At 41.9% G+C, this 63737-nt stretch overlaps 4 protein-coding genes and 3 long non-coding RNA genes across 9 annotated transcripts in view; 3 read left to right on the top strand and 4 right to left on the bottom strand.

The window, feature by feature from the left end:
* The window catches only part of LOC139566891 (uncharacterized), a 2821-nt gene extending 2103 nt beyond the window's left edge, over positions 1 to 718 (bottom strand). Inside the window, exon 1 of the long non-coding RNA XR_011673180.1 lies at positions 633 to 718. This is a non-coding gene — a long non-coding RNA (uncharacterized lncRNA). The remainder of the gene's footprint in view (positions 1 to 632) is intronic.
* A 7389-nt stretch (positions 719 to 8107) lies between these two features.
* On the bottom strand, positions 8108 to 11553 carry LOC139566659 (snaclec GPIB-binding protein subunit beta-like). The gene is made up of 6 exons (XM_071387915.1): positions 11480 to 11553; positions 11227 to 11326; positions 10355 to 10479; positions 9878 to 10027; positions 9521 to 9629; positions 8108 to 8637 (listed from the first exon to the last, which is right to left on the bottom strand). The coding sequence occupies exons 2-6, from the start codon at positions 11303 to 11305 to the stop codon at positions 8495 to 8497; spliced, it is 606 nt and encodes a 201-aa protein (XP_071244016.1). The 5' UTR covers positions 11306 to 11326; positions 11480 to 11553; the 3' UTR covers positions 8108 to 8494.
* A 17336-nt stretch (positions 11554 to 28889) lies between these two features.
* On the top strand, positions 28890 to 32488 carry LOC139566919 (snaclec rhodocetin subunit beta-like). Its single transcript, XM_071388291.1, has 6 exons — positions 28890 to 28986; positions 29140 to 29239; positions 30064 to 30188; positions 30526 to 30675; positions 30982 to 31090; positions 31951 to 32488. Exons 2-6 carry the CDS (start codon positions 29161 to 29163, stop codon positions 32091 to 32093), a joined length of 606 nt encoding a protein of 201 aa, XP_071244392.1. The 5' UTR covers positions 28890 to 28986; positions 29140 to 29160; the 3' UTR covers positions 32094 to 32488.
* Positions 32489 to 34362: 1874 nt separating this feature from the next.
* On the top strand, positions 34363 to 38155 carry LOC139566921 (uncharacterized). Its single transcript, XR_011673184.1, has 3 exons — positions 34363 to 34517; positions 35885 to 35959; positions 36088 to 38155. It is a non-coding gene; the product is annotated as an uncharacterized lncRNA (long non-coding RNA).
* Positions 38156 to 39799: 1644 nt separating this feature from the next.
* Positions 39800 to 45923, top strand: LOC139566881 (myb/SANT-like DNA-binding domain-containing protein 4). Of its 3 annotated transcripts, XM_071388223.1 has the most exons (13): positions 39801 to 40840; positions 41132 to 41202; positions 41290 to 41466; positions 41557 to 41618; positions 41701 to 41787; positions 41875 to 41916; positions 41985 to 42158; positions 42238 to 42273; positions 42372 to 42926; positions 43208 to 43319; positions 43412 to 44998; positions 45455 to 45539; positions 45802 to 45923. In XM_071388223.1, exons 1-8 carry the CDS (start codon positions 40683 to 40685, stop codon positions 42271 to 42273), a joined length of 807 nt encoding a protein of 268 aa, XP_071244324.1. In that variant the 5' UTR covers positions 39801 to 40682; the 3' UTR covers positions 42372 to 42926; positions 43208 to 43319; positions 43412 to 44998; positions 45455 to 45539; positions 45802 to 45923. The 3 variants fall into 3 exon arrangements, with proteins under 3 accessions (XP_071244323.1, XP_071244322.1, XP_071244324.1); XM_071388222.1 differs by having other exon boundaries at positions 39800 to 40840; positions 41985 to 42273; XM_071388221.1 differs by having other exon boundaries at positions 39800 to 40840; positions 41985 to 42926.
* An 8104-nt stretch (positions 45924 to 54027) lies between these two features.
* LOC139566935 (uncharacterized) lies at positions 54028 to 56491 on the bottom strand. Its single transcript, XR_011673187.1, has 3 exons — positions 56349 to 56491; positions 54907 to 54981; positions 54028 to 54784 (listed from the first exon to the last, which is right to left on the bottom strand). It is a non-coding gene; the product is annotated as an uncharacterized lncRNA (long non-coding RNA).
* Positions 56492 to 59057: 2566 nt separating this feature from the next.
* On the bottom strand, positions 59058 to 62871 carry LOC139566922 (snaclec rhodocetin subunit beta-like). The gene is made up of 6 exons (XM_071388292.1): positions 62800 to 62871; positions 62547 to 62646; positions 61699 to 61823; positions 61212 to 61361; positions 60481 to 60589; positions 59058 to 59595 (listed from the first exon to the last, which is right to left on the bottom strand). Exons 2-6 carry the CDS (start codon positions 62623 to 62625, stop codon positions 59453 to 59455), a joined length of 606 nt encoding a protein of 201 aa, XP_071244393.1. The 5' UTR covers positions 62626 to 62646; positions 62800 to 62871; the 3' UTR covers positions 59058 to 59452.
* Positions 62872 to 63737: the final 866 nt, after the last annotated feature.

Here is a 63737-nt window from a genome sequence, read left to right as displayed (position 1 = left end):
TTAGGGTTAGGATCAGAGTTAGGGTTACGTTTAGGGCTAGGGAACATGTTTTTTTTGGGTCAAGTTTAGGTCTCAAGTCCCTACAAGGATAGAAAAACAAATGTGTGTGTGTGTGTGTGCGTGCGTGTGTTTGTGTACCTGACACTAACCATCTCAGGGGCATTATCACGGTCTAAATCATCAGAGCCAGGTTGATTGGGGTGTGTTAGAGGGTCCTATAAAAGTAACAGAGAAAACCAACACAGAACATTATCTAATGAAAATATTAGCTAGAATACATGACACTGACTTCACAAGGGTGAGGCTAAGAAACTGAATGTCTGTGTGTGTGGGTCAACATGGCTCTAAATAATCAGAGCCATGTTGATTGAGGTTTGTAACTAGCTAGCTAGAAACTAGATACTGTAAACAAACACTGTCAGTGTACCATCTAGCTAGCAAGTTAATTAGCTACTGTATCTAGCTAGCAGATATACAGCTAGTGTATACATACCAGTAACAGCATAGCATAAGCAATTGAACACACCAAACAGTAATATCGTTGTAGCTACATAAAAAAAATTATCTAGTTTTCTAGAGCTCACACCGAGCGAAGGCAATATAACAACAATACTTTAATATTCCTGCTTGACCTGGTCTGTCGAGGAAAAGGGAAGTTTTCATCACGCATCCATTTTTTTATATGGTCCCCTTATCACTCAGACTGGAGGCATTTCTTACTAAGCAAATGAGCTAATTGTTGAAAACTGCTTGCATCATGTCAACTGCTAATGAAACTGATTCCGTAGCTAGCTATAAAATAAACTTTGCGGCAAAGCATAAAAGGCGAAAGTTTAACAAAAAAAACTAGGTGCAAGCAAAGACAACGGTTTACTCTGTTTGCACTTTGCAAAATAGCAAAATATCACCAAACATGTATGCACTTGTGGATTTTTTTTGAAGAAGGTACATCAGAAATGGTTCCAGTGGAAAATATTAAAGAGTTTGATGGGATGTGCAACAATTTTAAGGAATGTATTGTTAATTGGCAGCGCACGGGAAAGAGAGATCCCGCCTATGTCATGGCTCTGGATGGTATTCTAACTAGCTAGCTACTCAGCTAATGACACAGTATAACGTAGCTATCTAACAATATATGGTTCATGTTATCAATCGTTAAACTTAGTTATAAAAAGTAATACAGCCAAGACATTGGCTATAACAATAACAACTAATGTAGCTAACGTTAGCTAGCTAAGGAGCTAGTTATAGCACTTAAGTTCACTAGTATGTGTAGGTAGCATGCTAACCACTGGCTAGTTAGCTGTTCGGCAGGCCGATCCACCAGCTAACTACCTGCTGGTTAGCACGAAAGCTAGCTAACACATACTAACTGGGCTGATTGCTTGGTAAACTAAAGGTAAATTAAAATAGCTTACTAGCTAGCTATATATTTTAAGTTGCAAACACAGCTTATGATATTATGGGGTGAGGGGGGTATGCAACATGATGAGTGATGTGAGCTTTGTGTGTTCCCAGACATCATGGCTAGTGGATCCACACCCATCTCCAAAACTCACAATGGTGAGAGAGGAAACACAATTTCTAACAGCGTGTGTGTTTGGTTTAAGCATGATGATCAGAATATGAGGAGTAGAGATTGAGAGTAAGAAATATGATTAGACCTTGGAAGGAGGTGGTTGAATGAATCTGTATCAGGGATGCAAACTAGTCACCTTTCGGCGAAATTCACTGTTTTGAATCCAAAATAGGTGACCTGCGTGATTTTTTTTTTTTTGCCTTCACCTCCCTTATCTCACCTCACTTGCTCACATTGTATATAGACTTATTCTTCTACTGTATTATTGACTGTATGTTTGTTTTATTCCATGTGTAACTCTGTGTTGTTGTATGTGTCGAACTGCTTTGCTTTATCTTGGCCAGGTCGCAATTGTAAATGAGAATGTGTTCTCAACTTGCCTACCTGGTTAAATAAAGGTGAAAAAAAAATCGTGTAGATCCGATGAGAAAAGTTTGGGAGGGGGAGGGGGGTTGGATCACTACTGGCTGTAAGCGAACGAGTGATGCGCGTTTGGAGCAATACTGGCTGTATCCAAGGCTCAGCCAATCGTTCACATAACAGAATGCAGCGCAGCACGTGACTGAAGAGAAAAGAGAGAACCAACTTGTTAGTTACAGCATCAGCACGCACACTGGAAAGACAGCATAGGGTAGAAAGGCAGTGACAGCAGCGCGTCCCCTGAACGATAGCGAAGAGGTAATGTTAGGTGAGAAGCCTGTCCACGAGACGGGTGAGAAGGTGATGAAGCATACTTCATGAGCTGTAACCGAAAAACAACTGGCATTTGGAAAGTTTGAGGTGAGGGAGAAAGTGTGGGGGAACAAGTATTAGCATTGCTAATCTTGCTAGCTGGATCGAATTCTCCGTTAGCTAGCCAGAGAAATGTTGAGCAACATAAGCCAACTCATCTGATCAAATAATTGAGTTTATGGTGTGAAAATTAGCTGGCTAATAAAGTCAGACAGCTAACGTTACAACATCAGGTGAGCTGACATTAGTAACCTAACTAATTCGCTATAGTATTAACTGGTATACGACTCCTTGCCGTTCAAGTTATAACACGTTAGTTGCTTACTGGACCCTGGAAATCTGTGTGAAATGTTAACTAGCTAACGAACAAACCACTATCTGTTAACTAATGTTTTCCCTCTACAGTATGTGGTTAATTTTTGGAATGAGAGAATTAGGTGAAAATGAGTGGATTCAGGGATCAAGTGGAGCTGGAGCTGGGCCTGGCTTATGCTGGATGCCACTATAGATGTGGAAGGAACACCAAACACTTTCCCTCTTTCTCACTTTTGCTGGCACATTGTAGAACAGATGTCCACAGGCAGAAAGTGTGTAATTTGCAGTGTAGCCCAAATATATTGTTTTTGTTGTGTTGAACTTGACAGTAACACATGTGTATGAGTGAGGGGGATTATCTTTTTTTGTGAACGTTATTTTTTGCACACATGTAGCCTTGTATAGTGTATATATATAATAGAGAAAAAATAGAATGCATGTTTGTTTCATTCTTTTCTACTTTAAGATGTTTTTTCCCCAAGTGCAATATTTATGTGTGTTTGGTCACAAGCATTCTATTATAAAGGCTGTCATGGCTAACTGCAATATTAGTGTATAGTTTTTCTCTCAAGACTTGAGTGTCATTTGCAGTAAAGTCTAGGCAACAAATAACATTGGATTGCTTTCTTTACATGTTTTAGCTGTGAGTTAGGTTCCCATTAACCACTTTATTTTACACACAGAGACAGATCATGTAGATCATATTCTTTGTTTAATTAGTTAAGACCTGCATTTCTCCCTAGAAGGGATTTTCTTCATTTTTCAGTGCAAAAAAAAAAGTGTCTTGGAAGACTAACGGGGCATTCATCAACCCGTTCGGCATGACGAGGTACTCATAATGCCCTGAGGTAGTACTGAACGCCGTCTTCCACTCGTCTTCCTCCCGGATACGCACCAGGTTGTAAGCGCTCCTGAGATCTAGTTTAGTGAAGAAGTGCGCCCCGTGCATTGACTCAATCGCTGTGGCTATGAGAGGTAGCGGGTAACTGTACTTCACAGTGATCTGGTTTAGGGCTCGATAGTCAATACACGGGCGCAGACCTCCCTCCTTCACAAAAAATAAACTCGAGGAGGCGGGTGAAGGGAAGGACCGAATGTACCCCTGACGCAGAGATTCGGAGACATATGTCTCCATAGCCGCCGTCTCCGCCTGTGACAGGGGATACACTGGGAAGTGTGGCGTCTACCTGGAGGTTTATCGCACAATCCCCCCTACGATGGGGTGGTAATTGAGTCTCCTTCTTCTTGGAGAAGGCGAGAGCCAAATCGGAATATTCGGAGGGAATGCGCACGGTGGAGACCTGGTCTGGACTTTCCACCGTAGTAGCACCAACGGAAACCCCTAAACACCTCCCCGAGCACTCTCGCGACCACCCCGTGGGAGCCCTCCGCTGCCATGAGACAGTGGGGTCATGACAGGCTAACCAGGGAAGGCCTAGCACCACGGGAAACGCAGGAGAGTCAATGAGGAAGAGACTGATTCTCTCCTTGTGACCCCCCTGCGTCACCATGCCCAGGGGAGCGGTGGCCTTCCTAATAAACCCTTACCCTAAGGGTCGGCTATCTAGAGCGTGAACTGGGAAGGGCACAGCCACTGGAACAATGGGGATCCCTAAACTATGAGCGAATGCTCTGTCTATAAAATTCCCAGCCGCGCCTGAATCGACGAGCGCCTTATGCTGGGAATGTGGGGAAAACTCAGGAAAAATGACATGCAAAAACAGGTGTGCAACAGAGGGCTCTGGGTGAGAATGGTGCCGGCTCACCTGGGGTGACGCTAGAGTGCCCTGCCTGCTGCCTCGACCCCCAGAGGAACCAACTTGACACCGGCCGGCAGTGTGACCTCTGCGGCCACAGATGGTGCACGCGAAGGTCCCTCCTCCGGCCTCCCTAAGCGCAGCACCTACCAGCTCCATAGGTATCGGAGCGTTGGTGCTGGAGGATGGAACCAACAGAGCCCGATCTGGACGTCCACAGGTGGCCAGCAGGTTATCCAGCCGGATGGACAGGTCCACCAGCTGGTCAAATGTGAGGGTGGGTCCCTGCAGGCCAACTCCCGACGGACATCCTCGCGCAAGCTGCAGCGATAGTGGTTGATCAGGGCCCTGTCGTTCCATCCCGCTCCGGCGGCCAGGGTCCAAAAGTCCATAGCGAACTCCTGGGCGCTCCTCGTCCCCTACTGCAGGTGGAAGAGACGTTCACCCGCCGCTCTACCCTCGGGCGGGTGGTCGAAGACTGCTCGGAAACGACAGGTGAACTCCTCGAAGTGGTCCAGCACCGCACCTCCTTCCACTCACACGGCGTTGGCCTACTCCAGGGCTTTCCCCGAGAGGCACGAGACGAGGGCGGACACCCTCTCACGGCCCGAGGGAGCAGGGTGGATTGTCGCCAGGTATAACTCCAACTGCAACAGGAAACCCTGGCAGCGGGCAGCCGTCCCATCGTACTCCCTGGGGAGGGCGAGACGAATCCCACCGGAACCGGGTGCAGGGGAGCGATTAGTGGAGGCCCCTGTTGTGCTGGTGGGGGTGCTGGAGGGACTCCCTGTCTCTCCCAGCGGTCCATTATTTGGACGATGCGGTCCATGGTGGCACCGAGATGGTAGAGCATCGCTGCATGCTCCTGGACGCGCTCCTCTACCCCTATAACAGGTGCACCTGCTCCTGCTGACTCCATCAAGGGTGTGGTATTCTGTCAATGGTGGGTGTAGCTGGTGCATGGAAGTCAGGCGCAGGAGAGCAGAGATGAGTGAACAACGAAGCACTTTACTGAGGCAATAGTAAGAACAGAACGCAACCGCGTCACAATAACAAATACCCAAAGAACAAGTGAGGCAGCACAAAGTACAACAACCAAGTACAAAGTACCGGCTGCCACAAATCACGGGTAACAAATAAAACCTGGCGCAAACCAGCCGGAAGCATGCCAACCTAGACAATAAACAATACCCCACACAGACATGGAGGGAACAGAGGGCTAAATACACATAGTAATCATGAGGAGATGTAACCCAAGTGTGCGAGAAAAGAAGACAAAACAAATGGAAAATGAAAGGTGGAGCGGCGATGGCTAGAAGACCGGTGACGTCGACCGCCACTTTTTAGTGGTTCTTACGTCAGTGAAACAATGTGATTTAAATCCACTGTAAAGTTTTATTTTAAAAATTACCACACAGAATAAGGCTTGCGGTGCACATTAGCTACAATGAATAGCCAGTACATCGATAACCTTGAGACCTTGGTGGAGGAAATTAGGAGAAAACCATCCTTTCATCTTTCCTTAATCAACCCTTCTGGTCCCCTCTCTCTACCCACCCACCTCCATTTGTAAAGCACCACCAATAAACAGCATAAATATCATCACACCCCAATTAGGCCTACCTAATTCCTGGAATAACTTCATGCTCTAATGTTTATTAGCCCAATGTTCAACTAGACTATTTATGCTTTTCTAGGCCTGAAAATGGGATCAAACAGTTGATCGAACATTGTGGCCAAACCGCTCATCCAGAACCAACCGCATCTAGTGCACAAAAACAAACACGTAAATCAGATACCTTGACAAAAACAAACGAGTAAATCAGATACGTCCCCCATCCCTATTATAAAATTATAAATGATTAGCAACGGTTATATGTTAAGCTAATAGCAAGCAAGGCCATGAAAACATGAACAAGTGTATAAAAAGACGAAGCTTACCGCCTTCAACTGTTCCAATCGGTCCTTCATCTTTAAAACTGTATTGCCACTGTCACAATCTCTAAACTATCAAAATGCGATATTCTAATCTACAACCACTAATTAAACGGTTAACAAATTAGACCATTACAATTTATTAACCTACTGATTAATCCAATGACCTGGCCAAAAATAAGCTTCAGAGTTAGTTGTAAAAATATTTAGTAGGCTAAATGGTCATTAGCATATAGTCATAAAAAAAAATGTAATCATTTTTTACAAAATGCCTGTGCAGTATGGCTGCAGCAGCGTCTCCGATTAGAGCAACAGTTGTGTAGAGGGCGATTTGATCTCAATTCAATTCAAGGGCTTTATTGGCATGAGAAACATATGTTAACATTGCCAAAGCAAGTAAAGTAGAGAATAAACAAAAGTGAAATACACAATAGAAATTTACAGTAAACATTACACTCACAGACGTTCCAATAGAATAAAGACATTTCAAATGTCATATTATGTATATATACAGTGTTGTAACGATGTGCAAATAGTGAAAGTACAAAAGGGAAAATAAATAAACACATATGGGTTGAATTTACAATGGTGTTTGTTCTTCACTGGTTGCCCTTTTCTTGTGGCAATAGGTCACAGTCTTGCCGCTGTGATGGCACAGTGATATTTCACCCAAAATGGGGTTTGTTTTCGAATTCTTTGTGGATCTGTGTAATCTGAGGGAAATATGTGTCTCTAATATTGTACATTTGTCAGGAGGTTTTGTGGGCAGTGTTGCACCTAGCCTGTCTTCTCTTGAGAGCCAGGTCTGCCTATGGTGGCCCTTCTCAATAGCAAGGCATAGTCAAAACTTTCCTTAAGTTTAGGTCAGTCACAGTGGTCAGGTATTCTGCCACTGTGTACTCTCTGTTCAGGGTCAATTAGAATTCTAGTTTGCTCTGTTTTTTAAATAATTCTTTCCAATGTGTCAAGTAATGCTTTTTTGTTTTCTAATGATTTGGTTGGGTCTAATTGTGTTGCTGTCCTGGGGCTCTGTGGGGTCTGTTTGTGAACAGAGCCCCAGGACCAGCTTGCTTAGGGGACTCTTCTCCAGGTTCATCTCTCTGTGGGTGATGGGTTTGTTATGGAAGGTTTGGGAATTGCTTCATTTTAGGTGGTTGTAGAATTTAAAGGCTCTTTTCTGGATTTTGATAATTAGCGGGTATCGGCCTGATTCTGCTCTGCATGGCTTATTTGGTGTTTTTCGTTGTACACAGAAGATATTTTTGCAGAATTCTGCATGCAGTCTCTCAATTTGGTGTTTGTCCCATTTTGGGAATTCTTGGTTGGTGAGCGGACCACAGACCTCACAACCATAAAGGGAAATGGGTTCTATAACTGATTCAAGTATTTTTAGCCAGATCCTAATAGGTATGTCGAATTTGATGTCCCCTTTTAATAGCATAGAAGGCCCTTCTTGCCTTGTCTCTCAGCTCGTTCGCAGCTTTGTGGAAGTTACTTGTGGCGCTGATGTTTAGATCAATCTCTCTCTCTCTGATCAATAGCATGCGTAAAAACACATGCAAAGTAAATATCATGCATGGTCTCTGTTTTGAGCACACTACTCAAACATGTCACCGAATGGAAAGGTAATAGGTTAAATTCTAAATCTGTAAAGTCAACCCAGTGGGCTATCCATCTATAAATAAGATGAGGCTGTATTGTTATGTATTGACTCCTTGTCCCCATCTGGTTGCTAAATAAGGCCAGGTCAACAAAAGAAAGTCATGCAATGATTATTGATTAATGAAGATATTTTTGTATTCCTTTTTTATTTGCTAGGCAAGCAATGCACAGTGTTTCATAGTACAAACAAGTCAAGCAGCATTTTATCAACACCATTCCCCCTGAAAATAGATTAGGTTACACTATTTTCTGACAATAGGCCTAGATAGAATTCTCAAATGCAATGTGTTTAGAGGTTTCTAATACAATCAGTTGTTTCATTAAATCTTACTTTGGGCGGACTTAAACTGACTGTGATGGTGAGAACTTTTAGCTGACAAAGGCTTAGTCTTTGAGCAGTGGGTTTTCTATAACATTTTACAGGGTCCTGGTGTCATGATGTCTGAGAAAGCTGTAATGCAAAGCATATCTGACAGGTTGTATATACTGCTATACTGCTCATCTGTCATCTACTTTAAATCATAATCCTCTGACTCCCTTTTTCCACCATCCACTCTTCTTCTTCTCCTCCTTTCATTTCCTCTCTTCCACCAGGTATGAAGGCACACAGAAAGTAATTGGTTCGGCTGCACGGGTAATCATTCCAATCCCCTTTACCTGAGATGCATAGAGATGGAGAGATAAAATGAAAAAAGTTTGTTTTATCCATTATTAAATCCCTTTGAGAGAGTATTGAGCTACATAAGTAGCTAAGTAGCCTTTTCCAAGCCAGAACGGCATGAGCCTATCTACTGTTTCTGTACCATGAGGCTTTTGATGTATCATTTAATACAAGTACAATGCCTTGACACTAGTCTCTCACAGGGCCTTACCCTCAAAACTTCACTTTAATGCTGAGTGCCAAGCAATGAGGAATCTGTCCCGTTTTTGCTATGACTCGACCTGGGATCGAAACCCCCAACCATCCAAGCTCAGGACAGTCACTCTAACCACATGGGCACTGATCTATATAACACAAAACTATGAGATTTGTCAAACTTCAAATCAAAAACATCCCACTCCCTTATTCTGAATACATTAGCATACTGGATTTGGTGCAGCTGGTAGCTTAGCGGTTAGGAGCGTTGGTTCAAATCCCAGAGCTGACTGGGTGAGAAATCTGTCGATGTGCCCGAGTAAGGCAATTAACCCTAAATGCTCTTGTAAGTCGCTCTGTCATGTCCCCTCTTTCCCTTGCCCCCTACTCCCGAGTGGCGCAGCGGTGTAAGGTACTGCATCTCAGTGCTAGAGGCGTCACTACAGGCGCTGGTCCGATTCCAGGCTGTATCACAACCGGCTGTGATTGGGAGTCCCATAGGGCGGTGAACAATTGGCCCAGCGTCGTCCGGTTTAGGGTTTGGCCGGGGTAGGCTGTCATTGTAAATAAGAATTTGTTCTTAACTGACTTGCCTAGTTAAATAAAAAAATACTTCCTCTCTGCCTGCCTTGCCTTCCCTCCATCACTCCCTCCCTCCCATTATCCCTGCCTTCTCTTGCTTACGCTGCCAGTTCATTTCCATGCACTGTCCGTCACCGGATGGCTGCTTGGGGTTCTGAAGCCAGGAATAGTAGTCCATGGGGGACCCATCAGTCCAGAGGTAGCGGTGAGGCTATATATGAGAGAGACAGAGACAGACAGACAGAGAGAGAGAGTTGGGGGGCATGAACACTGTTGTCCACCTGGTTTTTATAATGATGATCAAGTTGAATGGTGAACACTATGGGGTGGTTTCCTGGATACCGATTAAGCCTAGTCCTGGACTAAAAAGCAGACTCAATAAAGAAACTCCAATAATAATTTTTAGTCCAGGTCAATCTGTGTCCGAGAAACTGCCCCAATTTAGTCTAAAATCGCCACCTGAAGGGGGTCAGATACTGTAAAACCGCCAAGCCAGATGCGCGGGTTATTTCTGCTGAACGTCTGAGCAAAAGAATCCACATCCTCGTTCTCCTGGCTGGAGTGGATTGATATCAGATGAGATTTGCCCTTTTGAGAGTGGCAGAAATCCTGTGTGGGTGAGAATGAATGAATGAGAAAACGAAAGAGAGAGTTGTCATCATCAAAATATATTTAGAGTTAGACACTAATGCACAACACTGAAAACGGGTAAAGACAATAGTGTGGATACCCTGAACTAGAGTACAGCATGCTGCTTTGAGAGTTAGTTATGGTGGTAATTTTGCGTATCATGTAGAGATAGAGATTCACTACGGTATGTCTACCTTTAACGAAAAGAGACATTGATCTCAATGGGACTCTCTTGTCTAAATAAAGGTTAATTCACTGAGAGAACATGGGTCTGTAGGCTAAAACCTTAGAGAAGTCTGAATTTACCTCAGCAGATTGAAAGTCCAATTCTTCCTTGAAGTGCTTAACACATTTGGACCCCAGTTTATACCAGGTAGAATGGCCAGGACATGGGAGAAAGTCCTTGACCTTCCCAGAGACCCGTTTAGGTTCTAAAAGAAAAAGGGGAGAACAAGGGAGAGATTAAAAGGACGGATATGAGAGAGAAGCTCCGTCCATATACTCACAGGGCTGGTTTCCCAACCACATGAAAAAAAAACTACAGTTTACTATAGAATATTACAGTACTTACTATAGAATTCCATAGTAAACTGTAGAATACTGTGGAATACTATACTACACACTGTTGTATCCCTCGAGCATGTGTAGTACTTACTATAGAATGCTGTAGTATACTGTAGAATACTATAGTAAATACTATAGTATTATCCACACAAAAAAACACTGTTGTAAATAGTACAGTAATTTCTGAAAAAACACTACACTATTTTTAACTATAATAAATACTACACTATCTTATTTGCATATAACCTGCCCCTTCCCCTCACCCATATTGCATTTTTCCCACCCATAAGTGAGAAACCTACATGCCAATTATATACCAAATATTGTGTTCCCTACAGGTTATAGAAAAGAGCAGAAGCATTGGGGTCTGTCTTAGACCCCTATAGTATTCACGCTACAGTGAATACCATAGTATTTACATGTATACTATAGCATATATTTTCTTATGTGGGCAGACACAGAACTTTACATGGCTATTCTAATTTGAGCATGCTTTTCAGTCCAGGATTAGGCTTATTCTGGGTCAGGGTAACCGGCCCTGAAAATACATCTTCTATTGAGAGAATCTACATCAGTCACTGTGGTGTTGAGATGATGAGGGAAGGCTACTGTACCGGGGGAGTTTAGGGCGTTGAGCACCATGGCAGACGCCCCGAGTAGCATCATGGCCAAAATGGGTAGGACCTTCATCATGGGATCTTCACTTCTCTTCAGCTGTTGGGAAAAGAGCAAAGTTATTATATATATTTTATAAAGGAAACTGGGAGTTCTGATCTGTGGGGGCACCCAACCAGACTCCGGCACACTCAGAGACAAACGAGAAAGAGGTGCATTTTGTCATTAGAGAATCAAATATTCGGGTTTTACCTTGAGGTATGTAAATGTCAACGTCTTTTTCCTCTATTCTTGCTTCTCCTTGCTTCAGATGCTCTCTTTCACTCAGCTCTGCTTCCTTATATACCTATTCCATACCTCTTAATCTCCATCCTAATCTCAGATGTATTTCCTCTTTTCTGCTGTCTCAACCCCTTACACATAAAAAGTTGCAACCCCTCTGGGTTTGTCTAGACAGTATGTGCAATCCCTGGGTACAGTTGTCACCCTTTCACTTTTCAACAACAAAAAATCCAGTTATTTGTTTTACATGTCCCATTGAAAAACAATATCTACAGCAATGTATCACCAAATGAAGCATTCCTACACCATTCCTCCCTACAATCAAACATGGGAGAGTTTCGATAACGCTATGGGGTTGCTTTGCAGCCTCTGGAACTGGGGGCCTTGAACATGTGCAAGGCATCATGAAATCAGCAGATTATCAAGGGGTTTTGGAGTGGAGTGTTCAACCCGGTGTCCAGAAACTAGGTCTCCGTCAAAGGTCGTGGGTATCCAGCAGGACAATGAACCCAAGAACATAAAAAAGCACCCAGGAATGGTTCAGGAAGAAACACTGGACTGGAGTGGCCAGCAATGAGCCCAGATCTGTGTCCCATCGAAAACTTACGACGAGATCTGTAAACAGCAGTTGGTCAAGGGCAACCATCAAACATTGAAGAATTGGGAGCAGTTTACAGCTGAAGAGTGAGCAAAATTGGATCTGCAGAGAAGAATGGGAGAAACTCTCCAAATACAGGTACCCCAAGCTTGTTGCATCATACCCAAGAAGACTCTAGGCTATATTTGCTGTCAAAGGTGCTTCAACAAAGTACTGAGTTAAAAGGTCTGAATACTTATGTAAATGTGTATTCAAATGTGTATTCATTTTGTGTGCAAACATTTCTAAAAACCTGTTTTTGCTTTGTCGTTATCGGGTATTGTGTGTAGAATAATGAGAGAAAAAAATATTTAATCCATTTTAGAATAAGGCTGTAACGTAACAAAATGTGGAAAAAGTCAATGGGTCTGAATACTTTTAGTGCACTGTATGTACAGTACCAGTCAAAAGTTTGGACACACCTACTTATTCAAGGGTTTTTCTTTATTTGTACTATTTTCTACATTGTAGAATAATAGTGAAGACGTCAAAACTATGAAATAACACATATGGAATCATGTAGAAACCAAAATAATATATTTTATAATTGCCATTCTCTCAACCAGCCTCATGAGGTTGGAATGCATTTCAATTAACAGGTGTGCCTTGTTAAAAGTTAATTGGTGGAATTTCTTTCCTTCGTAATGCGTTTGAGCCAATCAGTTGAGTTGTGACAAGATAGGGTTGGTATACAGAAGAATTTGCCAAGAGTTAGCCAAACACAAAATCTCAATTTAATCGATTTTATATTCAGGCTGTACCACAACAAAGTTTTGAAAAAGTACAGGGGTGTGAATAATTTCTGAAGGCACTGCAGGAGGGAGGGCATGCAGGCTGTCACCAATTTATTGATGCACAATTTACCTAAAAGGGAAATGGAAACACTTCAACCACTTCATTTTTATTCGACTCTGTAGTTTATTTTAATTGTTTTATTGTGACGTCATTATGTCCAGCTGTTTATATCCAGACAAGTGTTAGATGGAAACACATCGTAGCATGCAATTGTCAAATGTATTTCTTATGTAAACGTTCTAAATGTCAACAAAATCACTGGAGAAGTTAATGGAAACATAGCTATTGTTACAACGATGAGATACTTTTTTATTGTACAATGTAACGAGTTTGCTGTGAAATTAGCTTGTGAGCACCTGAAAGAGACACACGCATTACCTTTGTTATTGTGCAGGTCATTTTGGAGGTTTGCACGTTGCAGCCAACAGGGTTGGCCGGACCACACTTTAGTAGGAGTTGCTCTAATATTTCAACATGTCTTATGTAAGAGCGCTGGTCTATGATGCATTTCTTAACAGGGCTAATGTTTACTTGTAGAGGCCGATAGTGTCAGTTTAGAAAACTATACTAGCACCGAGTTTCTAAACCCAGAGTAGCAACATCATGAGACTTCTGAGAATGCTTGTGAAACAGACAAAGCAGACCAGACCGGGGTTTGCGATTTGAGAAGCCAATGAGAGAAGTGAAAAATGATTCCTTAGTTGTTAATTTTCTAAATCTAAAGGCACAACTTAGATTGGAGCCAACGTCTTCAGTAGTTGAACATGTTATTACTCCAACCTTGTGAAAGTGACAAACTAACATGTTTCCCTTTGTCAAAAATACTTTATATCGAAAGAGTGCCTTTGATTTGACGGCCTGCACATGCACAGTTCGACGCAAGACGACCATTAGACTCCATGACGTGTTTCTGCACATAAGCTTAGCTAACCAACGTCGCCATGACAGCTCCTACAAGCATTATCGGGCATTTTGATAGAAGAGTCAAAATGCCTATAGAATAGAGAGTAAAAAGTGTCTCAGTTTCCTCACTAAATAACCCTAAAGAAAACCAAGTTTGGTGTCAGTGTTTGACTATCTTTTTGTTTTCTACAGAAACCCACAACAAAGGGGAACTGCTTGACAAGTGGGAGGCCGAGATCTTTGCCAACATACAAGCTGATTATCTCTATCGATAGACAGACAGGCTGGCTGACTCTTCTTCTTCTACATACATTGTGTTCCAAATGGTACCTTACCTCCTATATAGTGCACTACCTTTGACCAGGGCCCATAAGACTCTGGTCAAAAGTAATGCACTATTTAAGAAATAGGGTGGCTTTTGGGACGCAGGCTACTCTTTGTGTTTTAAGGGCGGAGTGTTATCATTTTGTTAGAAAACGTTACACAACCAGTTGGCACATGATAGACTCAGGCACGTGTGTGTTGCTCTATTATAATTATTATCATTATTATTATTATTATCCTCAAACTCTAGTAGATATATTAGCCTTCTGCAAACCCAAAGTTCAATGGGGGTTTTTCATGAGAAATGTACAAAGGTTACATACTTGTGGACTTCAAATTATGTAGAATAAATCATGTTTTCAAATGGCCTGCGGCATCTTCTTTTAAAGGCCCAGTGCAGTCAAAAACAGTTTTTTATATATATTTCCACACTATGAGGTTGGAAAAATACTGTTAAACTGTGGCTAATGCTCTTTTAGTGTAAGAGCTGTTAGAAAAGATTGGCTGAAATTTCAGCCTGTTTTGGTGGGAGGGAGTTTTGGCCTGACTGGTGACATCACCAGGTATTAAATATGTTATACGTCAGTTAGCAGACGGTTTTATCAAAGCAACTTGCATACATACATTTTATGTATGGAAGACTCCAGGAATTGAACCCACTACCCTGATCGTGCGAGCACCATGCTCTACCAACTGAGCCATACAGGACCAGTTAACAGACCAATTAGAAAGAGAGTTACAAAGCTCTCCGCCAATTTACATTTACATTTAAGTCATTTAGCAGACGCTCTTATCCAGAGCGACTTACAAATTGGTGCATTCACCTTATGATATCCAGTGGAACAACCACTTTACAATAGTGCATCTAACTCTAAGGGGGGGGGGGGGGGGGTTAGAAGGATTACTTTATCCTATCCTAGGTATTCCTTAAAGAGGTGGGGAATACCTAGGATAACAAGTCATAACAGGTCATTTTCCATTTTCCCCTCCTCAATCACACCACTCTCAGACAGTGCTAGCAAAATTCTTGCTTGAGAAATTGCTATTTGCTAAGAATCTATTTTAGTTTCTTTTTCATCATTTTAATAGAAAATAATCACAGTAAGGTTGTTAACTGTTACCCAGATTTGATATTGAGATAAAATGGCTGCATTGGACCTTCAAGTTGATTTCTAGCTTTATGCTCCAAATAAGGTTACAGATACATGAAGCTTGCTCTTGCATCTCAAAACTTGGTTGATTGATGGTTTCACTCAGGCTATCCAGGCTCCAACCTGGGCCAACCAGTTGGTCAACCCAGCCCCTACAACAGTGGCCAACCCCACCCCCAGGACTCCTACACTCTCCAGGCGGCCAGTTACCATCACCAGGCTCCAGCCCAGGCCCCAGCTCAGCCCTACCAGCCCCTGGCCCAGCCATACCAGGCCCCAGCTCAGCCCTACCAGCCTCCCACCCAGCCATACCAGGCCCCAGCTCAGCCCTACCAGCCCCTGGCCCAGCCATACCAGGCCCCAGCTCAGCCCTACCAGCCTCCGGCCCATCCATACCAGGCTCGAGCCCAGGCCCCAGCTCTACCAGTACCCGGCCCAGCCCTACCTGACCGCAGCTCAGCCCTACCAGGCCCCAGCTAAGCTTCCAGTCTCACCAGGCCCCAGCTCAGCTTCTACAGATCACCATATGCAGACTGCCTTTTATGCTCGCTTCGAGGCAAGCAACACATAAGCACCAGCTGATCTGGACAACTGTGTGAAAATGCTCTCGGTAGCCGATGTGAGCAAGACCTTTAAACAGGTCAACATTCACAAAACAGCGGGGCCAGATGGATTACCAGGGCGTGTACTCAAAGCATGCCCGGACCAACTGGCAAGTGTCTTCACTGACATTTTCAACCTCTTCCTTGTTTCAAGCAGACCACCATAGTCCTTATGCCCAAGGAAGCAAAGGTAACCTGACTAAATGATTACCGCCCCGTACCACTCACGTCGGTAGCCATGAAGTGCTTTTGATGGCTCACATCAACAGCATCCTTCCGGATAACCTAGACCCACTCCAATTTGCATACCGCCCCAACAGATTCACAGATGACGCAATCTCAATTGCACTCCACACTGGCCTTTCCCATCTGGACAAAAGGAACACAGATGGAAGAATGCTGTTCCCACAAAGCTCATCACTAAGCTAAGGACCCTGGGACTAAACACCTCCCTCTGCAACTGGATTCTGGACTTCCTGACGGGCCACCTGATAAAATAATTTATATGTTGAAAGATAATGATAAAATAATTCCACTCTGAAACCTTATAATTGTATGAAATTGAATTGATTAGAATCATAAAATTATAATCTGATGATGTGTGTAATTTTTGTCAGAATTAGATTAAACAATGTATCTGTATAGTGGAAAAACACAGGCTGTCTGAGCAAGGCGTAGTTTAGGATTTGAACTTGTATGTGTGTGCAGAAGAAAAAAAACGAGAACAATTAAACTGTGTTTGGAACGACCTGGCTAGGCCGCTGAGAAAACTTATGATAGCATAGGGAGTACTTCTCAAGGTTCCCCTAATCTCAGAGGAATGGAACTGTCAGCTGGGTAGTGATACACAGTGGTGAGAACTATGGAGAAGGATAAAACTCACCTACTGTTTGTGTGTATGTATGTGCGTAGGATACCTACTGTTTGTGTGGAAGTATGTGCGCAGCTATAAAATGGATGTCTTTGTATAATGGACTTCAGAACGTTCTCTGAATAAACTGTACTAACCTTTTGCATACCAGGCTTTGATGCAACCGGTTAGGATGCTCTCAATGGTGTAGCTGTAGAACTTTTTGAGGATCTGGGGACCCATGCGGAATCTTTTCAGTCTCCTAGGGGGGAAAAGGTGTTGTTGTGCCCTCCTCACGACTGTCTTGGTGTGTTTGGACCATGATAGTTAGTTGGTGATGTGGACACCAAGGAACTTGAAACTCTCAACCCGTTGATGTTAATGGGGGCCTGTTTGGCCCTCCTTTTCCTGTAGTCCTGCTCACATTGTTGTCCTGGCACCACACTGCCAGGTCTCTGACCTCCTCCCTATAGGCTGTCTCATTGTTGTCGGTGATCAGGCCTACCACTGTTGTGTCATCAGCAAACGTAATGATGGTGTTGTAGTCGCATTTGGCCACGCAGTCGTGGGTGAACAGGTAGTACAGGAGGGGACTAAGCACACACCCCTGAGAGAACCAAGTGTTGAGGATCAGTGTAGCAGATGTGTTGTTGCCTACCCTTACCACCTGGGGGTGGTGTCACGAGGATTTTCAATCCCAATGATAATAACTAATAATCAATAGCTTTGAACAATCCCCGAGGTTTGTAAGACTATCGGTTTAATAATATGGTAACTGCTCAGCATCTGACCGTAAGGCGCTTCAGGGGGTAGTGCGTAAGGCCCAGTACATCACTGGGGCCAAGCTTCCTGCCATCCAGGACCTACAGTTGATGTCGGAAGTTTACATACACCTTAGCCAAATACATTTAAACTCAGTTTTTCACAATTCCTGACACTTAATCCTAGTAAAAATTCCCTCTTAGATCAGTTAGGATCACCACTTTATTTTAAGAATGTGAAATGTCACAATAATAGTAGAATGATTTATTTCATTTTTTATTTATTTCATCACATTCCCAGAAGTGTACATACACGAAGGTTGGAGTTTTACTACCACTCCACATATTTCTTGTTAACAAACTATAGTTTTGGCAAATCGGTTAGGACATCTACTTTGTGCATGACACAAGTCATTTTTCCAACAATTGTTTACAGACAGATTATTTCACTTATAATTCATTGTATCACAATTCCAGTGGGTCAGAAGTTTACATACACTAAGATGACTGTGCCTTTAAAGAGCTTGGAAAATTCCAGAAATTTATGTCATGACTTTATAAGCTTCTGATAGGCTAATTGACATCATTTGAGTCAATTGAAGGTGTACCTGTGGATGTTTTTCAAGGCCTACCTTCAAACTCAGTGCCTCTGTTTGACATCATGGGAAAATCAAAAGAAATCCACCAAGACCTCAGAAAAATAATTGTAGACCTCCACAAGCCTGGTTAAACCTTGGGAGGAATCTCCAAACGCCTGAAGGTACCACGCTCATCTGTACAAACAATAGCACGCAAGTATAAACACCATGGAACCACACAGCTGTCATACCGCTCATGAAGGAGACGCGTTCTGTCTCCTAGAGATGAACGTACTTCAGTGCGAAAAGTGCAAATCAATCCCAGAACAACAGCAAAGGACCTTGTGAAGATGCTGGAGGAAACAGGTACACAAGTATCTGTACCTACAGTAAAACGAGTCCTATATCGACATAACCTGAAAGGCCGCTCAGCAAGGAAGAAGCCACTGCTCCAAAACCGCCATAAAAAAGCCAGACTACGGTTTGCAACTGCACATGGGGACAAAGATTGTAGGAACAAAAAATATGTGGATATATTGAAGCAACATCTCCATACATCAGTCAGGAAGTTAAAGCTTGGTCGCAAATGGGTCAAAGCCCTGACCTCAATCCCATAGAAAAATTGTGGACAGAACTGAAAAAGCGTGTGCGAGAAAGGAGGCCTACAAACCTGATTCAGTTACACCAGGTCTGTCAGGAGGAATGGGCCACAATTCACCCAACTTATTGTGGGAAGCTTGTGGAAGGCTACCCGAAACGTTTGACCCAAGTTAAACAATTTAAAGGCAATGCTACCAAATGCCAATTGAGAGTATGTAAACTTCTGACCCACTGGGAATGTGATGAAAGAAATTAAAGCTGAAGTAAATCATTCTCTCTACTATTATTCTGACGTTTCACATTCTTAAAATAAAGTTGTGATCCTAACTGACCTAAGACAGGGAATTTTTACTAGGATTAAATATCAGGAATTGTGAAAAACTGAGTTGAAATGTAATTGGCTAAAGTGTATGTAAACTTCCGACTTCAACTGTACCTATTCCATACCTCTTAATCTCCATCCTAATCTCAGATGTATTTCCTCTTTTCTGCTGTCTTAATCTCTTACACATAAAAAGTTGCAACCCATCTGGGTTTGTCTAGACAGTATGTGCAACCCCTGGGTACAGTGCAATCCCTGGGTACAGTCCCATTGAAAAACAATATCTACGGTAATGTATCACCAAATGAAGAATTCCTACAGCATTCCTCCCTACAATCAAACATGGGAGTTTTTTTTGCAACTGTATCAAAAATAAACAACAAAAATACGTTATTTACATACGTATGCAGACCCTTTGCTATGAGACTTGAAATTGAGCTCAGGTGTATCCTGTTTCCATTGATCATCCTTGAGATGTTTCTACAACTTGATTGAAGTCCACCTGTGGTAAATTCAAATAATCGGACACGAGGTGTGTGCCTATTTGTTAAGGCACACACCTGTCTATATAAGATCCCACAGTTGACAATGCAAGTCAGTGAAAAAACCAAGCCATGAGGGCTCCCGAGTGGCGCAGCGGTCTAAGGCACTGCATCTCAGTGCTAGAGGTGTCACTACCGACCCTGGTTCGATCCTGGTCTGTATCACAACCGGCCATGTTTGGGAGTCCCATAAGGCAGCGCACGATTGGCCCAGTGTCGTCAGGTTTAGGGTTTGTCATTGTAAATAACAATTTGTTCTTAACTGTCTTGCCTAGTTAAGTAAAGGTTAAATAATACAAATAAGAAGGAATTTTGAGACAAAGGAATTGTATGTTGAGCTCTGAGACAGAATTGTGTCAAGGCACAGATCTGGGGAAGGGTACCAAATACATAGTAGGTCACTCCTAATAGATTTGCCAGATGATAAAATAATCAATACAGACAGGCAATTGTATACTACAATTCTGACAAGTTGAACATCCAGCTACTATCGCAAACAAGTTAACTTCTTGAGAATACAGGGGGTGCTATTTTCGCATTAGCATAATTTGCTCTACAGATTAAACTGCCTCTTATTCAATTATTGCTCTTACTATATGCATATAAATAATACCATTGGAAAGAAAACAATCGCTAGTTTCTAAAACCGTTTCTATTTTGTCTCTGAGTGATACAGAAGTCATTTCACAGCACTTTCCATGACCAAGAACATAAAATCAAGATGTGTTATGCTGGCTTCAAAGCTCTGCCTATATATGGTCGTGCCCCCTATGACCAGAAACACACTTCATTCGCCTTCCTCTGGTTGTCAAGAGGACGTCAGAGGAGAAATTCTTTGTTTATCTGGGACTGACGTGAAATAGGGCCCATTTCTTTGGCGTGACCGACAACTTCCGGTTTACTGAATCGCTCGAATTTGAGCTGCGATTGTGTACTGTTTTGCTGGCGTTATGTATGAAAACTAAACTACCGGATCAGGGTTGGTGACTCGTGAGAAGTTAAGAGTAAACTGAGAGATCATCTGTTAGTCTTCTTTACATCTCCACATCAAATTGAGGAATGTAAACACCTGCTCCTGTACCACCACTATCTGGGTCTTTATAGTCCCCCAAAAAGGTTCTACCAATGTAATTGTCAACAAGTTCCCCTATATCACTCACTTCTGAGCAATCTTTTCTTTACCAAGGTTAGATCAACAACAGGACCACAGAGGGGCTAAACCTCCAACTCCCTCAGACCACTCATCGGGAAGCTTTTCAACTGTCCATCCAAATCCACTGCCTTGTCTACTAGTATATTCCCAACAGCCATCTAGAACAGTAGCAGTGAGATGACCGACCTCACAGCTTTTCAGTGTAACCCACATGTGTTAAACTCATTCCACGGAGGACCGAGTGTCTGCAGGTTTATGCTCCTCTATTGTACTTGATTGATGAATTAAGGTCACTAATTAGTAAAAAACTCCCCTCACCTGGTTGTCTAGGTCTTAATTGAAAGGAAAAATGTTTAACCCGCAGACACTAGGCCCTCCATGGAATGAGTGACACCCCTGGTCTAACACAATAAGCTTAAAACTATGTTTTTACCGCATATCGCCAAAGGCATCGCTGCTGCCTCTACTAATAATGCACTTACAGGTGTTGATTTAAATGCACCAGTACATATCCTTAAAAACTTCTTGTCAATAGGGGGGCGCTGTTTTCACTTTGGAAAAAATCGTGCCCAAATTAAACTGCCTCGTACTCTATTCTAGATCATACAATATGCATATTATTATTACTATTGGATAGAAAACACTCTCAAGTTTCTAAAACTGTTTGAATTATATCTGTGAGTAAAACAGAACTCCTTTTGCAGCAAACTTCCATATAGGAAGTGAAAAATCTGAAAACGATGCTCTGTTCCAGGGCCTGCCTATTCAATTACCTTATATTTATCGATATGCATGCACTTCATACGCCTTCCACTAGATGTCAACAGGCGGTGGAAGGTGGAATGGGGTGTCTAGATTGATCTGAGGCCGAACAAGAGCTTTTGGAGTGACAGGTCTGGAAATTTCTTTGTGTTCTCTGGTGCGCGAAGTACGTCGACATTGTCTTCTGATAAGCGTTCGGTATACACGGCGGATATCTCCGGCTCTGATTTTATTTGATACATGTGATAATAACATCATAAAGTAGGTTTTTTCAACCGAATTTTATCAGTTTATTCAACGTTTATTGGGACTTTTGGAATTTTCCGTTCTTTGCGTCAAGAGAAGATGGGCATGTTCGCGCCACATGGCTAGCTAAGGTTGCTAATTCGACAGAAGAAATGGACATTCTAAAACCAAACAACGATTTATTCTGGACCAAGGACTCCTTGTACAAGATTCTGATGGAAGCTCAGCAAAAGTAAGAACAATTTATGATGTTATTTCGTATTTCTGTGGAAAATGTTGATTCCTATTCTCTGCCGTTTTGGGAGCGCTGTCTCGCAATAACGCAAGCTGTTTGTTATGGTAAAGTTATTTTTAAAATCTAACACGGCGGTTGCATTAAGAACCAGTGTATCTTTCATTTGCCATACAACAAGTATTTTTATGTAAAGTTTATGATGAGTTCTTTGGTCAGATTAGGTGAGTGTCCAAAATAGCTCCGGACATTCTGGTGAATCGATGCTACATATTCACAATGTATAACCACGGTTTGCATCTCTAAATATGCACATTTTCGAACAAAACATAAGTGTATTGTATAACCTGATGTTATAAGACTGTCATCTGATGAAGTTGGTCAAGGTTAGTGATTAATTTTATATCTTTTGCTGGTTTTTGCGATAGCTACCTTTTGCGGTGAATAAATGCATTTGTGTGTTTGGCTATTGTGGTAAGCTAATATAATTCTATATTGTGTTTTCGCTGTAAAACACTTAAAAAATCGGAAATATTGTCTGGATTCACAAGATGTTTATCTTTCATTTGCTGTACACCATGTATTTTTCATAAATGTTTTATGATGAGTATTTATGTATTTCACATTGCTCTCTGTAATTATTCTGGCTGCTTCGGTGCTATTTGTGATGGTAGCTGCAATGTAAAACTATGATTTATACCTGAAATATGCAAATTTTTCGAACAAAACATGAAAGTATTGTATAACATGTTATAAGACTGTCATCTGATGAAGTTGTTTCTTGGTTAGTGACTAATTATATCTCTATTTGGTCGGTTTTGTGATAGCTACCTATGCGGTAGAAACATGGTGAAAATATGCGGTTGAGTCTTTGGCTATTGTGGTTAGCTAATAGAAATACATATTGTGTTTTCGCTGTAAAACATTTTAAAAATCAGAAATGATGGCTGGATTCACAAGATGTTTATCTTTCATTTGCTGTATTGGACTTGTGATTTCATGAAAATTATACTATATGATATCCCTGTCCTGTTAGGCTAGGCTATGCTAGTCAGCTTTTTTGATGAGGAGGATCCCGGATCCGGGAGAGAGAAGTGGTAGAGGTTATTAAAGATCTATACTGGATTCTGTCCAGCCTCTGAAGCCAAGTCTTTGCCACTGTTCCATAAACTATGCACCAATAATCAATTGCTGTTCTGATCAAAGCTCTATAAGTGATTGTCTGTCAGCACCCCATTTATAACAGTTTCACCATGGTCGCCACCGGGTCTGCGTTGCATCAAACGGTGGGCGTCGCAGACACAGGGAATTCCAATTTACGGTCAGATGCCGAGCAGTTACCATACCAGGCGGTGATGCAACCGGTCAGGATGCTCTCGATGGTGCAGCTGTAGAACTTTTTGAGGATCTGGGGTCCCATGCCAAATCTTTTCAGTGTCCTGAGGGGTGTTGTGCCCTCTTCACGACTGTCTTGCTGTGTTTGGACCATGATAGTTCGTTGGTGATGTGGACACCAAGGAACTTGAAAATCTCGACCCGCTCCACTACAGCCCCGTCGATGTTAATGGGGGCCTGTTCAGCCCGCCTTTTCCTGTAGTCCACTATCAGCTCTTTTGTCTTGCTCACATTGAGGGAGAGGTTGTTGTCCTGGCACCACACTGCCAGGTCTCTGATCTCCCTGTAGGCGGTCTCATCGTTGTTGGTGATCAGGCCTAACACTGCTGTGTTGTCAGCAAATGTAATGATGGTGTTGGAGTCGTGTTTGGCCACGCAGTCATGGGAGAACAGGGAGTACAGGAGGGGACTAAGCACACACCCCTGAGAGGCCCCAGTGTTGAGGATCAGAGTAGCAGACGTGTTGTTGCCTACCCTTACCACCTGAGAGCGGCCCGTCAGGAAGTCCAGGATCCAGTTGCAGAGGGAGGTGTTTAGTCCCAGGGTCCTTAGCTTAGTAATGAGCTTTGTGGGCACTATGGTGTTGAACACTGAGCTGTAGTCAATGAACAGCAATCTCACATACTGTAGGTATTCCTTTTGTCCAGGTGGAAAAGGCCAGTGTGGAGTGCGATTGAGATTGCGTCATCTGTGGATCTGTTGAGGCGATATGCGAATTGGAGTGGGTCTAGGTTATCCGGAAGGATGCTGTTGATGTGAGCCATCAAAAGCACTTCATGGCTAACGACGTGAGTGGTACAGGGCGGTAATCATTTAGTCAGGTTACCTTTGCTTCCCTGGGCATAAGGACTATGGTGGTCTGTTTGAAACAAGAGAGAGGTTGAAAATGTCAGTGAAGACACTTGCCAGTTGGTCAAGGCATACTTTGAGTACACGTCCAGGTAATCCATCTGGCCCCGCTGCTTTGTGAATGTTGACCTGTTTAAAGGTCTCACATCGGCTACCGAGAGCATTATCACACAGCCATCCTGATCAGCTGGTGCTTCAGTGTTGCTTGCCTGAAAGCGAGCATAAAAGGCAGGCTGCATATGGTGAGTTGTATGAGCTGAGCTGAGGTCTGGTAGGGCTGAGCTGGGGCCTGGGCTGGACCCTGGTGATGGTAACTGGCAGCCTGGAGAGTGTTGGAGTCCTGGGGGTAAGGTTGGCCACTCTTGTAGGGGCTGGTTTGACCAATTGGTTGGCCTAGGTTGGGGCCTGGATAGCCTGAGTGAAACCATCAATCAACCAAGTTTTGAGATGCAAGAGCAAGCTTCATGTATCTGTAACCTTATTTGGATTATAAGGCTAGAAAGTCATGTGTGACTTGAAGGTCCAATGCAGCCATTTTATCTCAGTATCAAATCGTTACTGGGTAACAGTTAACTACCTTACTGTGATTATTTTCTATTAAAATGATGAAAAATAAACATAAATAGCTTCTTAGCAAATAGCAATTTCTCAAGCAAGAATTTTGCTAGCACTGTCTGAGAGTGGTCTGAGTTGGGAGGGGAAAATGGAAAATGACCTGTTATTGGTGGAGAGCCTTGTAACTCTCTTTCTAATTGGTCTATTAACTGGTCCTGTATGGATCAGTTGGTAGAGCATGGTGCTCGCACGATCAGGGTCGTGGGTTCAATACATAAAATGTATGCACACTTGACTGTAAGTTGCTTTGATAAAAGTGTCTGCTAACTGACGTATAAAATATAACTTTTTTCATACCTGGTGATGTCACCAGGCAGGCTGAAATTTCAGGAATTATTTTCTAACGGCTCTTACACTAAAAGGGCATTAGCCACAATTTACCAGTATTATTCCAACCTCATAGTGTGGAAATATATATAAAAAACTGTTTTTGACTGCACTGGGCCTTTAAAAGAAGATGCCGCAGGCCATTTGAAAATGCGTTCGGCAGTCGACATCACCGGCTTTCTAGCCATCGCCGCTCCATTTTTCATGTATCCATTTGTTTTGTCTTGTTCCCTGCACACCTGGTTTTCATTCCCCAGTCAATCTACATGTATTTTTTCCTCTGTTCCCCATCATGTCCTTGTGTAAGATTGTTTGTGTCACGTGTATTTTTGATATGTGGTGTTTTGTTACGCGCCAGACATTTGTCTATGTTCCGAGTTTTAGGCACGTTGTTGTGCTTTTGGTAATTTTACCGGAATAAAGTGTGCGTCTGTTCACTTCACTCTGCTCTCCTGCACCTGACTTCGCCACCAGTACACCTTTAAATGACAGAAAACATGATTTATTCTACATCATTTGAATGTAACCTTTGTACATTTCTCATGAAAAAAAAAACCCATTGAACTTTGTGTTTGCAGAAGGCTAATATATCTACTAGAGTTTGAGGATAATAATAATAATAATGATAATAATAATTATAATAGAGCAACACACACGTGCCTGAGTCTATCATGTGCTAACTGGTTGTGTAACGTTTTCTAACAAAATGATAACACTCCGCCCTTAAAACACAAAGAGTAGGCTTGCGTCCCAAAAGCCACCCTATTTCTTATATAGTGCATTACTTTTGACCAGAGTCTTATGGGCCCTGGTCAAAAGTAGTGCACTATATAGGAGGTAAGGTACCATTTGGAACACAGTGTATGTAGAAGAAGAAGAGTCAGCCAGCCTGTCTGTCTATCGATAGAGATAATCAGCTTGTATGTTGGCAAAGTTCTCGGCCTCCCACTTGTCAAGCAGTTCCCCTTTGTTGTGGGTTTCTGTAGAAAACAAAAAGATAGTCAAACACTGACACCAAACTTGGTTTTCTTTAGGCGTATTTAGTGAGGAAACTGACACTTTTTACTCTCTATTCTATAGGCATTTTGACTCTTCTATCAAAATGCCCAATAATGCTTGTAGGAGCTGTCATGGCGACGTTGGTTAGCTAAGCTTATGTGCAGAAACACGTCATGGAGTCTAATGGTCGTCTTGTGTCGAACTGTGCATGTGCAGGCCGTCAAATCAAAGGCACTCTTTCGATATAAAGTATTTTTGACAAAGGGAAACATGTTAGTTTGTCACTTTCACAAGGTTGGAGTAATAACATGTTCAACTACTGAAGACATTGGCTCCAATCTAAGTTGTGCCTTTAGATTGAGAAAATTAACAACTAAGGAATCCTTTTTCACTTCTCTCATTGGCTTCTCAAATCGCAAACCCCGGCCTGGTCTGTTTCGTCTGTTTCACAAGCATTCTCAGAAGTCTCATGATGTTGCTACTCTGGATTTAGAATAGTAAAACTATTTAGTATAGTTTTCTAAACTGACACTATCGGCCTCCACAAGTAAACATTAGACCTGTTAAGAAATGCATCATAGACCAGCGCTCTTACATAAGACATGTTGAAATATTAGAGCAACTCCAACTAAAGTGTGGTCCAGCCAACCCCGCTGGCTGCAATGTGCAAACCTCCAAAATGACCTGCACAATAACAAAGGTAAAGCGTGCGTCTCATTCAGGTGCTCTCTCACAAGCTAATTTCACAACAAACTCGTCACATTGTACATTAAAGAAAGTATCTCCTCATCGTAACAATAGCTATGTTTCCATTAACTTGTCCAGAGATTTTGTTGACATTTAGAACGTTTACATAGGAAATAAATTGGACAATTGCCTGCTACGATGTGTTTCCATTTAACAGTCTTGTCTCGATTTAGACAACTGGACATAATGAGTGATTGAAGTGTTTCCCGTACCCATTTAGGCAAATTGTGCATCAATAAATTGCCGACAGCCTGCAAGCCCTCCCTCCTGCAGTGCAGAAATTATTCACGCCCCTAGACTTTTTCCAAATGTTGTGGTACAGCCTGATTTTGTGTTTGGCTAACTCTTGGCAAATTCTTATGTATACCAACCCTATCTTGTCACAGCTCAACTGATTGGCTCAAACGCATTACGAAGGAAAGAAATTCCACAAATTAACGTTTAACAAGGCACACCTGTTAATTGAAATGCATTCCAGGTGACTACCTCATGAAGCTGGTTGGGAGAATGCCAAGAATGCCAATTATAAAATATATATTTTGAGTTCCTACATGATTCCATATGTGTTATTTCATAGTTTTGATGTCTTCACTATTATTCTACAATGTAGATGTCACGCCCTGACCTTAGAGATCCTTTTTATGTCTCTATTTTGGTTGGTCAGGGCGTGAGTTGGGGTGGGCATTCTATGTTTTGTTCTGTGTGTTGTATTTCTATGTGTTTGGCCTGGTATGGTTCCCAATCAGAGGCAGCTGTCAATCGTTGTCTCTGATTGAGAACCATACTTAGGTAGCCTGTTCCCACCTGTGTTTGTGGGTAGTTGTTTTCTGTTTTGTGTATTGCACCTTGCAGAACTGTTCGTTTGTTGTTTTTTTGTTCAAGTATTCGTATTTATTAAAAGTATTATGAATACTTACCACGCGGCACCTTGGTCTTCTCCTTCTCCCGATGATGTTCGTTACAGTAGAAAATAGTACAAATAAAGAAAATCCCTTGAATAAGTAGGTGTGTCCAAACCTTTGACTGGTACTGTACATACAGTGCACTCAAAGTATTCAGACCCCTTGACTTTTTCCACATTTTGTTACGTTACAGCCTTATTCTAAAATTGATTAAATATTTTTTTTCTCATTATTCTACACACAATACCCGATAACGACAAAGCAAAAACATGTTTTTAGAAATGTTTGCAAAAAAATACTGAAATATATATATATTTACATAAGTATTCAGACCCTTTAACTCAGTACTTTGTTGAAGCACCTTTGGCAGCAAATACAGCCTAGAGTCTTCTTGGGTATGATGCAACAAGCTTGGGGTAACTATATTTGGAGAGTTTCTCCCATTCTTCTCTGCAGATCCAATTTTGCTCACTCTTCAGCTGTAAACTGCTCCCAATTCTTCAATGTTTGATGGTTGCCCTTGACCAACTGTTGTTTTCAGATCTCGCCGTAGGTTTTCGATGGTACACAGATCTGGACTCATTGCTGGCCACTCCAGTCCAGTGTTTCTTCCTGAACCAGTCCTGGGTGGTTTTTATGTTCTTGGGTTGGTTGTCCTGCTGGATTCCCACGACCTTTGACGGAGACCTCATTTCTGGACACCGGATTGAACACTAAACTCCAAAACGCCTTGATAATCTGCTGATTTCATGATGCCTTGCACATGTTTAAGGCCCCCAGTACCAGAGGCTGCAAAGCAACCACACAACATTATTGAAAGTCTCCCATGTTTGATTGTAGGGAGGAATGCTGTAGGAATGCTTCATTTGGTGATACATTACTGTAGATATTGTTTTTCAATGGGACAAGTAAAACAAATAACTGGATTTTTTGATGTTGAAAAGTGAAAGGGTGACAACTGTACCCAGGGATTGCACATACTGTCTAGACAAACCCAGCTGGGTTGCAACTTGTTATGTGTAAGAGGTTGAGACAGCATAAAAGAGGAAATACATCTGAGATTAGGATGGAGATTAAGAGGTATGGAATAGGTATATAAGGAAGCAGAGCTGAGTGAAAGAGAGCATCTGAGGCAAGGAGAAGCAAGAATAGAGGAAAAAGACGTTGACATTTACATACCTCAAGGTAAAACCCGAATATTTGATTCTCTAATGACAAAATGCACCTCTTTCTCGTTTGTCTCTGAGTGTGCCGGAGTCTGGTTGGGTGCCCCCACAGATCGGAACTCCCAGTTTCCTTTATAAAATATATATAATAACTTTGCTCTTTTCCCAACAGCTGAAGAGAAGTGAAGATCCCATGATGAAGGTCCTACCCATTCTGGCCATGATGCTACTCGGGACGTCTGCCATGGTGCTCAATAGTCTAAACTCCACTGGTACAGTAGCCTTCCCTCATCATCTCAACACCACAGTGACTGATGTAGATTCTCTCAATAGAAGATGTATTTTCAGGGCCGGTTACCCTGACCCAGAATAAGCCTAATCCTGGACTGAAAAGCATGCTCAAATTAGAATAGCCATGTAAAGTTCTGTGTCTGCCCACATAAGAAAATATATGCTATAGTATACATGTAAATACTTTAGTATTCACTGTAGCGTGAATACTATAGGGGTCTAAGACAGACCCAACGCTTCTGCTCTTTTCTATAACCTGTAGGGAACACAATATTTGGTATATAATTAGCATGTAGGTTTCTCACTTATGGGTGGAAAAATTGCAATATGGGTGAGGGGAATGGGCAGGTTATATGCAAATAAGATAGCATTTACTATAGTTTAAAAAAAGTGTTGTGTTTTGTGGAATATACTGTACTATTTACAACAGTGTTTTTTTGTGTGGATAATACTGTAGTATTTACTATAGTATTCTACAATATACTACAGTATTCTATAGTAAGTATTACACATGCTCGAGGGATACAACAGTGTGAAGTGTAGTGTTCCACAGTTCACTACAGTTTACTATGGAATTCTATAGTAAGTATTACACATGCTCGAGGGATACAACAGTGTGTAGTATAGTATTCCACATTATTCTACAGTTTACTATGGAATTCTATAGTAAGTGCTGTAATATTCTATAGTAAACTGTAGTTTTCTTTCATGTGGTTGGGAAACCAGCCCTGTGAGTATATGGACGGAGCTTCTCTCTCATATCCGTCCTTTTAATCTCTCCCTTGTTCTCCCCTTGTTCTTTTAGAACCTAAGCGGGTCTCTGGGAAGGTCAAGGACTTTCTTCATTGTCCTGGCCATTCTACCTGGTATAAACTGGGGGACAAATGTGTTAAGCACTTCAAGGAAGAATTGGACTTTCAATCTGCTGAGGTAACTTCAGACTTCTCTAAGATTTTAGCCTACAGACCCATGTTCTCTCAGTGAATTAACCTTTATTTAGGCAAGAGAGTCCCATTGAGACCAATGTCTCTTTTCGTTAAAGGTAGACATACCGTAGTGAACCTCTGTATCTCTACATGATACGCAAAATTACCACCATAGCTAACTCTCAAAGCAGCATGCTGTACTCTAGTTCAGGGTATCCACTCTACTGTCTTTACCCGTTTTCAGTGTTGTGCATTAGTGTCTAACGCTAACTCTAAATGTATTTTGATGATGACAACTCTCTCTCCTTCATTTTCTCATTCATTCATTCTCACCCACACAGGATTTCTGCCACTCTCAAAAGGGCAAAGCTCATCTGATATCAATCCACTCTGCCCTGGAGAACGAAAACGTGGATGTTTTTGCTCAGAGGTTCAGCAGAAATTCCCCTCGCATCTGGCTTGGCGGTTTTACAGTATCCAACCCTCTTCAGGTGGCGGTTTTAGACTAAATAGGGGCAGTTTCCCGGACACAGATTGACCTGGACTAAAAATGATTATTGATGGAGTTTCTTTATTGAGTCTGCTTTTTAGTCCAGGACTAGGCTTAATCGGTATCCAGGAAACCACCCCATAGTGTTCACCATTCAACTTGATCATCATTATAAAAACCAGGTGGACAACAGTGTTCATGCCCACCAACTCCTTCTGTCGTTATGCTTAATCTCTGTCTGTCTGTCTGTCTGTCTGTCTGTCTGTCTGTCTGTCTGTCTGTCTGTCTGTCGCTCTCTCTCTCATAGCCTCACCGCTACCTCTGGACTGATGGGTCCCCCATGAACTACTATTCCTGGCTTCAGAACCCCAGGCAGCCATCCGGTGACGGACAGTGCATGGAAATGAACTGGCAAGGTAAGCAAGAGAAGGGGAGGGGAGGGAGGGAAGGCAGGCAGAGAGGGAGTATTATTTTTTTTTAACTAGGCAAGTCAATTAAGAACAAATTCTTATTTACAATGACAGCCTACCCCAACCAAACCCTAACCCGGACAAAGCTGGGCCAATTGTTCGCCGACCTATGGGACTCCCAATCACAGCCGGTTGTGATACAGCCTGGAATCGGACCAGTGCCTGTAGTGACGCCTCTAGCACTGAGATGCAGTACCTTAGACCGCTGCGCCACTCGGGAGTAGGGGGCAAGGGAAAGAGGGGACATGACAGAGCGACTTACAAGAGCATTTAGGGTTAATTGCCTTAATCAAGGGCACATGGACAGATTTCTCACCCAGTCAGCTCTGGGATTTGAACCAACGCTCTTAACCGCTAAGCTACCAGCTGCACCAAATCCAGTATGATGATGTATTCAGAATTCCACTATTGTGGAAAAGGGAGTGGGAGGTTTTAGATTTGAAGTATGACACATCTCATAGTTTTAAGTTATATAGATCAGTGGCCATGTGGTTAGAGTGACTGTCCTGAGCTTGGATGGTTGGGGGTTCGATCCCAGGTCGAGTCATTCCTAAAAGGGGACAGAGTCCTCATTGCTTGGCACTCAGCATTAAAATGAAGTTTTGAGGGTAAGGCCCTGTGAGAGACTAGTGTCAAGGGGGTGTACTTGTATTAAATGATACATCAAAAGCCTCATGGTACAGAAACAGTAGATAGGCTCATGCCGTTCTGGCTTGGACAAGGCTACTTAGCTACTTATGTAGCTCAATACTCTCTAAAAGGGATTTAATAATGGATAAAACTAACTTTTTTTCTATGCATCTCAGGAAAAGGGGAATGGAATGATAAGCCGTGCAGCCAAACCAATTACTTTCTGTGTGCCTTCATACCTGGTGAAAGAGAGGAAACGAAAGGAGGAGAAGAAGAAGAGGGGATGGTGGAAAAAGGGAGTGGGAGGTTTATCCTTTAAAGTAGATGACAGATGAGCAGTATAGCAGTATATACAACCTGTCAGATACGCTTTGCATTACAGCTTTCTCAGACATCATGACACCAGGACCCTGTAAAATGTTAGAGAAAACCCACTGCTCAAAGACTAAGCCTTTGTCAGCTAAAAGTTTTCACCATCACAGTCAGTTTCAGTCCGCCCAAAGTAAGATTGAATGAAACAACTGATTGTATTAGAAACCTCTAAACACATTGCATTTGAGAATTCTATCTAGGCCTATTGTCAGAACACAGTAACCTAATCTATTTTCAGGGGGAATGGTGTTGATAAAATACTGCTTCACTTGTTTGTACTATGAAACACTGTGCATTGCTTGACTAGCAAATAAAAAAGGAATACAAAAATATCTTCATTAATCAGTAATCATTGCATGACTTTCTTTTGTTGACCTGGCCTTATTTAGCAACCAGATGGGGACAAGGAGTCAATACATAACAATACAGCCTCATCTTATTTATAGATGGATAGCCCACTGGGTTGACTTGACAGATTTAGAATTTAACCTACTACCTTTCCATTCGGTGCCCTGTTTGAGTAGTGTTCCCAAAACAGAGAGCATGCATGATATTTACTTTGCATGTGTTTTTACGCATGCTATTGATCAGAGAGAGAGAGATTGATCTAAACATCAGCGCCACAGGTAACTTCCATAAAGCTGTGAACGAGCTGAGAGACAAGGCAAGAAGGGCCTTCTATGCTATCAAAAGGAACATCAAATTCGACATACCTATTAGGATCTGGCAAAAAATGCTTGAATCAGTTATAGAACTGATAATTATCAAAATCCAGGAAAGAGGGGTTAAATTCTACAACCACCTAAACGGAAGCAATTCCCAAACCTTCCATAACAATCCCATCACCCACAGAGAGATGAACCTGGAGAAGAGTCCCCTAAGCAAGCTGGTCCTGGGGCTCTGTTCACAAACACAAACAGACCCCACAGAGCCCCAGGACAGCAACACAATTAGACCCAACCAAATCATGAGAAAACAAAAAAGCATTACTTGACACATTGGAAAGAATTATTTAAAAAACAGAGCAAACTAGAATGCAAATTGGCCCTGAACAGAGAGTACACAGTGGCAGAATACCTGACCACTGTGACTGACCTAAACTGAAGGAAAGTTTTGACTATGCCTTGCTATTGAGAAGGGCCACCATAGGCAGACCTGGCTCTCAAGAGAAGACAGGCTAGGTGCAACACTGCCCACAAAACCTCCTGACAAATGTACAGTATGACAATATTAGAGACACATATTTCCCTCAGATTACACAGATCCACAAAGAATTCAAAAACAAACCCCATTTTGGGTGAAATATCACTGTGCCATCACAGCAGCAAGACTGTGACCTATTGCCACAGGAAAAGGGCAACCAGTGAAGAACAAACACCATTGTAAATTCAACCCATATGTGTTTATTTATTTTCCCAATTGTACTTTCACTATTTGCACATAGTTACAACACTGTATATTTACATAATATGACATTTGAAATTTCTTTATTCTTTTGGAACTTCTGTGAGTGTAATGTTTACTGTACATTTCTATTGTGTATTTTACTTTTGTTTATTCTCTACTTTACTTGCTTTGGCAATGTTCACATATGTTTCTCATGCCAATAAAGTCCTTGAATTGAATTGAGATCAATCGCTCTCTACACAACTGTTGCTCTAATCGGAGACGCTGCTGCAGCCATATTGTGCAGACATTTTGTAAAAATAAAAATAAAAAATATATATTTTGAATGACTATATGCTAATGGACATTTAGCCTACTAAATATTTTTACAACTAACTTTGAGGCTTATTTTTAATCAATAGGCTAATAAATTGTAATGGTCTAATTTGTTAACCGTTTAATTAGTGGTTGTGTGACAGGTTAAAGGAAATACTCATAGCCTGTTATACATTAAAATGTATTACTAAGTTCATAGTATGTGAGGATCTTAAAACATCTAAGGTTAAAAAGATCATGCATTCAGTATTATTTGAAAGAGATTGATAACATTCATATAATTGTGTTAAAATCCATCAAGCGTACAAAGGGTACGAATTGTGAGAGGAATGTGTAAACGTTATGTTGATTACATTTATTTTGTCGTGGGTAAAAGTGTTAATCTGGGATCTACTAAATGCTCTTAATCTATGAGCCTGAGATGGATTGCTCTGGTCTCCACTCAAGTTCCCGGGGAAATCGCGATCTTTTCTCATTGCACTAAAGTTCTCATTGAGGAAACAACACCGTATCACTCTCGTGATCATTTCTCCCCTGTTTCAGTGGCGTAACATTTGTAGATTAGAAAATCGCTTTTTGATAGTTTAGAGATTGTGACAGTGGCAACACAGTTTTGAAGATGAAGGACCGATTGGAACAGTTGAAGGTGGTAAGCTTCGTCTTTTTATACACTTCAAATCAAATTTTATTTGTCACATACACATGGTTAGCAGATGTTAATGCGAGTGTAGCGAAATGCTTGTGCTTCTAGTTCTGACAATGCAGTAATAACCAACGAGTAATCTAACAATTCCACAACTACTACCTTATACACACAAGTGTAAAGGGATAAAGAATATGTACATAAAGATATATGAATAAGTGATGGTATAGAACGGCATAGGCAAGATGCAGTAGATGGTATCGAGTACAGTATATACATATGAGATGAGTAATGTAGGGTATGTAAACATAAAAGTGGCATAGTTTAAAGTGGCTAGTGATACATGTATTACATAAAGATGGCAAGATGCAGTAGATGATATATAATGTATATGTATATACTGTACTCTATTAAGTGGCATTGTTTAAAGTGGCTAGTGATACATTTTTGATCAATTCCCATCAATTTCCATTATTAAAGTGAGCTGGAGTTGAGTCAGTATGTTGGCAGCAGCCACTCAATGTTAGTGGTGGCTGTTTAACAGTCTGACGGCCTTGAGATAGAAGCTGTTTTTCAGTCTCTCGGTCCCTGCTTTGATGCACCTGTACTGACCTCGCCTTCTGGATGATAGCGGGTGATCAGGCAGTGGCTCGGGTGGTTGTTGTCCTTGATGATCTTTATGGCCTTCCTGTGACATCGGGTGGTGTAGGTGTCCTTGTTCATGTTTTCATGGCCTTGCTTGCTATTAGCTTAACATATAACTGTTGCTAATCATATAGAATTTTATAACAGTGATGGGGGACGTATCTTATTTACTCGTTTGTTTTTGTCGAGGTATCTGATTTACTCGTTTTTTTTGCGCACTAGATGCGGTTGGTTCTGGATGAGCGGTTTGACCACAATGTTCGATCAACTGTTTGATCCCATTTTCAGGCCTAGAAAAGCAGAAATAGCCTAGTTGAACATTGGGCTAATAAACATTAGAGCATGAAGTTATTCCAGTAATTAGGTAGGCCTAATTGGGGTGTGATGATATTTATGCTGTTTATTGGTGGTGCGTTACAAATGGAGGTGGGTGGGTAGAGAGAGGGGACCAGAAGGGTTGATTAAGGAAAGATGAAAGAATTGTTTTCTCCTAATTTCCTCCACCTCTTCCATGGTCTCAATGTTATTTATGTACTGTAGGCAATTCATTGCAGCTTGTGTGCATCGCAAGCTTTGTTCTGTCTGGTAAAAAAAATGATACAACTTTACAGTTGATTTGAAACACATTGTTTCACTGACATAAGAACTGCTAGAAAGCCTGTGAGTGTGATTATCTCACCACAAACGCACCACCACATCAACTCTGCTGGCTGTGTGTGTGTCAATAGAAAAGTGATGTGGCTGGGGACGATGTGGAGGTTCTAGTGGAGAACCAAGCCTTTATGGAGGACTTCTTCACCCAGGTATTTCTGACCATACTCCTGATGTGTGAGTGTTCACCATACTGTGTGTGTGTGCTTGTTTGTGTGCGTGCGTGCGTGTGTGTGTTCTGTACTTACCATTGTGTCATCATTGCCTGTCTCTGTCTCAGACTGAGGAGATTCGCAGCAGCATCGATAAGATAGATGAGAGTGTGGCGCAAGCAAAGAAGCTGTACTCTACCATCCTCTCCGCCCCTACATCAGAGCAGAGTAAACATCATCATTCAATCCTCCTCTCTCTCTCTCTGTGCCCCTCTCTCTCTTCACCTCTTTGTCATCTCACCCACTTTCATTCCTTTTCTTTCCATATTGTTCATCCTTTTTGGCTTGTTGATACTTCTATATTTAGCCATGGAGCATGTTTCTGATTGGCCAGTGAGGGGCCAAGCCTCGACACACCCTAAACTTGTTTATTCATCAAAACCCAGCCCTTTCGCGCCCATGGCAGCAACAGCGTCGATAATTATGATTGTGAAAATAGCTAAAATATTTCTTACACCGCCAGCGCTTAGATTGACCATTGTGTTAAGTTTGTTCTAATACAACCCATAACTTAGAACAGCGTGACTAAACTAAAGCCCATAGAGTAATAGTATTATATTTCCACACAACTGCTGTTTTGTTTTTTCATAACCTGTCAATCAACCAAATTCATTGGTAAACATCTCAAACCCTGCAAGATCATTGGCTCAGAGGGATAGACAGGCAGTGATGTGATGATTGATGTGATAAACAGTGTGTTGTGTTTCTTTAACAATTCTCCATGCATGATTCTCAAATGGCACTCTATTCCCTAGCTCTGGTCAAAAATAGCGCACTATAAAGGGAATAGGGTGCCATTTGGGACGCATTCCCCAGTGTTCTCCTGTGTAAACTGTGATTGGTTTTACAAAGTTCCCATGTTCTTTAAGTCAAACATCGCCACTGTGAATCTCTCTGAGTCACACACAAATAAAAAAACACACTCAACCCCCATTTCCTCTGTTACTTCTTTGAAGCTCTAAGAATAGAAACGGAGCGCCTTGAGGATTCGACAACTGAAGCGGTCTTAACAACTTATGGTGTAACTGTGAATATATACATGGAACTCAAGTCCTTCTGTTCACCCGGCCTAGAATATCTCACAATCTCACAATCAAATAAAACTAAAACTCTCGACCCTTGTTATACTACCTTCCAGAATGCATAAAGGCCCTCCCCCGCCCTCCATTCGGCAAATCGGACAACGATTCCATCTTGCTCCTCCCCTCCTATAGGCAGAAACTCAAACAGGATGCTCCCGTGGTGAGGACTATTCAACGCTGGTCTGACCAATCGGAATCACGCGGACTGGGATATGTTCAGAGTAGCTTTAGAAAATAATATCGGCACATATACCGATACGGTGAATGAGTTTATCAGGAAGTGCACAGGAGATGTTGTACCCACTCTGACTATTAAAACCTACCCCAACCAAAAACCGTGGATAGGTGGGAGCAGTCGCACAAAACTGAATGTGCAAACCACTGCATTTAACCAGGGCAAGAAGACTATGAATATGGATGAATACAACCAGTGTAGTTATTCCCTCAGCAAAGCTATCAAGCAGGCTAAACGTTGGTATAGGGACAAAGTTAAATCCCAGTTCAACAGCTGAGACGCGAGACGTATGTGCCAGGGTCTACAGACAATCACGGATTATAAAATTAAACCAGCCACATGTGTGTTTTTGTCTTGTCTAGGGTTTTTTGTTTATCTATGGGGATTTTGTATGTCTAGGTAATGTAGGTCTATGGTGGCCTGAATTGGTTCCCAATCAGAGGCAGCTGTTTATCGTTGTCTCTGATTGAATATCATATTTAGGTTGCCATTTTCCATTTAGGTTTTGTGGGTTATTGTCACGCCCTGACCTTAGAGATCTCTATTTTGGTTGGTCAGGGCGTGAGTTTGGGTGGGCATTCTATGTCTGGTGTTCTATGTTGTACTTGTTTTGTATTTCTATATGTTTGGCCTGGTATGGTTCCCAATCAGAGGCAGCTGTCTATTGTTGTCTCTGATTGAGAACTATACTTAGGTAGCCTGTTCCCACCTGTGTTTGTGGGTAGTTGTTTTGTGTGTCGTCACCTTACAGAACTGTTCGTTTGTTGTTTTTGTTCAGTGTTCAGTTGATTGATTAAAATATGAACACTTACCACGCTGCACCTTGGTCCTCTTCTCCTTCTCCTGACGATGTTCGTTACAGTTATTGTCTATGTGTAGTTGCATGTCAGCACTAGTTATTTATAGCTTCACATTCGTTTTGTTCTTTTGTTTAAGTGTTCTTCGTTATTAAAAGAATGTATTCAAATTATGCTGCGCCTTGGTCTCCTTGTTACGACGAACGTGACAACTGCAGACACAATACCACTACTATAACTTCAAAACCATACATACTTTAAAACAAGTTAGCAAGCCCTTCACATTCTCTTCAGGAAATATACTTTTCGGTGATCACTGTCAGCCGAAAGAGTTCATTTATTAGATAGAATTACAGCTAGCTATCAGTAGGTCTACATACAAACCAATTCTACATATTTTTGGTACCACAAAAATACTTTTAAAGATGCCCCATATTTATGTACCCAAATAATAGCCTAAAACTTTTGAATCATTACATCATCATTCAACTAAAATCAAACTTAATTCATACTGAACGCCGGAAGTTTACATACACTTAGGTTGGAGTCATTGTTTTTCAACCATTCCACAAATTTCTTGTTAACAAACTATAGTTTTGGCAAGTCGGTTAGGACATCTACTTTGTGCATGACACAAGTATATTTTCCAACAACTGTTAACAGACAGATTATTTCACTGTATCACAATTCCAGTGGGTCAGAGGTTTACATACTCTAAATTGACTATGCCTTTAAACAGCTTGGAAAATTCCAGAAAATGATGTCATGGCGTTAGAAGCTTCTGATAGGCTAATTAACATCATTTGAGTCAATTGGAGGTGTACCTGTGGATGTCTTTCAAGGCCTACCTTCAAACTCAGTGCCTCATTGCTTGACATCATGGGAAAATCAAAAGAAATCAGCCAAGATCTCAGAAAATAAATTGTAGACCTCTACAAGTCTGGTTCATCTTTGGGAGCAATTTCCAAAAGCCTGAAGGTACTACGTTCATCTGTACAAACAATAGTACGCAAGTAAAAACACCATGGGACCACGCAGCTGTCATACTGCTCAGGAAGGAGACATCTTGCTTCCGGACAGACTGAACACCTTCTTTGCTCACTTTGAGGATAATACAGTGCCACCGACGCCGATACAGCCTAATGGGGGGAGGTGAGGGCTCTGGGAGTGTGGTGCCAGGACAATAACCTCTCACTCAATGTCACCAAAACAAAGGAGATGATCGTGGAAACAGCAGAGGGAGCACCCCCCTATCCACATCGATGGGACCGCAGTGGAGAAGGTGGAAAGCTTCAAGTTCCTCAGCGTACACATCACTGACAAACTGAAATGGTCCACACACAGACAGTGTGGTGAAGAAGGTGCAACAGCGCCTCTAATACCACCATCACCTAATACCCTCACAAACTTTTAAAGATGCACAATTAAGAACATCCTGTCGGGCTGTATCACCGCCTGGTACGGCAACTGCACCACCCACAACCATAAAGCTCCCCAGAGGGTGGTGCAGTCTGCACAACGCATTACTGGGGGCAAACTTCCTGACCTTCTGGATACCTACAGCACCCGATGCCATAGGAAGGCCAAAAAGATCATCAAGAACATCAACCACCCGAGCCACTGCCTGTTCACCCCGCTATCATCCAGAAGGCGAGGTTAGTACAGGTACAACAGCTATCTCAAGGCCATCAGACTGCTAAATAGCCATCACTAGCACATCAGAGGCTGCTGCCTATAGACATAGATTAGGAATCACTGGCCACTTTAAGGAAATGAAACACTAGCCACTTTAATAATGTGATGTATCTTGCATTACTTATCTCATATGTAGAAACTGTACTCTATACTATTCTACTGTATTTTAGTCACTTTAATTGCGTGGAAATATTGCATCACCCATCTCATATGTATATACTGTATTCTATACTATGCCACTGTATCTTAGTCCAATGCTGCTCAGACATATATGTATATTCTTAATCCATTCCTTACTTAGATTTACGTGTATTTTGGGTATATGTTGGGAAACTGTTTTTTCAGCCTCTCTCCACTGAGTCTCAAAACACATTCAAATTGCTTTCCTAGTGCCAAGACAGTCATGTCAACCAAGCATCAGTAACTGAATAATATTGTCAATTACTCAAGTAGTTAACACTAATAGGACATGGTTGTCTGTCTGTAGTCACTGTTGGCAGGTATTGTTGTGACGCCACATCACACCAGCAGCACCCCTTGTGGCTTCTAACATTGATGATTGATGCTGTATTTTGAGCAGCACTGTAAAGGGAAAAGGGTGGGACACAAACACTGCCAATTGATGACCTGGGGCCTGTTGCACAAAAGTAGAATTAAGACATCCGGGATAAATGACTCAGCTGAGCTCAATGAAGCCAAAACATGTGCGTCCAGGCTTAATTGGTTGCACAAAGACCAAGCCAGGATGAGCAGACACGGATTCATTAAGCCAGGTGAAACCAATCCTGGATAGGTGCGCGCTCACGGCTCACTCAAATAGACCCCGCCACAGATCACAGATTAACTGATTTACCATGGCAACTAGAGCCGCGTACTTTTCCCCGTCGGAAGCACAAATCCTCATGGAGGCATACGAGGAGGTAAAAGATATAATTAAGAAGAAAGGCAACACCGCCACAGTGATAAAGCAAAGAGAAAAAGCGTGGCAAAGTATTGCAGACCGCCTGAATGCGTAAGTAGTGCACAATTACACACTCACCGCTCCGCTGAAACATCACAATTACAATTCAAATATTTAATTCACATCTCCAAAAATGCAGTTGTACTGTAATTATGAAACGGTTAAATTTTTAATTGAAATGCACTGCAGATATGAGTGAAATTGTGTAAAGTAACTCCATCACACTGTATAAAGCTATGATAAATTTTTTGATATTTTTACTGAAAACAAGACAAAAATACCAAGTAATTTTTTGCAGTGTGACTCCATTAAATGTGTGTGTGTGTGTGTGTGTGTGTGTAGATTAAACATGAACGGGCCAAAACGGACATGGCAGCAGGTCAAAATCAAATACAAGAACATTCTGCAGAATGGTATGGTCCCTGACTAATATTTAACAAAGCACAAGCATATATTGTACCCAGAAGGTGCCTGCTCACACATTGTCTGTACTGTTTTAGCAGTGAAAAAGAATACCCACAGACAAGGCACGGGTGGTGGGTCACCAAAGGCTGACCTTACCCCAGCAGAGGACATGGCCTTGGAGCTAAATAAAGGCAGGCCCGTCTTAGAGGGGATCCCTGGGGGGAAAGAGACGAGCATAGGTTCCTCCCAAGATGCCACCCGCTTCATTCAAGGTATGTCCTTCCATCTCTACATGGGATACAACCACATTCATATTGAATCAATTTGGACTGTCTGACTTTGGTTTACCTATTGCCTTGCAGTGTCTGGCAGCACTGTGTTCCTGTTAGAGCCACCAGCACAAGCACCAGACGATGCTGATCCAGTGAGTACTCCATCAAAGGCATACTGTAGGCCTGGCATGTCTTGTCTACTAGCTTCAATATGAATCCGATTAAATGTGATAGGGTGAAGGCCCCAGTGCAGCAGCAACAGCACATGATGGAGACGATGATGAGGAGGAGACCATCTCTCTGGATTCCAGAAGGCATGAGGTATCATGTTAAGACTGTGAAAGTACTATTTACTCTACAATGGTGAGGAGTCCTCATCAAAATCAAAAAATCTAATTTCTTTTACAGGACCCAGATGCTATACAGTGGGAAAACCAGCCTGGCAACATAGTGCGTATTAATAAAAGGACACCACATCCTGCCAAATTCCAGCTGCGCTAATTGTATTGTGTTCACAGAGCTCACAAGCTATCAGAAAGTTGTATGGCAACCACCTCCGGCGCCAAATAGAACTGGCAGACATAGACATTCAGTACAAGAAGAAAAAGATGGAAAATCTTGCACTGGAGTCCGAAATAAAAAAGAGGACAATTAGGAAACTGGACCTTGAAATAAAAAAACTTGAGAGGGAGGTGAGATATGCCTTCAATGTACACTGTATGCTAACTGTAACACAAATGTATTAATCATTATTTTTCTTTCCTCCCCCAGCTCCAAGAAGATGACACAGCTCAAAATAAAAATTAGGTATATTCTCGTAAAGTCAAGTGAGCCATGACATATGAGCTCTTATTGTGAGCACACAGGACGGTGGCATCTTTCTAAGGTTTTTTTTATTTTCCCAGCAATCAGTACAACCAAGTCATCGTTATAAGGCATCGCCCTCTTTTGCCCACCCCCCCAGCACCAGGTGTGGCCACTAGCCTATATGAAGGCCCAAAATTGTGTGTTCCTTTCTGCTCTGACAATGGCATGCCCATTCGTGCGAGATGTGGTGGATGAAGAAGCACTTGTGCTGAGGAGAGCCTTCAGGCGAGAAAGGGTCTTCAGGGACCGGTTGGACCCACTGGCCTTCCCTGATGACCATCTATATGAAAGATACAGGTTTTCTGCAGATGGCATCAGGTATCTATGCAGACTACTGGGTCCCAGGATTAAGCACCGCACTGCACGGAGCCATGCACTGAGTGTGGAGCAAATGGTTTGTGTGGCCTTGCGCTTTTTTGCTAGTGGAGCCTTCCTGTACTCAGTGGGGGATGCAGAACAGCTGAACAAGGCCACAATTTGCCGCACAATAAGGAGTGTGTGTCTGGCTATCAAAGCATTAGCAGATGTCTTCATCTCCTTCCCTGGCCACAGAAGACTCTGTGACATCAAAGAGGAGTTCTATAGGATTGCAGGTAAGAGGATCTACAAATTACAGGACAACTGTTAACACATAGTAGGATACTCATTACTTTGTGTGACAGGTTTCCCCAATGTCATTGGTGCAGTGGACTGCACACACATAAGGATAAAAGCCCCCTCAGGTGCCCATGAGGCCGATTTTGTGAATAGGAAATCCTTTCACAGCATTAATGTTCAGGTGAACATAACTTTTTGATATTGTCCATTGACGAACACTCTGCATTGCCAGTGATGTGCATTGATTGGTGTAATATTCCTCATCTTATGATTTCAGATGGTCTGCAATGCTGACTGTGTGATCAGCAATGTTGTGGCAAAATGGCCTGGCTCAGTCCATGACTCCAGAATCTTTCGGGCCTCTGAAATCTATCAGTGCCTATCACAAGGTAAGCCACACAACCCCTATTTATAACCATCATGGCTGTGTCAAGAATATCACTGTGTTTATGAGGTAGTAATGATGAGATTGTGTTGACAGGTGAATTCTCTGGTGTGTTGCTGGGAGACAGGGGGTATGGCTGCCAGCCTTTTCTCCTGACACCTTTCACAGACCCCCAGGAAGCACAGCAGGCCTACAACCATGCCCATGCCAGGACCAGGGCCAGAGTTGAAATGACCTTTGGCCTCCTGAAGGCACGCTTTCACTGCCTTCACAAATTAAGGGTCAGCCCTGTTAGGGCATGTGATATTACTGTGGCTTGTGCTGTCCTCCACAATGTGGCCTGCCTGAGGAAGGAGAGGGCCCCCAGAGTGCCACCAGCCATGGACTGGGACAATCCGGCAATCTTCCCTGATGACGACAGTGGTCGGCTGCTGAGGGACCAATATGTGTTGAATTATTTTAGTTAGTATGTGTGCTTTCAATTTTGGTTAAATATGTCCTGCGGTGGCAGAGGAATTTGGTTTTTTTTGGGTTCGTTTTTTGACGAATTTGGCCTCTTATGATGTTTGTGCGGTATACTGTGTGTAATACAAGGCTGCAGGGAGGCTACTGCATCCATTCATTTGTCTGTTCAGTTGATGTGTATGGATTTGTCCTGCATTTATTTTAGTGTGCAGACATGCAGGGTGTGTTATATACAGACCTTTGAATGTGTATGTATCATTTTGTATAATATGCTTGGATTCTGTGCTTTCCATCTTGTAGAGTCACTGTGACTTCAGTTTCGAAAGGAGCTGATGGTTTACCTGCTTTGTTTTGTCCTTATTCAATAAAGGAACATAATGTTACACATTGTGTTTTTATATTCATATGGAATGTGTATTTGTTTATATGACAGAGTACTAGGGCCACACTGAAGAAAAAGGATAAAGTCATAAATTTATGAGGCTGGTTCTTTCTGCAGAAAAGCTACATATTGTTTTTACAGTTTTGATACTTATGACAATGTGATACTTAATATTCTGGCACATCAGCATGTCTTTGTTTATGAAACCATACTGAAGTACAATTTCACGAAATGCCCCACATCTGTCATTTTAACAACTGTCCTCCTTTAAAACAACTGGTTACAATATTATGACTTGTGTTTTTTTCCCCTCTGTGGCCCTAATATTCTATCATTTTATATATAGCCTTATAGTCTATGGGAAACTGTAAATTATCTAATGATAGCAACATCATCTAAAAATCATTTTTTATCCAAAATCATTGAAATTAATGATCACAAACGTTTAAATAATAACAGTGGGTCTAGTTATATGTGATAACAATGTATAGTGAGCAGTGAAATAACTATTGGTTTCCATTTGTGGTGACTGCTGACTGACATTAGGGATGAGATTAAATAGATCCTGGAATTTAGCCTGGTCTGGAGCAGGCTAGCTCCACAGAATAAATCTCCATGGTAATTTATACCATAACATATCCTCCTGCCCCCTATCCATCTTTAGTGCAACCGGATTACGGATCAATTGAGCCAGGATCACCAAGATATCCTGGCTTAATCCCTTATCCTAGTTTTGTGCAACAGGCCCCTGTTCTTCTTCTCCTCTTGTTATTTCAGCGTGTAAACACCAACGCATAGAACAGACCGCTATGGCAGAACCAGATGTACAATTTAAGGTGAGTCTTTGACTGTGTCTTGTGTCACCCTACTCCATCTATAGTGCACTACTAGGGCGCATAGGACTCTGGTCAAAAGTAGTCCACTAGACCTAAATAGGTTGGTCTTCCGACTGGCGCAGCGGTCTAAGGCACTGCATCACAGTGCTAGAAGCGTCACTACATACCCGGGTTCAATCCCGGGCTGTATCAATACCGGCTGTGATCGGGATTGGCGCACAATTGGCCCAGTGTCGTCCGGGTCAGGGGAGAGTTTGGCTGGGGGGGGGGGGCTTTTACAAGTATGCCATTATTGTAAATAACAATTTGTTCTTAACTGACTTGCCTAGTTAAATGAAATAAAATGGAGGTGTCATTTAGAATTGTTCCTTCATCTAGCACTAACCAGTGGTACATTGGTGTTTAGTTGCTATTCCTTTTAACCAATGTGTTGTTTAATTACTGTCCGTGTTTCAGCTAGTGTTGTGTGGAGATTGAGGCACAGGAAAAAACACCTTCGTGAAGAAGCATTTAACAGGAGAGTTTGAGAAGAAATATGTTGGTGAGTTTCTTAGAATCCAGACAGTCCTCTCTCCCTCTTAGCTTTACATACCTCTTCTTTGCCGTCTTCTGCTTCTTCTCCTTCATAACCCCACCATACCTTCAATCAATAATCAGACTTAATTCTCTTCAGAGGGAAATTGAGTTTGCAGGCATGGGTAGCATGATGGAAAAATACACAATCCATACAAGAGTTGAAACCCTTCTACAACCCTGAACCATGGCTTACCTGCCCTTCGCTCCCCCTCCTCTTCCCCCTGTAGCGACTCTGGGAGTAGAGGTGCACCCCTTGGTCTTCCACACCACTCGAGGGACCATCAATTACAACGTCTGGGACACAGCCGGCCAGGAGAAGTTTGGGGGGCTCAGAGATGGCTACTATATACAGGGTACATCACATTTGTGTGGGTCACATGTCTGTTTTTTTTAGTACATACAGAGTAGGTCACATCCTGACCTCAGATCTCTACACAATCTTAACCTCTGGTGCAAAATGACTTGGATGGGTTTGGGCACCACACATTTATTGATTATCTGATACACTCAATCACTCTCCCTCTTCTACTTCTCTGTCCCCTACCTCTCTCCAGCCCAGTGTGCGATCATCATTTTCTATATCTTTCGTCACCTACTGGATGTACATTTTGTGGCCTAATATATTGGTACCCTTGCACTTTTCTTGAATAATTTATAATTCTGTCTAAAATAAGTTGAAAATGAAAATACATTTGTCTCCACACCTGGTTATTTCTTATTTCCACATTGCAGAATCATTTTGGGGGGAGGGAGGAATCTACAATTTGCAATGGCTGTTTTGCAAATTTTAGAAAATAAAAACAAATGGCATTGACAGAATTATTATCACCCATTACTAGTACTTGGTTGCACAGCCTTTGGTCAGCATAACTGCCAGCAAATGCTTCCTGTGGCCCTCAATGAGCTTGCTGTACCTTTCTACTTGCAATTTTGCTCACTCTTCAGCTGCAAACTGCTCCCAATTCTTCAATGTTTGATGGTTGCCTTTGACCAACTGCTGTTTTCAGATCTCGTCGTAAGTTTTCGATGGGACACAGATCTGGACTCATTGCTGGCCTCTCCAGTCCAGTGTTTCTTCCTGAACCAGTCCTGGGTGCTTTTTTATGTTCTTGGGTTGGTTGTCCTGCTGGATACCCACGACCTTTGACGGAGACCAGTTTTTGGACACCGGGTTGAACACTCCACTCCAAAACCCCTTGATAATCTGCTGATTTCATGATGCCTTGAACATGTTCAAGGCCCCCAGTACCAGAGGCTGCAAAGCAACCACACAACATTATTGAAACTCTCCCATGTTTGATTGTAGGGAGGAATGCTGTAGGAATGCTTCATTTGGTGATACATTACTGTAGATATTGTTTTTCAATGGGACAAGTAAAACAAATAACTGGAGTTTTTGTTTTTGAAAAGTGAAAGGGTGACAACTGTACCCTGGGATTGCACATACTGTCTAGACAAACCCAGATGGGTTGCAACTTGTTATGTGTAAGAGGTTGAGACAGCATAAAAGAGGAAAAACATCTGAGATTAGATGGAGATTAAGAGGTATGGTACAGTTGAAGTCGGAAGTTTACATTTACTTTAGACAATTACATTTCAACTCAGTTTTTTTACTAGGGTTTTTTTTTTACTAGGATTAAATATCAGGAATTTTGAAAATTAGATTTTCAAAATTCCTGATATTTAATCCTAGTAAAATATTCCCTGTTTTAGGTCAGATAGCACACATTCTTAAAATAAAGTTGTGATCCTGTCAGAATAATAGTAGAGAGAATGATTTACTTCAGCTTTCATTTCTTTCATCACATTTCCACTGGGTCAGAATTTTACATACTCTCAATTAGTATTTGGTAGCATTGCCTTTAAATTGTTTAACTTCTTATGGCTGGGTGGCAGTATTGAGTAGCTTGGATGAAAAAGTGCCCAGAGTAAACTGCCTGCTACTCAGGCTCAGAGGCTAAGATATGCATATTATTAGTAGGTTTGGATAGAAAACACCCTGAAGTTTCTAAAACTGTTTGAATGATGTCTGTGAGTATAACCAAACTCATATGTCAGGCAAAAACCTGAGAAAAAAAATCCAACCAGGAATTGGGAACTTTAAGGTTTGTAGTTTTTCAACTCTTTGCCTATCCAAGATACAGTAGAAATTTGGTCCGATTGCACTTCCTAAGGCTTCCACTAGATGTCAACAGTCTTTAGAACCTTGTTTCAGGCTTCTACTGTAAAGGAGGAGAGAATAAGAGCTGATTGAGTAAGAGGTCTGGTAGAGTGCCATGAGCTCATTCAGGCGCGCTCCCGTGAGAGGTAGCTGCGTTCCATTGCATTTCTGAAGACAAAGGAATTCTCCGGTTGAAACATTATTTAAGATTTATGTTAAAAACATCCTAAAGATTGATTCTATACATCATTTCTATATCGGACAATTTTTTTCTTGGGTCACTATATCTATTTTGCCAATTGGATTGATCCCCTCTACCACACGGAACCCCACTAATCTACCGACGGAAACGCACGAGGTGTCTAAAAATAGACCTCCATCCTATGCTATCTTGCTACCGATAGCCATCTACCCGGCCAGCTGTCTGGATCGCCGTGACCCCAACCAACCTCTACTCACTGGACCCTTATTGATCACTCGATTAAGCATGCCTCTCCTTAATGTAAATATGCCTTGCTCATTGCTGTTCTGGTTAGTGTTTATTGGCTTATTTCACTGTAGAGCCTCTAGCCCTGCTCACTATACCATATTCAACCTTTCAGTTCCACCACCCACATATGCGATGACATCACCTGGTTTCAATGATGTTTCTAGAGACAATATCTCTCTCATCATCACTCAATACCTAGGTTTACCTCCACTGTATTCACATCCTACCATACCTTTGTCTGTACATTATTCCTTGAAGCTATTTAATCGCCCCCAGAAACGTCCTTTTACTCTCTGTTCTAGACGTTCTAGACGACCAATTCTCATAGCTTTTAGCCGTACCCTTATCCTACTCCTCCTCTGTTCCTCTGGTGATGTAGAGGTGAATCCAGGCCCTGCAGTACCTAGCTCCACTCCTATTCCCCAGGCGCTCTCTTTTGATGACTTCTGTAACCGTAATAGCCTTGGTTTCATGCATGTTAACATTAGAAGCCTCCTCCCTAAGTTTGTTTTGTTCACTGCTTTAGCACACTCTGCCAACCCGGATGTTTTAGCCGTGTCTGAATCCTGGCTTAGGAAGACCACCAAAAATTCTGACATTTTCATCCCTAACTACAAGATTTTCAGACAAGATAGAAAGGCCAAAGGGGGCGGTGTTGCAATCTACTGCAAAGATTGCCTGCAGAGTTCTGTTTTACTATCCAGGTCTGTTCCCAAACAATTTGAACTTCTACTTTTAAAAATCCACCTCTCTAAAAACAAGTCTCTCACCGTTGCCGCCTGCTATAGACCACCCTCTGCCCCCAGCTGTGCTCTGGACACCATATGTGAACTGATTCCCCCCCATCTATCTTCAGAGCTCGTGCTGCTAGGCGACCTAAATTGGAACATGCTTAACACCCCAGCCATCCCACAATCTAAGCTTGATGCCCTCAATCTCACACAAATTATCAATGAATCTACCAGGTACCACCCCAATTCCATAAACACGGGTACCCTCATAGATATCATCCTAACCAACTTGCCCTCCAAATACACCTCTGCTGTTTTCAACCAAGATCTCAGCGATCACTGCCTCATTGCCTGCATCCGTAATGGGTCAGCGGTCAAACGACCTCCACGCATCACTGTCAAACGCTCCCTGAAACACTTCAGCGAGCAGGCCTTTCTAATCGACCTGGCCGAGGTATCCTGGAAGGATATTGATCTCATCCCGTCAGTAGAGGATGCCTGGATATTTTTTTTAAATGCCTTCCTCACCATCTTGAATAAGCATGCCCCATTCAAGAAATGTAGAACCAGGAACAGATATAGCCCTTGGTTCTCTCCTGACCTGACTGCCCTTAACCAACAGAAAAACACCCTATGGTGTTCTGCATTAGCATCGAACAGCCCCCGTGATATGCAACTTTTCAGGGAAGCTAGAAACCAATATACACAGGCAGTTAGAAAACCGAAGGCTAGCTTTTTCAAGCAGAAATTTGCTTCCTCCAACACAAATTCAAAAAAGTTCTGGGACACTGTAAAGTCCATGGAGAATAAGAACACCTCCTCCCAGCTTCCAACTGCACTGAAGATAGGAAACACTGTCACCACCGACAAATCCACTATAATTGAGAATTTCAATAAGCATTTTTCTACGGCTGGCCATGCTTTCCACCTGGCTACCCCTACCCCGGTCAACAGCACTGCCCTCCCCTCTGCTACTCGCCCAAGCCTTCCCCATTTCTCTTTCTCCCAAATACAGTCAGCTGATGTTCTGAAAGAGCTGCAAAATCTAGACCCTTACAAATCAGCCGGGCTAGATAATCTGGACCCTTTCTTTCTAAAACTATCTGCTGAAATTGTTGCCACCCCTATTACTAGCCTTTTCAACCTCTCTTTTGTGTCGTCTGAGATTCCCAAAGATTGGAAAGCAGCTGCGGTTATCCCCCTCTTGAAAGGGGGGGACACTCTTGACCCAAACAGCTACAGACCTATATCTATCCTACCCTGCCTTTCTAAGGTCTTCGAAAGCCAAGTCAAGAAACAGATTACCGACCATTTCGAATCCCACCATACCTTCTCCGCTATGCAATCTGGTTTCAGAGCTGGTCATGGGTGCACCTCAGCCACGCTCAAGGTCATAAACAATATCTTAACCGCCATCGATAGGAAACAATACTGTGCAGCCGTATTCATTGACCTGGCCAAGGCTTTTGACTCTGTCAATCACCACATCCTCATCGGCAGACTCGACAGCCTTGGTTTCTCTAATGATTGCCTCGCCTGGTTCACCAACTACTTCTCTGATCAAGTTCAGTGTGTCAAATCGGAGGGTCTGTTGTCCGGCCCTCTGGCAGTCTCTATGGGGGTGCCACAGGGTTCAATTCTTGGACCGACTCTCTTCTCTGTATACATCAATGATGTCGCTCTTGCTGCTGGTGATTCTCTGATCCATCTCTACGCAGACGACACTATTCTGTATACTTCTGGCCCTTCTTTTGACACTGTGCTAACAACCCTCCAGGCGAGCTTCAATGCCATACAACTCTCCTTCCGTGGCCTCCAATTGCTCTTAAATACAAGTAAAACTAAATGCATGCTCTTCAACCGATCGCTGCCTGCACCTGCCCGCCTGTCCAACATCACTACTCTGGACGGCTCTGACTTAGAATATGTGGACAACTACAAATACCTAGGTGTCTGGTTAGACTGTAAACTCTCCTTCCAGACTCACATCAAACATCTCCAATCCAAAGTTAAATCTAGAATTGGCTTCCTATTCTTCAACAAAGCATCCTTCACTCATGCTGCCAAACATACCCTTGTAAAACTGACCATCCTACCAATCCTCGACTTCGGTGATGTCATTTACAAAATAACCTCCAAAACCATACTCAATAAATTGGATGCAGTCTATCACAGTGCCATCCGTTTTGTCACCAAAGCCCCATACACTACCCACCACTGCGACCTGTACGCTCTCGTTGGCTGGCCCTCGCTTCATACTCATCGCCAAACCCACTGGCTCCAGGTCATCTACAAGACCCTGCTAGGTAAAGTCCTCCCTTATCTCAGCTCGCTGGGCACCATAGCAGCACCTACCTGTAGCACGCGCTCCAGCAGGTATATCTCTCTGGTCACCCCCAAAACCAATTCTTCCTTTGGCCGCCTCTCCTTCCAGTTCTCTGCTGCCAATGACTGGAACGAACTACAAAAATCTCTGAAACTGTAAACACTTATCTCCCTCACTAGCTTTAAGCACCAGCTGTCAGAGCAGCTCATAGATTACTGCACCTGTACATAGCCCATCTATAATTTAGCCCAAACAACTACCTCTTTACCTACTGTATTCATTTATTTATTTTGCTCCTTTGCACCCCATTATTTCTATCTCTACTTTGCACTTTCTTCCACTGCAAACCAACCATTCCAGTGTTTTTTTTTATTTTAAGTTTTTACTTGCTATATTGTATTAACTTTGCCACCATGGCCTTTTTTATATTTTTATTTATTTATATATATATTTTGTTTGCCTTTCACCTCCCTTACCTCACTTGCTCACATTGTATATAGACTTATTTTTCACTGTATGTTTGTTTTACTCCATGTGTAACCATGTGTTGTTGTATGTGTCGAACTGCTTTGCTTTATCTTGGCCAGGTCGCAATTGTAAATGAGAACGTGTTCTCAATTTGCCTACCTGGTTAAATAAAGGTGAAATAAAATAATTTTTTTTTACATGTATCTACGAACTGTAATGGAATTTTTTGACTTTTCGTCTGGCCTGCGCGTCGTGAATTTGGATTTGTGAACTGAAGGCGCGAACAAAAAGGAGGTATTTGGACATAAATTATGGACTTTATCGAACAAAGAGAAAGAGAGAGAGAGAACTGACCTCGGTCCTGGGGACATAGTGGAGGTGGCAGGTAGGCAGAGCAACTACAAATCCCAGAGTCCTCTAGGGACCACAGTGTTCTACACTATGACTGATAACATTGTTGAGGTACTATAGCAGGTAGGCAGATAAATCCCACCATCCTCTAGTCTTGGGGCCCAAGTGTTCTTTATATTAGAAGTCCTCCAATAATGGAAAGAAGAACAGCAACTCCAAAAAAACACCTATGATATTGAGGTACTATAGCAGGTAGGGGCGAACACTACAAATTCTGTAACTCCTGAAAGGTCCCTAGTGTTCTATACATCGTACCTGGGGAGTGGAGACACAGCGAAGGTGGCAGGTGTGTAGGGGGAAACAAACTACACATCCCATACCCATTTAGTAAATTCCATACCCAAAGTGTTCTATTACTGACCCAGTTGTTTAAATGTAAAAATAAAATGTTTAGTTACCCTTGACATTTTTTTATCTGTATTGGTTGGATCTTTGCCCCCTCGCATCATCATGGAAATCAAAGAAAGGTTTTATGGGAAATTCGTTTTTAACTTCTCTAGGATAGGGGGCAGCATTTTCACTTTTGGATAAATTGCGTGCCCAATTTCAACTTCCTTCTACTCATCCCCAGAATATTAGTAGATTTGGATAGAAAACTCTGAAGTTTCTAAAACTATTTGAATCATGCCTGTGAGTAACAGAACTTATGTTGCAGGCAAAACCCCGAAGACTTACCATTAAGATTTTTTTTTTTTAGGTCACTGTCTGTTCAATGATTTCATTGGGATATTAGATTTCGAATCAACCTGTTTGCAGTTCCTACCGCTTCCACTGGATGTCACCAGTCTTTGGAAATAGGTTGAGGTTATTCCTTTGTGCGATGAAGAAGTACGGCCATCTGGAATCAGTGTAACGTTATGTGTACTGTTTGAGAGTTGCGCAAGATTAGAAAAGTAGCGTTAGTTTGTTGTCCTCCTGTATTGAAAACAGATAGACCCGTCTTCAATTTGATCGATTCTTAACGTTTAAAAATACCTAAAGTTCTATTACAAAAGTAGTTTGAAATGTTTTGGCAAAGTTTAGAGGTAATTTTTGAGATTTTTTGTAGTGACGTTGCGCAAATTGGAAGCTGTTTTTTTTCTGGATCAAACGCGTCAAATAAATGGACAATTTGGATATATATGGACGGAATTAATCGAACAAAAGGACCATTTGTGATGTTTATGGGACATATTGGAGTGCCAACAAAAGAAACTCGTCAAAGGTAAGGCATGATTTATATTTTATTTCTGCGTTTTGTTGCGCCTGCAGGGTTGAAATATGCTACACTCTCTTTGTTTACTGTTGTGCTATCATCAGATAATAGCATCTTATGCTTTCGCCGAAAAGCCTTTTTGAAATCTGACATGTTGGCTGGATTCACAACGAGTGTAGCTTTATTTTGGTATCTTACATGTGTGATTTAATGAAAGTTTGATTTTATATAATTTTTTTGAATTTGGCGCTCTACATTTTCCCTGACTATTGGCCAAGTGGGACGCAAGCGTCCCGCCTATCCCAGAGTTTAATCAAGGTGCTGTCAGTTGATGTGATATTTGAAGAGGCCTACTAGCGATGCTAAAAAAAAAATCCAAATATTTTCTCAAAAATACTTTTTACAGATATTTGACTGAAAAGGCAGTTTGGGTGTCGGGTTCAAATTTCTGTGTGACTTTTAGCGACAACACAGCTCGAAAGGTTAAGACCGCTTCAGTTGTTGAACCCTCAAGGCGCTCCGTTTCTATTCTTAGAGCTTCAAAGAAGTAACAGAGGAAATGGGGGTTGAGTGTGTTTTTTAATTTGTCTGTGACTCAGAGAGATTCAGAGTGGCGATGTTTGGCTTAAAGAGCTTGGGAACTTTGTAAAACCAATCACAGTTTGCACAGCGGAACACTGGGGCATGCGTCCCAAATGGCACCCTATTCCCTTTATAGTGCGCTATTTTTGACCAGAGCTAGGGAATAGAGTGCCATTTGAGAATCATGCATGGAGAATTGTTAAAGAAACACAACACACTGTTTATCGCATCAATCATCACATCACTGCCTGTCTATCCCTCTGAGCCAATGATCTTGCAGGGTTTGAGATGTTTACCAATGAATTTGGTTGATTGACAGGTTATGAAAAAACAAAACAGCAGTTGTGTGGAAATATAATACTAATAATACTCTATGGGCTTTAGTTTAGTCACGCTGTTCTAAGTTATGGGTTGTATTAGAACAAACTTAACACAATGGTCAATCTAAGCGCTGGCAGTGTAAGAAATATTTTAGCTATTTTCACAATCAGAATTATCGACGCTGTTGCTGCCATGGGCGCGAAAGGGCTGGGTTTTGATGAATAAACAAGTTTAGGGTGTGTCGAGGCTTGGCCCCTCACTGGCCAATCAGAAACATGCTCCATGGCTAAATATAGAAGTATCAACAAGCCAAAAAGGATGAACAATATGGAAAGAAAAGGAATGAAAGTGGGTGAGATGACAAAGAGATGAAGAGAGAGAGGGGCACAGAGAGAGGGAGAGGAGGATTGAATGATGATGTTTACTCTGCTCTGATGTAGGGGCGGAGAGGATGGTAGAGTACAGCTTCTTTGCTTGCGCCACACTCTCATCTATCTTATCGATGCTGCTGCGAATCTCCTCAGTCTGAGAAAGAGACAGGCAATGATGACACAATGGTAAGTACAGAACACACACGCACGCACACAAACAAGCACACACACACAGTATGGTGAACACTCACACATCAGGAGTATGGTCAGAAATACCTGGGTGAAGAAGTCCTCCATAAAGGCTTGGTTCTCCACTAGAACCTCCACATCGTCCCCAGCCACATCACTTTTCTATTGACACACACACAGCCAGCAGAGTTGTTGTGGTGGTGCGTTTGTGGTGAGATAATCACACTCACAGGCTTTCTAGCAGTTCTAATGTCAGTGAAACAATGTGTTTCAAATCAACTGTAAAGTTGTATAATTTTTTTTACCAGACAGAACAAAGCTTGCGGTGCACACAAGCTGCAATGAATTGCCTACAGTACATAAATAACATTGAGACCTTGGAAGAGGTGGAGGAAATTAGGAGAAAACAATCCTTTCATCTTTCCTTAATCAACCCTTCTGGTCCCCTCTCTCTACCCACCCACCTCCATTTGTAACGCACCACCAATAAACAGCATAAATATCATCACACCCCAATTAGGCCTACCTAATTACTGGAATAACTTCATGCTCTAATGTTTATTAGCCCAATGTTCAACTAGGCTATTTCTGCTTTTCTAGGCCTGAAAATGGGATCAAACAGTTGATCGAACATTGTGGTCAAACCGCTCATCCAGAACCAACCGCATCTAGTGTGCAAAAAAACCGAGTAAATCAGATACCTCGACAAAAACAAACGAGTAAATCAGATACGTCCCCCATCCCTATTATAAAATTCTATATGATTAGCAAAGGTTATATGTTAAGCTAATAGCAAGCAAGGCCATGAAAACATGAACAAGGACACCTACACCACCCGATGTCACAGGAAGGCCATAAAGATCATCAAGGACAACAACCACCCGAGCCACTGCCTGATCACCCGCTATCATCCAGAAGGCGAGGTCAGTACAGGTGCATCAAAGCAGGAACCGAGAGACTGAAAAACAGCTTCTATCTCAAGGCCGTCAGACTGTTAAACAGCCACCACTAACATTGAGTGGCTGCTGCCAACATACTGACTCAACTCCAGCTCACTTTAATATTAGAAATGGATGGGAATTGATCAAAAATGTATCACTAGCCACTTTAAACAATGCCACTTAATAGAGTACAGTATATACATATACATTATATATCATCTACTGCATCTTGCCATCTTTATGTAATACATGTATCACTAGCCACTTTAAACTATGCCACTTTTATGTTTACATACCCTACATTACTCATCTCATATGTATATACTGTACTCGATACCATCTACTGCATCTTGCCTATGCCGTTCTGTACCATCACTTATTCATATATCTTTATGTACATATTCTTTATCCCTTTACACTTGTGTGTATAAGGTAGTAGTTGTGGAATTGTTAGATTACTCGTTGGTTATTACTGCATTGTCAGAACTAGAAGCACAAGCATTTCGCTACATTCGCATTAACATCTGCTAACCATGTGTATGTGACAAATAAAATTTGATTTGAAGTGTATAAAAAGACGAAGCTTACCACCTTCAACTGTTCCAATCGGTCCTTCATCTTCAAAACTGTGTTGCCACTGTCACAATCTCTAAACTATCAAAAAGCGATTTTCTAATCTACCAATGTTACGCCCCTGAAAAAAGGTGAGAAATGATCACGAGAGTGATACGGTGTTGTTTCCTCAATGAGAACTTTAGTGCCATCATTTTACAAAAGTAACACATTTTACAGAATAACAGATCTACAGGAAATAGATAGTTTTGTAGGGTACAAGGCTTATTCAAGTCACAACAGTATACACTGTAATTCACTGAAACAGGTACTAATTTCAATATAACTGTCAAGCACAAAGCTTTAACTCAGTAAACCATAACTCCATTTATCAACAGGCAATAAAGTGTTTGAAAAACCAATATACAAATAACGCCGCAAAATATCTTATTATCAATGCACATGTTCATTCACAATCGACATAAAATGGCAGCTACTCTCAGTACGAAGCTATTCTTCGCTGCAACCGAGCAGGGCTCATATTACTCTCTGCAAACTTAACTAACTTCCTCAAGATGTTATTAAGACACACCTTAAACACTCTTGACATGTTAGCGAGTTATGACATTTAAACTACTCTTTTTTTTATCATCAATAACGTACCTGAAAAAGGGGAGAAATGATCACGAGAGTGATACGGTGTTGTTTCCTCAATGAGAACTTTAGTGCAATGAGAAAAGATCGCGATTTCCCCGGGAACTTGAGTGGAGACCAGAGCAATCGATCTCAGGCTCATAGATTAAGAGCATTTAGTAGATCACAGATTAACACTTTTACCCACGACAAAATAAATGTAATCAACATAACGTTTACACATTCCTCTCACAATTCGTACCCTTTGTACGCTTGATGGATTTTAACACAATTATATGAATGTTATCAATCTCTATCAACTAATACTGAATGCATGATCTTTTTAACCTTAGATGTTTTAAGCTCCTCACATACTATGAACTTAGTAATACTTTTTAATGTATAACAGGCTATGAGTATTTCCTTTAACCTGTCACACAACCACTAATTAAACAAATTAGACCATTACAATTTATTAGCCTATTGATTAAAAATAAGCCTCAAAGTTAGTTGTAAAAATATTTAGTAGGCTAAATGTCCATTAGCATATAGTCATTAAAATATATGTTTTTATTTTTATTTTTACAAAATGTCTGCACAATATGGCTGCAGCAGCGTCTCCGATTTGAGCAACAGTTGTGTAGAGAGCGATTGATCTCAATTCAATTCAAGGACTTTATTGGCATGAGAAACATATGTTAACATTGCCAAAGCAAGTAAAGTAGAGAATAAACAAAAGTGAAATACACAATAGAAATTTACAGTAAACATTACACTCACAGAAGTTCCAAAAGAATAAAGACATTTCAAATGTCATATTATGTAAATATACAGTGTTGTAACTATGTGCAAATAGTGAAAGTACAATTGGGAAAATAAATAAACACATATGGGTTGAATTTACAATGGTGTTTGTTCTTCACTGGTTGCCCTTTTCCTGTGGCAATAGGTCACAGTCTTGCTGCTGTGATGGCACAGTGATATTTCACCCAAAATGGGGTTTGTTTTTGAATTCTTTGTGGATCTGTGTAATCTGAGGGAAATATGTGTCTCTAATATTGTCATACTGTACATTTGTCAGGAGGTTTTGTGGGCAGTGTTGCACCTAGCCTGTCTTCTCTTGAGAGCCAGGTCTGCCTATGGTGGCCCTTCTCAATAGCAAGGCATAGTCAAAACTTTCCTTAAGTTTAGGTCAGTCACAGTGGTCAGGTATCCTGCCACTGTGTACTCTCTGTTCAGGGCCAATTAGAATTCTAGTTTGCTCTGTTTTTTAAATAATTCTTTCCAATGTGTCAAGTAATGCTTTTTTGTTTTCTCATGATTTGGTTGGGTCTAATTGTGTTGCTGTCCTGGGGCTCTTTGGGGTCTGTTTGTGTTTGTGAACAGAGCCCCAGGACCAGCTTGCTTAGGGGACTCTTCTCCAGGTTCATCTCTCTGTGGGTGATGGGATTATTATGGAAGGTTTGGGAATTGCTTCCGTTTAGGTGGTTGTAGAATTTAACCCCTCTTTTCTGGATTTTGATAATTAGCGGGTATCGGCCTGATTCTGCTCTGCATGCATTATTTGGGGTTTTACGTTGTACACAGAAGATATTTTTGCAGAATTCTGCATGCAGTCTCTCAATTTGGTGTTTGTCCCATTTTGGGAATTCTTGGTTGGTGAGCGGACCACAGACCTCACAACCATAAAGGGAAATGGGTTCTATAACTGATTCAAGTATTTTTAGCCAGATCCTAATAGGTATGTCGAATTTGATGTTCCTTTTGATAGCATAGAAGGCCCTTCTTGCCTTGTCTCTCAGCTCGTTCACAGCTTTGTGGAAGTTACCTGTGGCGCTGATGTTTAGATCAATCTCTCTCTCTCTGATCAATACCATGCTTAAAAACACATGCAAAGTAAATATCATGCATGCTCTCTGTTTTGGGCACACTACTCAAACAGGGCACCGAATGTAAAGGTAGTAGGTTAAATTCTAAATCTGTCAAGTCAACCCAGTGGGCTATCCATCTATAAATAAGATGAGGCTGTATTGTTATGTATTGACTCCTTGTCCCCATCTGGTTCCTAAATAAGGCCAGGTCAACAAAAGAAAGTCATGCAATGATTACTGATTAATGAAGATATTTTTGTATTCCTTTTTTATTTGCTAGTCAAGCAATGCACAGTGTTTCATAGTACAAACAAGTGAAGCAGTATTTTATCAACACCATTCCCCGTGAAAATAGATTAGGTTACTGTGTTCCGACAATAGGCCTAGATAGAATTCTCAAATGCAATGTGTTTAGAGGTTTCTAATACAATCAGTTGTTTCATTCAATCTTACTTTGGGCGGACTGAAACTGACTGTGATGGTGAAAACTTTTAGCTGACAAAGGCTTAGTCTTTGAGCAGTGGGTTTTCTCTAACATTTTACAGGGTCCTGGTGTCGTGATGTCTGAGAAAGCTGTAATGCAAAGCGTATCTGACAGGTTGTATATACTGCTATACTGCTCATCTGTCATCTACTTTAAAGGATAAACCTCCCACTCCCTTTTTCCACCGTCCCCTCTTCTTCTTCTCCTCCTTTCGTTTCCTCTCTTTCACCAGGTATGAAGGCACACAGAAAGTAATTGGTTTGGCTGCACGGCTTATCATTCCAATCCCCTTTTCCTGAGATGCATAGAGATGGAGAGATAAAATGAAAAAAAGTTAGTTTTATCCATTATTAAATCCCTTTTAGAGAGTATTGAGCTACATAAGTAGCTAAGTAGCCTTGTCCAAGCCAGAACGGCATGAGCCTATCTACTGTTTCTGTACCATGAGGCTTTTGATGTATCATTTAATACAAGTACACCCCCTTGACACTAGTCTCTCACAGGGCCTTACCCTCAAAACTTCATTTTAATGCTGATTGCCAGGCAATGAGGACTCTGTCCCCTTTTTGGCATGACTCGATCTGGGATCGAACCCCCAACCATCCAAGCTCAGGACAGTCACTCTAACCACATGGCAACTGATCTATGTAACTTAAACCTATGATATTTGTCATACTTTAAATCTAAAACCTCCCACTCCCTTTTCCACAATAGTGGAATTCTGAATACATCAGCATACTGGATTTGGTGCAGCTGGTAGCTTAGCGGTTAAGAGTGTTGGTTCAAATCCCAGAGCTGACTGGGTGAGAAATCTGTCCATGTGCCCTTGATTAAGGCAATTAACCCTAAATGCTCTTGTAAGTCGCTCTGTCATGTCCCCTCTTTCCCTTGCCCCCTACTCCCGAGTGGCGCAGCGGTCTAAGGTACTGCATCTCAGTGCTAGAGGCGTCACTACAGGCACTGGTCCGATTCCAGGCTGTATCACAACCGGCTGTGTTTGGGAGTCCCATAGGTCGGCGAACAATTGGCCCAGCTTTGTCCGGGTTAGGGTTTGGTTGGGGTAGGCTGTCATTGTAAATAAGAATTTGTTCTTAACTGACTTGCCTAGTTAAATTTAAAAAATACTCCCTCTCTGCCTGCCTTCCCTCCCTCCCCATTATCCCTGCCTTCTCTTGCTTACCTTGCCAGTTCATTTCCATGCACTGTCCGTCACCGGATGGCTGCCTGGGGTTCTGAAGCCAGGAATAGTAGTTCATGGGGGACCCATCAGTCCAGAGGTAGCGGTGAGGCTATGAGCGAGAGAGCGACAGACAGACAGACAGACAGACAGACAGACAGACAGACAGACAGACAGACAGACAGACAGACAGACAGACAGACAGACAGACAGACAGACAGACAGACAGACAGACAGACAGACAGACAGACAGACAGACAGACAGACAGACAGACAGACAGACAGACAGACAGACAGACAGACAGACAGACAGACAGACAGACAGACAGACAGACAGACAGACAGACAGACAGACAGACAGACAGACAGACAGACAGACAGACAGACAGACAGACAGACAGACAGACAGACAGACAGACAGACAGACAGACAGACAGACAGACAGACAGACAGACAGACAGACAGACAGACAGACAGACAGACAGACAGACAGACAGACAGAGATTAAGCATAACGACAGAAGGAGTTGGTGGGCATGAACACTGTTGTCCACCTGGTTTTTATAATGATGATCAAGTTGAATGGTGAACACTATGGGGTGGTTTCCTGGATACCGATTAAGCCTAGTCCTGGACTAAAAAGCAGACTCACTAAAGAAACTCCATCAATAATCATTTTTAGTCCAGGTCAATCTGTGTCCGGGAAACTGCCCCTATTTAGTCTAAAACCGCCACCTGAAGAGGGTTGGATACTGTGAAACCGCCAAGCCAGATGCGAGGGGAATTTCTGCTGAACCTCTGAGCAAAAACATCCACGTTGTCGTTCTCCAGGGCAGAGTGGATTGATATCAGATGAGCTTTGCCCTTTTGAGAGTGGCAGAAATCCTGTGTGGGTGAGAATGAATGAATGAGAAAATGAAGGAGAGAGAGTTGTCATCATCAAAATACATTTAGAGTTAACGTTAGACACTAATGCACAACACTGATAACGTGTTAAGACAGTAGAGTGGATACCCTGAACTAGAGTACAGCATGCTACTTTGAGAGTTAGCTATGGTGGTAATTTTGCGTATCATGTAGAGATACAGAGGTTCACTACGGTATGTCTACCTTTAACGAAAAGAGACATTGGTCTCAATGGGACTCTCTTGCCTAAATAAAGGTTACTTCACTGAGAGAACATGGGTCTGTAGGCTAAAACCTTAGAGAAGTCTGAATTTACCTCAGCAGATTGAAAGTCCAATTCTTCCTTGAAGTGCTTGACACATTTGGACCCCAGTTTATACCAGGTAGAATGGCCAGGACATGGGAGAAAGTCCTTGACCTTCCCAGAGACCCGTTTAGGTTCTAAAAGAAAAAGGGGAGAACAAGGGAGAGATTAAAAGGACGGATGAGAGAGAAGCTCCGTCCATATACTCACAGGGCTGTTTTCCCAACCACATGAAAAAAAAACTACAGTTTACTATAGAATTCCATAGTAAACTGTAGAATACTGTGGAATACTATACTACACACTGTTGTATCCCTCGAGCATGTGTAGTACTTACTATAGAATGCTGTAGTATACTGTAGAATACTATAGTAAATACTATAGTATTATCCACACAAAAAAACACTGTTGTAAATAGTACAGTAATTTCTGCAAAAACACTACACTATTTTTAACTATAATAAATACTACACTATCTTATTTGCATATAACCTGCCGATTCCCCTCACCCATATTGCAATTTTTCCACCCATAAGTGAGAAACCTACATGCCAATTATATACCAAATATTGTGTTCCCTACAGGTTATAGAAAAGAGCAGAAGCGTTGGGGTCTGTCTTAGACCCCTATAGTATTCACGCTACAGTGAATACTAAAGTATTTACATGTATACTATAGCATATATCTTCTTATGTGGGCAGACAAATAACTTTACATGGCTATTCTAATTTGAGCATGCTTTTCAGTCCAGGATTAGGCTTATTCTGGGTCAGGGTAACCGGCCCTGAAAATACATATTCAATTGAGAGAATCTACATCAGTCACTGTGGTGTTGAGATGATGAGGGAAGGCTACTGTACCGGTGGAGTTTAGGGCGTTGAGCACCATGGCAGATGTCCCGAGTAGCATCATGGCCAGAATGGGTAGGACCTTCATCATGGGATCTTCACTTCTCTTCAGCTGTTGGGAAAAGAGCAAAGTTATTATATATATTTTATAAAGGAAACTGGGAGTTCCGATCTGTGGGGGCACCCAACCAGACTCCGGCACACTCAGAGACAAACGAGAAAGAGGTGCATTTTGTCATTAGAGAATCAAATATCCGGGTTTTACCTTGAGGTATGTAAATGTCAACGTCTTTTTCCTCTATTCTTGCTTCTCCTTGTTTCAGATGCTCTCTTTCACTCAGCTCTGCTTCCTTATATACCTATTCCATACCTCTTAATCTCCATCCTAATCTCAGATGTATTTCCTCTTTTCTGCTGTCTCAACCTCTTACACATAACAAGTTGCAACCCATCTGGGTTTGTCTAGACAGTATGTGCAATCCCTGGGTACAGTTGTCACCCTTTCACTTTTCAACATCAAAAAATCCAGTTATTTGTTTTACTTGTCCCATTGAAAAACAATATCTACAGTAATGTATCACCAAATGAAGCATTCCTACAGCATTCCTCCCTACAATCAAACATGGGAGACTTTCAATAATGTTGTGTGGTTGCTTTGCAGCCTCTGGTACTGGGGGCCTTGAACATGTGCAAGGCATCATGAAATCAGCAGATTATCAAGGCGTTTTGGAGTGGAGTGTTCAACCCGGTGTCCAGAAACGAGGTCTCCGTCAAAGGTCGTGGGAATCCAGCAGGACAACCAACCCAAGAACATAAAAACCACCCAGGACTGGTTCAGGAAGAAACATTGGACTGGAGTGGCCAGCAATGAGTCCAGATCTGTGTACCATCGAAAACCTACGGCGAGATCTGAAAACAGCAGTTGGTCAAAGGCCACCATCAAACATTGAAGAATTGGGAGCAGTTTACAGCTGAAGAGTGAGCAAAATTGGATCTGCAGAGAAGAATGGGAGAAACTCTCCAAATACAGGTACCCCAAGCTTGTTGCATCATACCCAAGAAGACTCTAGGCTGTATGTGCTGCCAAAGGTGCTTCAACAAAGTACTGAGTTAAAGGGTCTGAATACTTATGTAAATGTGATATTTCAGCTTTTTTTTGCAAACATTTCTAAAAACATGTTTTTGCTTTGTCATTATCGGGTA

Source organism: Salvelinus alpinus, chromosome 39 (assembly GCF_045679555.1).
Source record: "Salvelinus alpinus chromosome 39, SLU_Salpinus.1, whole genome shotgun sequence".
NCBI classification, from domain to species: domain Eukaryota; kingdom Metazoa; phylum Chordata; class Actinopteri; order Salmoniformes; family Salmonidae; genus Salvelinus; species Salvelinus alpinus.
The sequence above is the reverse complement of the archived record's forward strand: the minus strand, read 5'-3'. Positions and strand labels throughout refer to the sequence as shown.

Bases quoted from the DNA above. Each gene is read 5' to 3' on its own strand.
- LOC139566919 (XM_071388291.1), top strand. From the start codon at position 29,161: ATGATGAAGGTCCTACCCATTCTGGCCATGATGCTACTCGGGACGTCT. The intron at 30,189-30,525 runs GTAACTTCAGAC...TCACCCACACAG, and splicing joins TGGACTTTCAATCTGCTGAG to GATTTCTGCCACTCTCAAAA. The intron at 31,091-31,950 runs GTAAGCAAGAGA...TATGCATCTCAG, and splicing joins CATGGAAATGAACTGGCAAG to GAAAAGGGGAATGGAATGAT.
- LOC139566922 (XM_071388292.1), bottom strand. From the start codon at position 62,625: ATGATGAAGGTCCTACCCATTCTGGCCATGATGCTACTCGGGACATCT. The intron at 61,362-61,698 runs GTAAATTCAGAC...TCACCCACACAG, and splicing joins TGGACTTTCAATCTGCTGAG to GATTTCTGCCACTCTCAAAA. The intron at 59,596-60,480 runs GTAAGCAAGAGA...TATGCATCTCAG, and splicing joins CATGGAAATGAACTGGCAAG to GAAAAGGGGATTGGAATGAT.
- LOC139566659 (XM_071387915.1), bottom strand. From the start codon at position 11,305: ATGATGAAGGTCCTACCCATTTTGGCCATGATGCTACTCGGGGCGTCT. The intron at 9,630-9,877 runs GTGGCGATTTTA...TCTCATATATAG, and splicing joins CAGTATCTGACCCCCTTCAG to CCTCACCGCTACCTCTGGAC. The intron at 8,638-9,520 runs GTAAGCAAGAGA...TATGCATCTCAG, and splicing joins CATGGAAATGAACTGGCAGC to GTAAAGGGGATTGGAATGAT.
- LOC139566881 (XM_071388222.1), top strand. From the start codon at position 40,683: ATGGCAACTAGAGCCGCGTACTTTTCCCCGTCGGAAGCACAAATCCTC. The intron at 41,467-41,556 runs GTATGTCCTTCC...ATTGCCTTGCAG, and splicing joins TGCCACCCGCTTCATTCAAG to TGTCTGGCAGCACTGTGTTC. The intron at 41,619-41,700 runs GTGAGTACTCCA...TAAATGTGATAG, and splicing joins CACCAGACGATGCTGATCCA to GGTGAAGGCCCCAGTGCAGC.